Below are 72089 nucleotides of genomic sequence, written 5' to 3'. Positions count from 1 at the left end.
TAAAGTACTTTCGTCTAAACAATTTAATCCTTAAGGTATCTGGTTTGAGATATAACTAGAGAATGTTAGCTGTAAAATTCCTAGTTGATTTTAAAGAATGGCATGGTATTTGTAGTATGTGAGATTCGGGGTTTTATGTGTCTGAGTGTAAGTCTTCCTTTATTAATTCTGTCCACTTGCTTTTCAAGGATTCTTTTCACCCTAAAGACTAAAGAAATATTCTTTCTTTTCTGGATGAATCAGTTTCTTCCTTTCTCTTTGACTTTTCTGAATCCTGTGAGAACTTACTGAGTTTGTCTTCCAATTTCCATTCTGGCCGGACCCTTCCTAAGATTCTCAGGAGAGGACCACATTCTCCCCATCAATTCTCAGCACATTTTGGTGAGGAAGAAAGTCTCGCTCCCCTTTGCCCTCCAACCTTCGACTGTCCATTTCTCCTTCTGTTTCCTCCTCTCCTCAGAGTGATCATCGTCCTTTCGCTGTATTAATAAGAGGCTCTGCACTGCATAAAAGGGTAGAGTCTTACCCCATTTCCACCATTTATTAGCTCTCAGACCATGGCTTCCTCATAACTTCTTCTGTATAATGTAGTCTACAGGGTTTGGGGAATATGCTGGTAATGGAAATTCACCTGAATGTGCACTTACACCAGCAACCGGGAGGTCCCCAACTCCTACTTCCTGATGTCCCCAACATTCAGTGCAGTGGCAGATCCCTTTGCATCTGTCCCTTTCCTGCTCCTTGGTCTCATGCCCTGTGACCTCACTCCACTGTCTGTGTGCCAGATGAGACTTTTGTGGAAGTGGGTGATACGTTGATTTAATTGTACTCCCTGGCTCTAGGCTATTCCTCCAAAATAAAACAGTCCAGTTGTGTCACTTCCTTTATTCAGTGAATCCCTGTTACTTTCAGGATAAAGCTCTAGCTCTTTCACATTCATTGTTTATTTACTAAAAAGCACATTCTTTATTTACTAGAGCACCAATCATAGTATTGGAGTAAAGTGGTGAGTGAAGATGGTATGTTTAGTCCTGGCAGAGGTGACCGTCACCCAAGACCTTTCTGTTCTGATCCCTTTGGACTTCTTCAGCATCGCTTCTATCTACTCCTTGCCCAGAATCCCTCACCAGTTACCCCAGTGAACTGTCTGCTCCTCAGACACACAGGATTCAATTAGTCTCCCTCTCTACCTCCAACTTACCACGTTCACTCTGCTTGGAATGCTGCTTGGTCTGTTTTTGTTTGCTGGAGTTCTGTTCCTTTTCAGGGCCCCAGTTAATCTTCTACATGTTACAGGAAATTCTTCACATACCCCTCAACCTAAGTAAGTCACTGTACCTCATTTCCCATAGGAAGTTTCTTCTACTTGTAATCGGAGCTCATGTGTCCTGCTTAAAATCCCTGACCTGTGAGGGAATTCCCTGGTGGTCCAGTGGTTAGGACTGCACACGTTCACTGCCCAGGGCGCGGGTTCAATCCCTGCTCGGGGAACTAAGATCCCGCAGTCCACATGGCACGGCAAAAAAAAAAAAAAAAAACCCTGACCTGTGAGAAGCTCTGAAGGTCTCGTGAGCTGATACTTGTTTTCAGTCTCATTCCTCTGCCCCCCTCTGACTTGACTTTAGCCTTTCTCAGAACGCCCAGTGCTATCTCTGGCCTCCATGGCACAAGAAGCACAAGAGGGGCGCTTACCCCTCACCACCACTTTCTCAAGGTTCTGTGAAGCCTACTTCACTTTCCTGATTACGCTTGCTGCCTCTGAGTGACTGCATTCCCCTGTGTTGCATCTGTTCTTATCACACTGTGTTGTAACTCTCGTTTAAAAACTGCTTTTATTAAATGTTGAATAGTAAAAAATGTTTATGGTGTGGTGAATGACTGAACACCCATATTTAAGAAGTAGGGCATTAAGCATTGTTAAAAAACCCCATGTGGGCTGTGAATCATCCCGATCCAACTCCCTTTTCTGCCCTTCAGGGGTAACTGTTATTCTGAATTTTATGTTTTTCTTTCCCTTGCTTTTCTTTACAGTTTTAATCATATGTGTTTATTGTCATTTTAAAATTTGATATAAATAAAATCAAACTGTTTGGAATCTTCTGCAACTTCATTACTTGTCTCTCAACGTATATTCATGAGATTCATTCACATTGTGAATTTATCCTACTGTATAGCCATCCACTGTATAAATATATAGATTTTTTCTTTCATATTACAGTCATTATTCCTGTGAACATCCTTGAATTTGTCTCTTGGTATCATGCACAAGAATTTCTCTAGGTATATAACTGGAAATGGAATTGTTGGGTCATAGGGTATGTGCATCTTTAATCTCACTAGACATTGCCCAGTTGTTCTAGTGTTTATACCCAGTAATAAATCCTGTTACTTCATATCCTCACCAAATACTTGGTACTGTCAGACTTCAATTTTTACCCATTTGGTGGGCGTGAATTGCTATGTTATTCTGAATTTAAATGTGCGTATCTTGGTTTTAAATGAGGTTGAGCTCCCCTTTCATGCTTTCTCTTCTCTGAAGTACCATTTTTCTACTGAGTTTTATATTTCCAGTTTTTCGTTCCCTTTAATGCTTTGTAAGCATTCCTTAAATATTGTGGCTTGTCAGTCATATGTGCTGTACATGCTTTCTCTCATTTTTTGTCTTGACTTCTAACCTTTAGATAGTAGAAATTCTCAATTTTAATGCCATCAAATTTAACACTGTTTTCCTTTACTAATTTATGTATGTCTTGTTTAAGAAATCTCTTTTGTCCTAAGAGTAAAGATATTCTCCCATAATGTTTTCTATAAATGGTTTTGTTTTGCCTTTTGTGTTTAAGCTTTTAATTCACTTGAGGTTGATTTTTACCATGGTGTATGGCAAGGGTCCGATTTTACTTTTTCCATTCGGCTAACTAACATCCCAGCATCATTTATGGAAAAGGCCATTGCAAAGTTTTAGGCAAACTGCACAGCCTAAGGGAATAAACCCTGTAAGACTGCCTGCTCTCACTTCAGACACCAGCTGCAAGTTTGAAGGCCCCAGGGCCACCCTCACTTCAGACCAGCTGGCTATAAATTTAGAAATTCTCACAACCACCCTCAGGTTCAACAGTTTATTAGAAAGACCCACAGAACTCACTGAAAGCTATTATATTCATGGTCACATTTATTACAGGGAAAGGATACATTAAAATTAGCCAAGGGATCACTATATTGTACACCTGTAGCATATAATATTGTACATCAACTATACTTCGATGAAAAAAACTTGCAGTCTTACTGGACAGATAGAACAATAACAGCAACAAAATTAGCCAAGGGAAAAGATGCGTAGGATAGAATCTGGGAGGGTTCCAGACTTGAAGTTTACCTTCCCAATATTGATATGTGACAACATGCAGGGAAGCTCACCTGAGCTCAGTGTCTAGAGTTTTTATTGAGGCTTCACTGCATAGGCAAGATTGAATCATTTTCACGTGGTTAAATGCAGTCTCCAGCATCTCCCTTCCCTACTTGCCTGGAAGTCAAGCTGATATCACATAACCCAAAGCCCTGAGGTTCTGATTACATGGTTGGTCTTTCTGGCATGGCCAGCCCCTACCCTGCATCGTTTCGTTAGCATAAACTAACATATGTGGTCTTGGGGGCCCACCATAAATAATAAAGACACTCCTGTCACTTGGGCAATTCCAAGTGTTTAGAGGTTGTCCTATTAGCTAGACAAAGGCAAGAATCTCTCTTTGGAGGCCAAATTTCTTACTCCACAATCATCCTTTCCTCTCTGTACTTCAGTGGCAATTCTGTCATAAATTAAGTTCATCTATCTATCTATCTATCTATCTCAATATATGCTCTTTGGTCTATTCTGTCCTTTCTAATCCACTGGTCTGTTTGTTTTTCCCCGCTGGCCTATTTGTCTATCCTTCCACCAAAACCACATTGTCTTAATTAAGACAGCTTGGTAATAATATTTGATATTTGGTAAGTCATGTTCCTCTACCATCATAGTCTTATCCTCGAAGAGTGACTTAGCTGTTTCTGGCCTTTGGATTCTCCATATAAATTTTAGAATTGGCTGGTCAGGTTATGTAGAAACCCAGTTGGGCTATCAATTCGTACAGCATTGAATCTTTGATCGTTTTGTGGAATGTTGACATTTTTACAGTATTGAGTTTTCCTCTCACTCTGTGGTATAACTCTGCTGATTTCAGTCTTGTATAATGGTTTCCAATAAAGTTTTTTAACTGGAGTCTTACATGTCTTTTGTTAATTTTATTCCTAGGTATTTTAATATTTTGTGGTTTTTGTAAATGGTATTAATTTTTAGACTAATTTTCTCATTGTTTCTTGTATACACACATGAAATTGATTTTTAGATAATGATTTTATATCCATCCAACTTGCTGAACTCTCATTTATTGTAATATCTTGTAGGTTCTTTTGGATTTGGGGTCATCTAACTTAGATAATCATATCATTGATGAATAAGGACACTTTTTGTGTGTAAATAATTGTGTTATCTGTAAATATTGATGTTTTCCTTTTTTCAGTCTTTATTTGGTGCTAATTCTTGTCTTATCACACTGGCTCCATCTCCCAGAACAGTATTGACTGGTGAGAATGTGGGCACCTTTTTTTAGTCCCAGTTTTAGAGAGGATTCCTTTGATGTTTCACTTCTATTTATGATGCTTTCTCTTGGATTTTTGGTTTTTTTCAAGATGTCCTTTATCAGGTTAGAGACATTACTTTTTATTCCTAATTTGCTCTGAATTTTTAATCACGAATGAATATTGAATTCTTTGAAACACCTTTCTACATCTCTTGAGGTGATCTTATGGATTTTCTCTTTTAATTTGCTAATGTGCTTAGTGACTTTAATTGATTTCTAAAATCATTTATACCTTGTTATACCAGGAGAAACCTAACTTGGCCATGATGTATTACGATTCTTTTTCATATTGCTGAATTCAGTTTGCTAATAATTTATTTAGAATTTTTACATCTGGGCTTCCCTGGTGGCGCAGTGGTTGAGAGTCTGCCTGCCGATGCAGGGGACACGGGTTCGTGCCCCGGTCCGGGAAGATCCCACATGTTGCGCAGCAGCTAGGCCCATGAGCCATGGCCGCTGAGCCTACGCATCCGGAGCCTGTGCTCCGCAACTGGAGAGGCCACAACAGTGAGAGGCCCGCGTACCACAAAAAGAAAAAAAGAAAAAAGAATTTTTACATCTGCAACATGTATAAGCTTGGCCTATAATTTCCATTTTTCATAAAATCTTTATGCAAGTTATGTTGTCAAGGTTACTCTAGTCCAGTAGTCAGCAAACTGTGGCCCTGGCCTGTAAAAGCCAAGAATGTTTTCTACATTTTTAAATGGTTAGAAAAAAAATTAAAAGAAGAATAATATTTTATGACATATGAAAATGGTATAATTTAGATTTCAGTGTCCATAAATAAGGCTTTATTGGAACATAGCCACACTCATTCATTCATGTAATGTCTACGGCTACTTCCATGCCCCTGTGAGAGTAGAGTAGTTGCAAGAGACAGTAATGACCCACAGACTTTAAAATATTTACTTGGGCTTCCCTGGTGGCGTACTGGTTAAGAATCTGCCTGCCAATGCAGCCGACATGGATTTGAGCCCTGGTCCGGGAAGATCCCACATGCTGCGGAGCAACTAAGCCTGTGCACCACAACTACTGAGCCTGTGCTCTAGAGCCCACGAGCCACAACTACTGAAGCCCTCGTACCTAGAGCCCGTGCTCTGCAACAAGAGAAGCCACGCAATGAGACGCCTGTGCGCAGCAACAAAGACCCAATGCAGCAAAAATAAATAAATAAGTAAAATTTTAAGCATAAAATATTTACTTTCTGTCCCTTTATAGAAAAAGTTTGCTGACTTCTGGTCTAGCCTCATAAAGTATGTCATAGTGTTCCCTTCTCTCCTTTTTTTTTTTCCCCCTTGGTAGGATGGGGGGAGGCTTTGAGTGCAGTGTTAATCAAAATCTTCACTTCATGGCACATTGTTATTGGTCTGGGCAAGGTTGTTCTCTTGTTCTGATTATTTATTTACTTCTCTTCCATTCCATTCCAATCCTATTAAGGTGCATCTTTTTATTAGTATGTATTCATGAAAAATGTTTGTGTCTTGTCTTAAAGTCCAGTGTGGTCAGTTTTTCTGAATCTTCCAGATATGATTGAGGTGATTATTATTTGAGTTGGGTACATTTTTCTGTATGTGGCCAGTAAATCAAGCTCACTAGTTTTATTATTTAAACGTTCTCTATTTTTACTGACTTTTTATCTGTGTTATCTATCAGTTATTTTGAGAGGTATGTTAAATCTCCCATAATGATGAGGGTTTATCTGTCATAATTTTGTTCCTTTTTGTTTTGTGTGTATGTGTGTGTACTATATATATTTATTATTTGTTAGGTGTGTACATGTTATCTATTAGCCTTTTACTTACAGTCTTTCTGGATGTTTATGTTTTGGATGTGTCTCTTATAAACAGCATATAACTGGGCTTTGGTTTTTGACCAACTGTATCTTTTAATGAAAGCATTTAGTCTATACAGTGGTTGTAATTACTGACATAATTGAAAGTATCTTTGTTGACTTAGTTTGTGCTTTTTATTCTACCTTTTCTGTATTTTATTATCTCATTCCCTTTTCCCTTCTGTGAGTTCGAAAGTTATAAACTATGTTTGTTTATTTATTGGTTACCTTAGACATCTTAACATACTTTCTTACCAGTGTCTGAAAGTAAAGAACATCTTTATGCTCTTGCTGAATAGTATAAGGAACTAGATATTCCAGCTATCAAGCAGCTTATATTGTAGTCAGGTATTTTTCTTTCATTGTTTTTTTTTAGTCCATAAAACATTTTTATTATTTTATATATTGAATGTTAGCTTAGTTTATCCACATTTTTGCCATTTTAAAGAACGGCACCATTCACCATTCTTACATCTCAAACCCTCTATCTGGGAACACTTTCCTTTAGTTGGAAGTACATACATTAATGAATTTCTGTTCTTTTGGCTTTTTGAAAATGTTTTTATTTGTCCTCCCTTGTGAGAGAGAATTTTTATTCTGTCATCTCTGATTTACATTGTTGCTGTTGAATAGACATCTGTCAGTCAGACTGTTATTCTTTTGTAGACAATCTGTCTTTAATATCAAATTACTTTTAACATAGTCTCTGTTTTTAATGCTCTGCAGTTTTGATATAATTGCCCTGGATTTCTTTTTATTTATTGTTTGAGACTCATTTGGCTTCTGAATAATGCTTTCTTTTGCCAGTTATGAAAATTTCTTAGCCATTATGTCTTCAATTATTACCTTTTTCAGTCCTTTCTCCTTTTTTCTTCTAGAGCTCTAGTTAGGTATCTGTTAAACCTTCTTACTTTATCTTCTTAACCTCTTATACTTTACCACATTGTCTTTGATAGCATTCTGTGTAATTTCTTTTTAAATATTTCAGTCCAGTAATTTTTCTCTTCAGAGATATTTATTCCAGCCATTGTATGATTTAATTTTAGGTATTGTGGTTTTTATTCTAGAAGTTTTAAATTATTTTCTTTTAAATCTGCCTGTTATTTTCGTGGAGTTTTGTTTCTTAATACCTTACCCTCTTTTTAAAAAACATATACCTGCGTTATCTGCATAATATGTAAATTTTTGCAGGTGTGATCTTTTCCCTCCAACATTTTATTATGGAAATTTTCAAATATAATGAAAGTTGAAACAGTTCATTTTCCTGACTATTGGATCATGGAATTATGCCTCTTTGCATGTTTCATTTTTATTTAATTTTTTTATTTAGGTGAAATTCACATAACATACAATTAATCATTTTAAAGTGTACAGTTCAGTGGCATTAGTTCATTCACAATGTTGTGTTGTTTTATTATTTTTGACTCTTTGGTCATTTTCCTTGGAATTCTACCCATGGATTCTTGAGGTCTGGATGAAGGTTGTTCCTCTAGGACACATCTGGGCTTGCTTCCTCCAGGAGCACTGCCAAACCAGAACCACGTTAAAGTAGATTCATAGATGGTAGGTTTTTTAGATTCACTTTAGTAATAGGAATGTGAGCTGAGACCTGTGTGAGGGCTAATTTGTGGTTACAGTTCCTCAGGGGAGAATATTTTCCTTCCACCAGCAGCCAGAGTTCAAGTCAGGCAATTTTCCTTGTAGCCCCTGAGAATGGGAGTGCTGCTTCTACTTTTCCCTTACTCTGAGGGCCTGGTCCTAGAGGTCCGAGGTCTTTGCAGTGCAGAACCAATTGGACTCCCATCTGGCCAGCTGTAGGCTTGATCTCCTCTCTCCCTGCCCTTTAAGGTCATGAATATAAAAGCTTATGGTCATCTGGGCCCAGCAGAGGTTCTTTGGTAAAATAAGCGTCAGTGGCTCAGCACACTCCTCTTCGTTCCCATTTTGACTTAGTTTTAGCCTCTCGAGATTATTTTCCGTCTTTGCCAGTTCATCATTACATTCCGTTAAAATCTTTTTAATACTCAGTACATTGTTTTTCAGCTGGTGATTTGGTCGTGGTAACCAGTACCCCACAGAGCTTGATGTCTGGTGATTGTCTCTATTTTTCTGTTTTTCTCCCTGATTCTGAGCTTTTTAAGGACAAATGCTGGGTCAGACTCATCATGTTCCCAGTGCCCACACAGAGCCAGAGTCATGGGGGATTTTGGTTGAAATTTTTGGATAAAGGAATTTTGTTTGCAGAACTGCTTCTTTCCTCCCTTTCCCTTCTACCTTTAATTTTCCCTCATAGAGTGCTGTGCTCAGCAGTGACAAACAGAGCAGACCAAGCATTTTCTGCTTCCCTAAGTGCAGAGTCCAGCTCAGGGTTCTTGCAAAGGATCAGGAAATCCCTGGCTGCATCTGCAAGAATCAGAAGTGGAAGGCATTCAGATATAGAGGGAGAAATCTAGATTTAAAGCCCAGCAATGCCATTGCTTACTGCAGATTTGAGTAAATGACTTCACTTCTCTAACCTAAAGTTTCCTTTGTGTTAAGATTCATAGGCCTCTCCTGAGGATTAATACATACAAGGCACCAGGAACTTAAAGTGCTTAATGCGCAATAATTGTGCTTGAGATGCAGTGAACACTGCCTATCAGCAGGAAGGCTGAGGGTGGGGTGAGAAGGAATAATGTCAGGCAGGAAAGCCATGGGTGATCTTGGTTGGGAACCAGAATGTACTGGCCACGAGGATTCTGAGAATTACGGTTTCATGTACTGGCTCAGTACTGGTGATTCTGGATAGGGTCTTTGTGGAAAGAGGTTCCAGTTTGGGCTCTAAGGGCCCTAGTTCTGGGTTATGGGAACAAAGCCAAGGAGGTACCTGAGTCTTAGGCCTGGAGGGGGCTGGAGACCTCTGTCGCAGAAACCGTCCAGGGCTGGGCCTGCCTAAATATCCTGTGCTCCTGGGCCTGAGGGTGCCGTCATGTCGTTGAGATGCCTCCATGGCTGCGGATCTCAGTGTCTTTCAGGTAGAACAAGGGTCTACCCAGGGCAGGTTAGAGCAGGCCCTTCTGGGCTCAGATGAGCTCCTGACAGTGGGAAAGGTATTTCTTCTGAATACATTATGGACAGTTGGATTCCCTGGGATTCAGGGAAAGCAAAGGTTTGTTATTCTCCTTCAAATCAAGAAAGAGAAAGAGACTCTGTGCGTGTGTGTGTACGCACGCGGTTGCCAAAAGCAGGAAGATAGGAACAGAAGAGGAGAGAGGAAAATTCATTTTCAGTCCATTGGGAATTCTGAGGTCAGTCTGGTGACTCAGGGCTGCTCTTGCTTCTTCTTCCTTTGCCTTTTTAAGCTTGCTTTTCTCTTAGATGAGCCCAGGATATAAATGATCTGGTTTTGCAACCCTAAAAGCCATTGTTTATATGAATTGATGTTTCTTCTCTCCTTCATTGAAAGCATTTTTTATTCTTGAAGATTTGAACAGTGGATTTCTTTTTCCTGAAACTGCCTGCCTCCCTGAGCCTTTCCAAGGGACTTGTTCCCCACTTCTTCCTATTCCAATGAGTGATGCTACCAAAGGCTGCTGTCCCATAATTGTCTCTGTTCTCCAACAAATGTTTAGCTATTTATTCAGAAAACCCCTTAGCATTCCATAAGTGCTTATCCTTCCACCAGGAGTACTGATGGAATGGGAAAATCAACCCTTGCTGAAAATTTTATACCTCCCTTGTTCGAGCTGTGCTTTGATGAAGTGGAGGTGAGTCATTAAGTGAGATTCCATGTTGCAAACTTGGGTTTTCCAGATAAACAAGAAGGTAATTGACACTGATTTGTTGCATTCTCAGTATTTACCCATATCTTTAGCTTTGAGATTTTTTTTTGACTGGGAATATGGTAGATTCAGTATATGAAGTTATGTGATATTCCAAGGAGTCTGTGGGTCCATTTTGAACTTGTGTGGTGTATACTCATCTTGGGTCACATCAGTGTGAGTCTGGATCTTACTCCATCAGTCCTAGTAGTTCTGGAACAAGGAGAGTATAGTTAGGGACAACTTATTGTAACAGGAACAATTTAACCAGATGCATAAATTATTGAGAAGTAACGACTTTTGTAACAGCAAGAGAACTTGTCTAAGCTAGTGCTGCAAAATAAGAACATTGAATACATAAGATGGGGCATCATACAGCCAATGAAATTGATGTCTATTTATAGCGACATGGAAAACAGCTAGGATTGAATATGAACCTGAGTTTTTAAGAAATTAAATCACATAAGTTATATCCAAATCCTATGTTCAGAGAGAGAGATTTTTAAAGATATCTTTGAATTCTTCAGACTTTTTTTTTTTTTTTTTTTTTTTTTTTTTTTGCTGTTCCGCACGGCTTGTGGGATCTTAGTTCCCCTATTAGAGATTGAACCCAGGCCCTTGGCAGTGAGAACGCTGAGTCCTAACCATTGGACCGCCAGGGAATTCCTGAATTCTTCAGACTTCTAAACAAAATTTTAAAATGAGAGAATGGAAGGAGATGGTCACAGTGTTATGTGCTGAACATAACATGTGCTATGTACATGTATGTACAGCTTCATTTAATTGGAAGACACCAATTATCTGGACTTTATCCACCCAGGCCTGGGAATAAACAATGGAAGAGGATAATGCCAAGAGGTTATATCTGTAGTAGCAAGCATGTTTAAGAATGATTTGTACAACACAAGGAATGTAACCAATATTTTATAATAACTATAAATGGAATATAACTTAAAAATTGTGAGTCACTGTTATATACGTGAAACATATAATTTGTACATCAACTGTACCTCAATTAAAAAAAAAAAAGAATGATGTGCACACCAAGGACGTGTGCTGTGATCATCCCTGTTTCCACACTGACCTATCCATGTTTTCTTTCTTTTTTTTTCCTAATAGAAGTATAATCAATTTATTGATACAATGTTGTGTTAGTTTCAGGTGTACAGCAAAGTGATTCAGTTATACATATATTTTTTTCAGATTCTTTTCCCTTATAGGTTATTACAAAATATTGAGTGTAGTTCTCTCTTCTATACAGTAGGTACTTATTGATTATCTGTTTTATAAAGCGTAGTGTATATATGTTAATCCCAAACTCCTAATTTATCTCTCCCCCACCCACCTTTCCCCTTTGGTAACCATAAGTTTGTATTCTATGTCTGTGGGTCTATTTCTGTTTTGTATATAAGTTCATTTGTATCTTTTTTTAAATCTATTTATTTATTTTTATAAATTTATTTATTTTATTTTTATTTATTTTTGGCTGTGTTGGGTCTTTCTTGCTGCGTGCGGACTTTTTCTACTTGTGGCGAGCGGGGGCTACTCTTCGTTGCAGTGTGTGGGCTTCTCATTGTGGTGGCTTCTCTTGCTGCAGAGCACGGGTTCTAGGCGTGCAGGCTTCAGTAGTTGCAGCATGTGGGCTCAGTAGTTGTGGCTCTCAGGCTCTAGAGTGCAGGCTCAGTAGTTGTAACGCACGGGCTTAGTTGCTCCACGGCATGTGGGATCTTCCCAGCCCAGGGTTCGAACCCATGTCCCCTGCATTGGCAGGCAGATTCTTTACCACTGCGCCACCAGGGAAGCCCGTATCTTTTTTTTTTAGATTCCACATATAAGCAATATCATATATTTGTCTTTCTCTGTCTGGCTTACTTCACTTAGTATGATAATCTCTAGGTCCATCCATGTTGCCACAAATGGCATTATTTCATTCCTTTTTTGTGGCTGAGTAATATTCCATTGTATAAATGTGCCACATTGTCTTTATCCATTTATCTGTAGATGGACATTAAGGTTACTTCCATGTCTTGGCTATTGTCAGTAGTGCTGCAGTGAACACTGGGGTGCACGTATCTTTTTGAATTATGGTTGTCTCTGGATATATGCCCAGGAGCGGCTTGCAGGATCATATGGTAGCTCTGTTTTTAGTTTTTTAAGGAACCTCCATGCTGTTTTCCATAGTGGCTGTATCAGTTTACATTCCCACCAACAGTGTAGGAGGGTTCCCTTTTCTCCACACCCTATCCAGCATTTATTCTTTGTAGATGTTTTTTTTTTTTTTTTTTTTTTTTTTTTTTTTTTTGCAGTACGCAGGCCTCTCACTGTTGTGGCCTCTCCCGTTGTGGAACACAGGCTCCGGACGCGCAGGCTCAGCGGCCATGGCTCACGGGCCTAGCCGCTCCGTGGCATGTGGGATCTTCCCGGACCGGGGCACGAACCCCTGTCCCCTGCATCGGCAGGCGGACTCTCAACCACTGCGCTACCAGGGAAGCCCTCTTTATAGACTTTTTGATGATGGCCATTGTGACTGGTGTGAGGTGATACCTCATTGTAGTTTTGATTTGCATTTTTCTAATAATTAGCAATGTTGAGCATCTTTTCATGTACCTTTTGGCCATCTGTATGTCTTCTTTGGAGAAATGTCTATTTAGGTCTTCTGCCTATTTTTTGATTGGGTTGTTTGTTTTTGATATTGAGCTGTTGACTTACTCGTGTTGAAAGGTCCAGCACATCCTGTTTTCCCAACAGTGTTCCCCTATTGAATTGCTTTCTCAAAATTTCTTTTATTTTATTGTAAAGATTTTGCCCGTTAATTTCTGTTTGTTTTTACCTGTGGTTTCAGGACTTGAAGTTCAAAGATGTGGCCATTTACTTCACTCAAAAGGAGTGGGAGTGCTTGCACTCTGCTCAGAAGGATTTGTACCGAGATGTGATGTTGGAGAATTATAATACCCTGATCTCACTGGGTAAGTTTACCTGCCCTCCAAAATTCAGAATTGGCCTTCTGGAATTCTTATGTTTATTGTTATAAATTTCTTGCGAGTGCCTCCCAAGTGCTTGACTGAATTAATGATTCTTGCTTAACAAAGAATGCTTTTTGTGCCTTGTGAAGTTAGAAATTGGCTGCTCCATCAGACTTTATCTTCTTCATCCCTTCCTTTGACCCTTAATTTACTTACTCCTCTTTCCTGATAATCATGGACTGATTTTAATTCTGGGACACCCACAACATAACTTGGTCTTTTTTTTCTTTCTTGAACAGGATTTTCTGATTCTAAGCCAGATGTGATCTCCTTATTGGAGCAGGGGAAGGAACCTTGGATGGTTAACAGCAAGGAGACAAAAGAATGGTGCCCAGGTGAGTAGTGGTTACTCATATGGGGAAGGCCATGGCAGGTGGTCACCCACCTGGCCTGTGAGAAGGCAGGCAGCACTTCTGAGATGTTGGTAGGAAAGCTCCCTGAAAAGCCTGAGATCTGGAGAAGAAAGTAAGGATGTGTCAGCATGAGCCCCCAAATTTTCATTCCACTCACCACTTTCATGCTACCCTTGCTCTTATTCCTTCTGATTTCAGGAAGGAAGTGCCTTCCTCTTTCCCACGAGACAACCATTTTCCCTGCACTTTGGGTCCAGTTTTGTCCTGACTTAAAAATAGCTCTGTTGAGATATAATTGGCATATCATAAAATTCATTCATTTAAAGATACAGTTCAGTGGCTTTTAGTATATTCAGAGTTTTGCAAGCATGACAACAATCTAACTTTAAAACATTTTCCTTTATCCCAAAATGAAACCCCATACCCGTTAGTGGTCACTCCCCACACCCAGCCCTATGCAACGACTAATCTGCCTTCTGTCTATAGAGCTGGCCGTTTTAGACATTTCATATTAATGAAATCGCACAGCACGTAGTCTTTGTGACTGGCTTCTTACAATTAGCAGAATGTTTGTTTTCAAAGTTCATACATGCTGTAGCATATACTACTACTTCATTTCTTTATATTGCCAAATAGTATTCCATGTTGTGACTGTAGCACATTTTGTTTATCCATTCATCAAATGATGGACATTTGGATGGTTTTCCACTTTTAGGCTACTATGAATAATGCTTCACTTTTCCTACTTTGTTGAATGTGTTTATTATGAAAGGGTTTTAGAATACTTTTATTAACTGCTTTTTCTACATATATTGAGATATGTGGTCTGTATCCTTTGTTCTATTAATATGGTATATTGCATTGATACAGTTTTGGGTGTTAAACCAACTTTGCATTGCCCAGGTAAATCACACTTGGTCATGATGTATTACCCTTTCTATTTGTTGGTGGATTTAGTTTGGTTTTAATTGTTGAGGATTTTTGTATCTATATTAAATAAGGGATATTGATCTATAGTTTTCTTGTGATGCCTTTTTCTGGTTTTGATATCAGGGTAGTAGTGGCCTGAGAATTCATTGGAAAGTATTCCCTCCTCTTCTGTTTTTTTGAAGTGTTTGTGAGGGATTTGTATTTGAAGTGTTTGTGAACGATTTGTATTAAGTTTTCTTTAAGTGTTTAGTAGAATTCAGCAGTAAAGCCATCTGGTCCTGGGTTTTTCTTTGTGGGAAGGTTTTTATTTTATTATTATTATTATTTATTTTGGCTGTGTTGGGTCTTCGTTGCTTTGCACAGGCCCCCTCTAGTTGTGGCCAGCGGGGGCCACCTCTCTCTGGGGTGCACTGGCTTCTCCCTGCGGTGGCCTCTCCCGTGGTGGAGCATGGGCTCTAGGCACGCGGGCTGGGAAGATTTTAAAATTACTGTTCAATCTCTTTGTAGGTCTATTCATATGTTCTCTTTCCTCTTGAGTTAGTTTTGGTAGTTGTCTTTCTAGGAATTTGTCCATTTCATCTAAGTGATCTAATTTGTTGCATATAGTTGTTCATAGTATTCCCTAGAAATCCTTTTAATTTCTGTAATGTTGGTAGTCATATCCCCACTTTCATTCCTGGTATTATTATGAATCTTCTTTTTTCCTTGGTCATTCTAGCTAAAGTTTGTCAGTTTGTTGATCTTTTCAAAGAACCAACTTATAGTTATGTTGATTTTCTCTATTTTTTTTCTCTTTTGTTTATCTTCCCTCTTTATTTCCTTCCTTCTGGTATCTTTGGGTTTAGTTTGCTCTTCTTTTTCTAGTTCCTTAGGTGTATAAGTTAGATTATGGATTTGAGATCTTTCGTGGTTTTAATATAGGCAATTTTAGCTGTACATTTCCCTTTAAGACCTGTTTTAACCATATCCCATGAGTTTTGGTATGTTGAGTTTTCATTTCATTCAAACTGAAAAGTATTTTCTAATTTCTCTTGTAATTTCTTCTTTGATTCATTGGTTTTTTAAGAGTGTGTTGTTTTCTGTTTCCTTGTTGATCTGGCAGGTCAAACTATCTGTTATTGAAAGTAGAGCATTAAAGTCTTCAATTTGTTGAATTGCCACTTTTTCCCTTTAATTCTGTAGGTTTTTGCTTCCATGTATTTTCGGGCTCTATTATTAGGTGCATATATACTTACAACTGTTACATAATTTCCTGATGCATTGACCTCCTTATCATTATATAGTAATTATAAAATTATAAAATTGTCATTATAAAATTGTCAATTATAAAATTTCCTTTGTCCCTAGTTATAATTTTTGTCTTAAAGTCTGTTTTGTCTGATAATAGTAGTTATTGAAGCTCACTTTTGTAATTGAAGTATAGTTGATTTACAGTGTTGTGTTAATTTCTACTGTACAGCAAAGTGATTCAGTTCTACATATATATACATATTCTTTTTCATATTCTTTCCATTATGGTTTATCACAGTATATTGAATATAGTTCCCTGTGCTGTACAATAGGACCTTGTTGTTTATCCACTCTCTGTATAATAAGTTTGCATCTGCTAATCCCAAACTCCCAATCCATCCGTCCCCACACCCACCCCCTTTGGCAGCCACAAGTCTGTTCTCTATGTCTGTGAGTCTGTTTCATATATAAGTTCATTTGTGTCATATTTTAGATTCCACATATAAGTGATACATATGATATATGTCTTTCTCTTTCTGACATACTTCATTTAGTATGATAATGTTTAGGCCCATCCATGTTGCTGCAACATGGATGGACATTATTTCATTCTTTTTTTATGGCTGAGTAGTAGTCCATTGTATATGTACCACATCTTCTTTACCCATTCCTCTGTCAATGGACATTTAGGTTGCTTCCATGTCTTGGCTATTGTAAATAGTGCTGCAGTGAACATTGGGGTGCATGTATCTTTTCAAAGTATTGTTTTCTCCAGATATATGCCCAGGAGATGATGGCCTTTTTGATGATGGCCTTTCTGACCAGGATGAGGTGGTACCTCACTGTAGTTTTGATTTGCATTTCTCTAATAATTAACAATGTTGAACATCTTTTCATATATTTGTTGGCCATCTGTATGTCTGTTTAGGTCTTCTGCCTATTTTTTGATTGGGCTGTTATTGAGTAGGATTACATAGATTTTTATTGTTGTGTAAAACTATCAATATTCTAGGACACTGGTTTTTGGCACATGAACAGATTTGCTCTAATGGCACAGGCTTGCTTCTGCGTTAACTGCCATATGCATCGGAAGTGATGTAGGGAGAGCATTTTGAAGCTGGGAAGGAATCAGAGGCAGGAAGACACCTCTATCACCTGTTAAATAATTAGAAGCATGGAGTGATAACTGAATCTCAAGTCACTCTCCTAATCTCATTATCTTTAGCTTATTTCCATCTGAATACACGTAATCTACTGATTAGTTTATTTAACATTAATTGAACTGTATGCTGGGGTTGGTTATATCACAGAGCATACAATAAGTATTATGTTAGTTCTAGGCCACTTAGGGAGAAATTATACCAGTAGATAAACTGATGAACAAATATGTAATTCCAGAACTGAGAAAAAGATCGAGGGCAAAGAACAGGATACATGACAGAAAATTAAGATATTTAGAATGAGAGAAACTGGCCATGGAGAGATCCTGGAACACAAAACATTCATGGAAGATGAAACATTTCCTGAAAGGGTCTAAGATGAGAAAGTAATTGGCATGATATGGGAGTCAAATGGATGCCAGCATAGTGAGCTCATGGTGAGTCAAGGTGAGAGCACCTCAAAATGAAGGTGAATAGGGAAGCAGGGGCCAGATACTATAGAGTTTTGCAGGTCTGGTAGGGAATTTTGTATTTTTTTTGAAGTGCAGTGGGAAAGACACTGTATTTAAACAGTGAGTGCCACACTTTGAGTTGCCTCAATCAGGGAGGGAGATTAAAAATATATATATGAATGGCCATTCATTCACCAAACAGTCATTGAGTATTTACTCTGTATAGGTACAGTGAAGGGTGAGCAGACAATACAGAAATAAACAAGTTAAAATATAATCTGTTGAGTTTAGAGGTGAAATATACTAATGTCTGCAAGATGGATTGATGGATGGAGGGGTAGATAGATGTGTGAAAACGCAAGTAGAGCCAAATGTTTATTGTAGAATCTAGCTAGTGGGAATATGGGGGTTCCCTGTCTGATTCTTTTCATTTTTCTTTATGTTTGAAAGTTTTCATAATAATGTTGGAGAAATGGATTAAATGACATGTGTACTGCAGAAAAGTGCAGTAAGTAGAGTGATGAGGGTCCTGTTTTGTAAAGCGTGGTCTCTTGGGGAATCCCCAGGTGGCCCAGTGGTTAGGACTCGGTGCTTTCATTGCCAGGGTCCGGATTCAATCCCTGGTTGGGGAATTGAGATGCCATGGGGCATGGCCAAAAAAAAAAAAATAGTGGTCTCTTAAGTCGGTGTTTGCATAGAGGTCAGAATGAAGTAATTGAATGAGCCATATTGATACCTTAGGGAAGATATTTGCAGGCAGAGATTCTGAAGGAGAGGTGGGCTTGGCAAGTTTGAACATCCAGTTGGTCAGGGAGCTGGAACAGAGTCAGCTAAGCGGAGGAGACAGCCAGTGAGGTTAGAGTGAGGTAGTGAAGGACAAGTTCAGGGAAGGCCCTGTAGATCACAGGAGGATTTTGACTTTTACTCTGCATGAGAGGGAAATACAGTGGAGAATTTTGAGCAGAAGAGTGGCATGATCTAGCTTATTTTAACAAGAACAGTACAGCCACTGTGTTCGGTGTGGAATATAAGGAGGACATAGGGAGATACTCCAAGATTCTGTTAATCTTGGTGAGGGATGGCTTCAGACAAGGTGATCGCCACTAGAGATAATAGTAGAAGTAGTCAAAACCTGGATATATTTGAGGCTAGAGATGAGAGGACTTGCTGTTAGATAATGTCCTACTCCTTTAGATTCTCATTTAGTTGGTTGGGTCCTGGACATTATGTTTTTAACAGGTTCCCCAGCTGATTCTGATTCTTACCAGAGGTGAAGAATCACCTCCTTCACAAGCTTCCCTCATTTTCTCTGTTCTTATTCCCCCCAACCCTTTTTTTCAAGTTGTAATGCAGTGTTAAGAGTTTACATTATTCACTATTTTTAGTTTGTCATTTCTACCTTAGAACTTTCCTTTCTCCTACAATGTGAAAATACCCACTATTTTCTTTGTTATCTTACAGACTGGGAGTCTAGAAGAGAAACCAAGATGCTAAAGAAGGACAGTTATGAAGTTCAATCACTGCAACCAGAGATAACAAAAAGACTTACAGGCTCTACCCTTGAGTACCCTAGGGTCAGAAGTAACAGAGAAATCAGATGCCACTTGGAGAGGCTACAGGAAGGACGTTTCAGACAAGCCACAATAACCTCTGAAGAAAGATCCACTTCCATTCAACGCACAGATCATAGAACACCTCGGACAACTCATACTGGAGCAAAATCCTGTGAATCCAAGGAATGTAAGACTTTCAGGTACCAATCACACCATAGTCAACATGAAAGAAGTCATAATAAGGAAAAAGACTCTAAATGTGGAGAATGTAGGAAAGCCGTTAATAGTAGGTCAGACTTGATTAAGCATCAGAGAATTCATGAAAGCAAAAAAAGTGATGAAAATAAGAAATGTGCCTTTATTCGTGATGCTCAGGTTACTAAATCTCAGAGCATTAATACTGCCGAGAAACCTCATAAATGTAAGGAATGTGGGAAAGCCTTTCATTCTAACTCGCAACTTAGTAAGCATCAAAGGATTCATATAGATGAGAAACCCTATAAGTGTACAGAGTGTGGAAAGCCATTTCCATCTACCTCACAACTTAATTTACATCAGAGAATTCATACTGATGAGAAATACTATGAATGTAAGGAGTGTGGGAAAGCCTTTACCCGTCCCTCACACCTTCTTCGACATCAGAGAATCCATACTGGTGAGAAACCCTATAAGTGTAAGGAATGTGGGGAAGCTTTTCGTTATGACACACAACTTAGTCTTCATCAGATAATTCATACTGGTGAAAGACGCTATGAATGTAAGGAATGTGGGAAGGTCTATAGTTGTGCCTCACAACTGAATCTACATCAAAGAATTCATACTGGTGAGAAACCTCATAAATGTAAGGAATGTGGGAAAGCTTTTATCTCTGATTCACATCTTGTCCGACATCAGAGTGTTCATACTGGTGAGAAACCATATACATGTAAGCAGTGTGGGAAGTCTTTTCGTCGTGGCTCAGAACTTACCAGACATCAGAGAGCTCACACAGGTGAGAAACCTTATAAATGTCGGGAATGTGAAATGGCCTTTACTTGTAGCACAGAACTTATCCGACATCAAAAAGTTCACACTGGTGAGAGACCCCATAAATGTAAGGAATGTGGGAAGGCTTTTATTCGAAGGTCAGAACTTACTCATCACAAGAGGAGTCATAGTGGTGAAAAACCCTATGAGTGTAAGGAATGTGGGAAGGCCTTTGGTCGTGGCTCAGAACTTAGTCGACACCAGAAGATTCATACTGGTGAGAAACCCTATGAATGTAAGGAATGTGGGAAAGCCTTTATTCGTGGCTCACACCTTAGTCAACATCAAAGAATTCATACAGGACAGAGGAGTGAATGAAGACATGTGGGAAGCTCGGAATTTAATTGACACCTGGAAATTCATACTAGTAAAACACAAACAAAAACCCCTGTAATTGTAAGGAATATGGGAAAGCATTTAAGGATAACAACTTAATATCAGAGTTCATACTGTGGATGTGAAGCAGTCCAGAATTTGATATTTGTTACTGATTAAAAACCTTATAAATGTTATGAATTGGGAGGGGTGTATTTGTGTTTCAGAATTTATTAGACATCAGAGTTCAATCAATTGGTGAAAAAGTGAAAAACTCCATGAATATAAAGAAAGTGGGAAGGCTTATTAGGAAAGCAGTGTTAGAGACATTAATCATTCTAACTTTTCTCAACATCAAGGGTCATTAGCCCTTATGGGAAATCAGGAGTCATAATATAAATATTTATAAGGAGCACGAATTTGCTTTAGCTAACTAATTATTCAACTGATAATTCATACTAGAGGAAGGCTACATTGTTAAAAAATTCTTCCATTCCATTCAACTCTTGTTAAATGTTTGCAAGCTCATTCTCTAAAATTAATCTGAACTGAATCAGAGTGGGAAAGGATTTAACCAATATTTAGTGTTTACTTGGCTTCACCATTATTACTTATTTCTTATAGGGCTAATGACTTAACCAAATTCTCTCATTTATCAATTAGTAATATTAGCACCATATTTCTTAGTAGCATTGTGTACATTGTATCCCTTAGAATAGTGTCTGGCTCATATTGAAAGTGTGTTAAATAAGAGGGGCTTTATTCTTAATTTTGTTTTCCTAATTGTGTATTAGAGATCATATGAGAGGAAGGCCTTATGTGTGCAGTGACTATCTGAACATCTTACATCATCTTTCTTCATGGAATGTTAGATAATTCCTTCTGGAGAAAAATTTTAAAACAGAAGCTTTTCATAGGTTGCCCTTTTCCCCATTAGGGGATTCATAATGTAAAGAACCCCAGTAGAATACAAGTGGGGTGCTGTGAGGTCAGAGGGAAGACTTAGATAATTTTTTTTTAAGACCTTCCAAAAAAACAAGAGACATATGCCATGATCTCTGGCCTCTCTTTTAGTGAATTAGAAAATAAAGCCTCAAGGCTTCCCTGGTGGCGCAGTGGTTGAGAGTCTGCCTGCTGATGCAGGGGACACGGGTTCGTGCCCTGCTCCGGGAAGATCCCACATACCGCCGAGCAGCTAAGCCCGTGCGCCACAACTACTGAGCCTGTACTCTAGAGCCCGTGAGCCACAACTACTGAGCCCGAGTGCGCCTAGAGCCCGTGCTCTGCAACAAGAGAAGCCACCTAATGAGAAGCCCGGGCACCGCAACGAAGAGTAGCCCCCACTCGCCACTTAGCCCACGCGCAGCAACAAAGACCCATCGCAGCCAAAAATTAAAAAATAAATGAATTAATTTTTTTTAGAAAAAGAAATCAAGGCAAATTATCATTAGGCAGATTGTCATTCAAATGAATGACAAAGAGACAACTTCATGTTAAAATTTGTAGGATGCAACCAAAGCTTTACTCTGAGGGAATTTAACTTCTTTCAATATATGTAGAAAACAGGGAAAATTCAAAGCGAGGATTCATTCTCACTTCCTTATACTTAGTGTGCTGCCTATTCCTGGTAGGTTCCCAGTAAACATCTGTTGATCAGAGGAACGAGAGAGTGAATGAATAAGCATCCAACTCTAGTATGTTGAGGTGCTCTAACAAAATAAGTGCAGAGCCCAAAAACACCTTAAACTTTTTGAAATGAAAAAGATTGCACCCTAGAAAGAAAGAGCTCAAGCATCATAAGTGAGAAAGGATATGTAACTACAGAAATGAAGGAGATGAAGAAATAAGCCAATATTGTTTGGCTGACACTGTTGGTTTCCTGTCCATTGGTATTAACCATTCTCCCTTTGCCAGGATTGCCTGCTGCCCACCTAAGTCTAAATGCCAGATGCCCTCCTAATTGCTTTGCAGCTGGGCATGTGTGTAACAGTCCCGGCCATAGAAGATCTAAGCAAAAAGTCTGCAGGTGAGCTTCAGTTAAATATTGTTTACTAACAAAATAGGAGGAAATGGTCTTCCTATATACAGGATGCATGTCTCTGTGTGATACCTGGAATTATGGCCATTTTGCAACCAGGGGAGGTGAGAAACTGAGATTGGCACAGGAATAACTTGTGTCTTTGACATTATTGAGATGATGAAACAATTCAGAACTACCCTGTGCCCGGACGGGTGTGAACTAAGAAATTCCGTGCCTATCTGTTATAAGTTTATATTCAACTTTATATATCCGAATCCTGGAAAAAAATATTTTCCTATACATACACGTTTATTCCACTTCAGTAAGATGAGAAAATGTTTATATTCAGCTTTTTATAGTGTATGTGAAATTATAGAAAAAGCATTATTTTCTTAAACGTATATGTGTGTGTGTATATATACAACTTTGATTTGTTAAGATGTAGGAAATGTCTGTTTGCATTCAGCGTCTCACAGTATATGTTTATATGCAATTTTTTTAGTATGTCTGAAATCCAGGAAAAGTAGTAGTTTCCTGAATATAGTAAGAACCAAGAAAAAACTAATTAAAGAGCTACACCATATAATTCCTCTAGTACTAGAGTAGATAAAATCTAAGTCTTTAAGATATAAAGAGTATCAGCTATGAGGCTAACACAATCCCTATACCAAACTTGGAAAAGGACAGCATCCAGCTCAAATCAGCTATAAAAATAATCCATTGTACTCAGTGGTATATGAGTATTCCAATTAAAATAGCAAGTCAAATCTAGCAGCCTATTAAAAGAAAACAGAGGGGTTGTTTTGTCTAGAATGAAATGGTTCATGACCTGATCTGTCAGATTGTAAAAAATGTGATGTATAAATGTAGTGTTTGCACGTTGAAAACTAGACACTAAAACAACTTATCCCCTGAAAGTAGTAAACTATTAACAGCATATGCATATTCAACTGCTGCGAGGTCACTGCATTGTCCTCTTAATCACACCTCATGGGGTGTAGTCAGTCACAGCATTTGGAATAATCACCATCCAGTATATTCCACCTTTGCCCCACACTTTAGAAAAATATTACATACTAAGTTTAATGTAAACATGTATTATGTGACAGATTAAATCGGTCATAGCTAAATATCAATCAACCCATTGGAGGACAATTTATAACAAAAATTTGAGCATTTTTTTTTTAAAGAGGGAAATGATTACTAAATTTTATCTATATTTTCTCTACAATTTCTAACATTTTTTGAGTTAAAATAAATGTTATAGTTATAATGAATGTCAAGAAATGATTCTCTGTAGACTGGGGGTTGCCAAGGGGGAGGGGGATGGGAGAGGGTTGGATTGGGAGTTTGGGATTAGCAGATGCAAACTGGTATATATAGAATGGATAACAACAAGGTCCTACTGTATAGCACAGGGAACTATATTCAATATCCTGCGATAAACCATAATGGAAAAGAATATGAAAAAATATATGTATAACTGAGTCACTTTACAGCATTAATTAACACAACATTGTAATTGAACTATACTTCAATAAAAAATTTTAAAAAGAAATGATTCTGATTTTTTGCCCGTGTATACATACTTCTATTTTCAAGATTTGAGAGTTCTATTCCAAATTTATGTTACATGTTTTGCCAAAAATGAGATATACTGCAAAGGTTTAAACAAAACAAAAAAAAAGAGCTATCTGTACCTATTTTCTGAAGTGCCAACATCAAAAGCCTTTCATCCTTTTCTCCATACTCTCTCATACCCACATTGGAGCTTTATTTTCATGATGGGGGTTATGGCTGGGAGTGGTGTAGTTTGAATGGGATTGTGCTGACACATTGAAGTATAGCCTCCTTTTGTCACTTGATAACATACCAGGGGACTTCCTTCCAATCAAAACCTACAGATGTAACTAGTTAGCTTTAAATGCTTACAAAGAAAAAGCACATGAAAAGATGCCCAACATCGCTAATTATTAGAGAAATGCAAATCAAAACCACAAGTACCATCTCACACCATTCAGAATGGCCATCATCAGAAAGTCTACAAACAGTGCTGGAGAGGGTGTGGAGCAAAGGGAACCCTCCTACGCTGTTGGTGGGAATGTAGATTGGTACAACCATGATGGAGAACAGTATGGAGGTTCCTTAAAAAACTAAAAATAGAACTACCATATGATCCATCAAGCCCACTCCTGGGCATGTATCTGGAGAAAACCATAATTTGGAAAATTACATGCACCCCAGTGTTCATTGCAGCACTACTTACAATAGCCAGGACATGGAAACAACCTAAATGTCCATCAACAGAGGAATGGAGGAAAAGGATGTGGTATATTTATACAATGGGATAATACTCAGCCATAAAAAAGAATGAAATTATGCCATTTGCAACAACATGGATGAGATCATACTAAGTGAAGTCAGAGAAAGACAAATATATGATATCACATATGTGGAATCTAAAAAAAAGATACAAATAAACTTATTTACAAAACAAACAGACTCAGACTTCAAAAACAAACATAGTTACCAAAGGGGAAATGCGGGGGGAGGGGGGAATAAATCAGGAGTTTGGGATTAACATATACACATTATATAAAATAAACGAGGACCTACTGTATAGCACAAAGAACTATACTCAATATTCTGTAATAACTTGTATGGGAAAATGAAAAAGAATGGATATGGATATGTATAACTGAAACACTTTGCTGTACACCTGAAACTGACACATTGTTAATCAACTGTACTCCAATATAAAATAAAAAATTTTTAAATGATTACATAATAAAGACAACCCCTATTCTACCAATGAAAGTCCAGGTTTGTTATTTTTACAAATGATTGTACAATTTTACTGCCCATGTATTGTTTGATGTTGCTTTTTTAATTTCTGGAAGTGGGTAGATTCCTATCAGTTGGATTCCTTGCCTGCCTGACAACATAGATATTTAAAATGTAGTTAATGCCTTATTTTTTTTTTAATTTTTTTAATTTTTGGTGAAACTTACCATTAAACTCTACAGGAATTTATATCTATTTCCAACCTAATTTCAACCAGGACTGAACCTTTTCTGTTAAATTGGATGAAGAAAAAATGTGCCTTCAATTTGCATTTTCTTAACTGCCAATGAGGTTGAGCATCTACCATGCCTGAGTCATTTGAATTTTATTTCTGTGAATTGCTTTTTTTAATCTATTCCTTTTAATTACACTAGCTTTTAAAGCAATTTGTAGAAATTTTGTTAAGGAGATTGTTTTGTCATATATTTTCTTAGTCTAGCATGTAACTTCCTTTTTGTGACAAAAAGTCAAACTTTTGTGAAGGGCCAGCCAGTAAATATTTTAGGCTTTGTGGTCGTACAGTCTCTACTGCCTTTGTAATATGAAAACACATAATAAACCAGTGGTTCTCAATCAGAGGTAGTTTTGCCTTCCCTACCCCCAACCCCCAGAGACATTTGGCAATTAAAGAGACATTTTTTGGTTATTGCTATGAAGGGGAGTGCTGCTGGCATCTCGGATGCACTAAACATTCTACCCACCCTCTCTGCCCCCCACCCCAACAGAATTATCTGGTCCAGAAAGTCAGTGGTGCTGAAGTTGAGAAATCCTGACCTGTAAGCAAGTGGGCATGGCTGTGTTCCAATAAAACTGTATTCAGAAAAACAACAGGCCACATTTGGCCTACAGGTTGTCGTTTGTTGATGCCTGTTTTAAATTATCTTTTTGCTATATGAGACCTCGTTTTCTGGTTTTGTTCCTGAATTGTCCTTCATCTCATTTTTTCCAAATTTTCTTCCATTTTATTTTATGCTCTTAAATCTTCTTGACTAAATAAAATACAAAACAATAGCAACTACTGCCTAATAATTAGGCCTCTTATTGTTTTGTTTTTAAAATATTTTTATTTATTTTTGGCTGTATTGGGTCTTCATTGCCGTGCACAGGCTTTCTCTAGTTGAGGCAAGTGGGGGCTACTCTGTTGCGGTGCACGGGCTTCTCGTTGCAGTGGCTTCTCTTGTTGCGGAGCACAGGCTCTAGGCGCACAGGCTTCGGTAGTTGCGGCACGTGGGCTCAGTTGTTGTGGCTCGCAGGCTCTAGAGTGCAGGCTCAGTAGTTGTGGCACATGGGCTTAGTTGCTCTGCAGCATGTGGGATCCTCCCAGACCAGGGCTCGAACCCCTGTCCCCTGCATTGGCAGGCAGATTCTTAACCACTGTGCCACTAGGGAAGTCCCCCTCATTGTTTTTGATTAAAATTTTATAAATCATCTCAGAAATAGGTCAAGTATTTTCCCTTCAGTCCTGCTTTTCTCCCTGGGTCTGTAGAAGCAATAGAAAACCAACACTTGGTGTACACATAGAAACGCATGGTATGAGGTACCACCTAAGTAACAAGCAGTGATACATCTGTAATTTTCTTTAGTGACAGTATTTTAGTAGGATCTAAAACTATTGAAAAATACTGATCTAATTCTTTTACTTGCTGTTGTATTTTTATGCATTTATCGGTCTCTTTACCGATAAAATATAGAAAAACAATTGCAGATAAAAATCCATTCTATTCTAAGCAGCAATGGATTTAATAAGAGGTGTTTTGTAATTTGAAGAATTTTCAGGAAGCCAAGGAATCAGGCCTTTGGAGTGCACCATCCAGGAAAAAGTAAGAATGAGGCCCAAATATAGCACAGATGCGCTGATAAAGGCTCAGATACACTGTTCCTTGAACAGTACTTGGATGGTACTGTGTTTAAGGAAAACTGCTGCTGCTACTTACTGCATATCACCTATTGTTCTAGGGAATGGATGCTAGAAACTTCCATAGCTGCCTCAGGAGAACCAGTCACTCCTGCCACTGTGGGTCCTACCCCTGGATATGCTGCCACCACCTCATTATACTCATGTCTTCCACCTCCAGTGTTCAGGTAGTGCCTGATAGAAGCTGGGGAGTTGCATGCCAGCTCCCAGCTACAGTGGGGTCCAGGTGAAGCATGTAAATTGTAATGAGTAATCACAACTTGGGGGATGACAAGGCAGATTCATTCTTATTTAACACTGTCCCTTTAAATTTGGTAGAACAAGTACTTACTCTGACCCCAGATGAAATCATAGGCAGACCATGTATAGAAAGCAAAACCTTTGTTTTTAATTTATTATTATTATTATTATTATTATTATTAACAGTAGGTCCTTGTTGGTTATCTATTTTAAACATAGCAGTGTGTACATGGTTAATCCCAAACTCCCAATCTATCCGTCCTCCCCACCCTTTCTCTGTCTGACTTACTTAAGCATCGTTTACAGGTGGGCTTCTCCCTTCCCTTACCTCAGGCATGTTGGAGGGTGGGTAAGATGGCAGCTGAGAAAGAGACTGGAAAGGCAGAAGCCATCCATGTCGTTTTTTTGCTCATCTCCCAGCTGTCCTAGTTTCTGATTGTTTCCTTTATGGAGCTTAAGTATTGGAGAGAGAGTCAAGTTCCTATTTGCATGATAATGGTGATCCTGCCACACTGCTCCCTGCACTTGCTGGTTTTCTGCTGGGGTGATTTAAGTTCTTTGCAGGCCCTCAGCATATAAAACTGATGACCTATTCAATACTCTTTTTGCATTCCTTTTTTTAAAAAAATACACCTTTATTTTATTTCTTGGCCGTGTCGTGTGGCATGCGGGATCTTAGTTCCCCTACCAGGGATCGAACCAGTGCCCCCTGCATGGAGTCTTAACCACTGGACAGCCAGGGAAGTCCTGCATTCCTTTTCTGATTTGTGTCTACTTTAGTATTCTCAAGTTTATCTTTTTCTAAATATTTTTTCTTAGCTGTTAATGTGAAGGATTACTCAATTTGAGTCTGTTAAGGGTTCCCTCATGATTAAGTTCAGAATATGCATCTTTGCTTTTATGAATTTTTGACAAACACTAATCTCTCTTCAAACATTATGTGAAGGAATACATGATGCGACTATCTTATTATTGGTGATAGTAACTTAATCACCTGATTAAGGTGATGTTTTCCAGGTTTCTCCACTGGAAAGAATATCTTTCTCTTTGTAGTTAATATGTAATATGTGGGGAGATACTTTTAGATTATTAAAATAATTGTTCTCCATTAAAGGTTTAATATCCATTGATGAGTCTTCATTGAATCATTACTATGATGGTCATATCCTATGATTCTAATCCTTTTGAGATTTGTTGAAATTTGTTTTATGGCTCAGAATATTCTCAATTTGTATAAAAGTTCTGTGCTTGCTTGAAAAAAATGCCCATCCATCGAATCACTATTCATGAGCTTCTCAAGCTGCTTCAAAAAGATTGTATCAAGAATCATCAGTTCAACAAATTAATGTGCAAGGTGTTTAGAACAGATCCTAACTGACCTGTTAACTGTTGATGAAGATAATACACATACTGTTATATAAATATTAGCTGCAATTTATTACTAACTTCAACAGTTGTAAATTTTCTATTATTTTATAGTAAATTCATATAATTTCAGCAGTGTTTTATTGTGGAATTGAGTCTTGGTTTCAGACCTACTCTCCTAGGAGAGAAACCCGAAGTGGAAATGTGTTCTGTTGGTTAACATTTGAAAGGGAAGCTCCTTTGAGTATGGGTAGAAACCAACAATAACAGTTATCCATAGCCTTAATTGCTTTTAAAGATAACTTAGCACATTGCAGAGAACATTGTGACAATTACAGTGAAAGTGTGGCATAAAACTAGGAGGGTCCACATAGGATAACTAAACAAGGAACAGAATGACCAGAGAAGAGACAGACTTGTGATTACATACAGTGCTTATTTCTGCTTTCTCCCTTAAAATGACAGTCAAGTGTAAAATCAAAAGAACAGGGAATTCCCTGGCAGTCCAGTGGTTAGGACTCAGCGCTTTCACTGCGGTAGCCTGGGTTCAATCCTTGGTCAGGGAACTAAGATCCCACAAGCCAGGCGGCATAGCCAAAAAAAAAAGAGGATGGATGAAAGGGGAATTAACAGAAAAAATGACAGATTTTTAGAAGATGGAAAGCATATGAGGAATTCCCTGGTGGCACAGTGGTTAAGAATCCGCCTGCCAATGCAGGGGACACAGGTTCGAGCCCTGGTCTGGGAAGATCCCACATGCCATGGAGCAACTAAGCCCGTGTGCCACAACTACTGAGCCTGTGCTCTAGAGCCTGCGAGTCACAACTACTGAGCCTGCGTGCTACAACTACTGAAGCCCGCGTGCCACAACTACTGAAGCCCGCGTGCCTAGAGCCTTTGCTCCGCAGCAAGAGAAGCCACCACAGTGAGAAGACTGCGCACCGCAACGAAGAGTACTTCAACTTGCTGAAACTAGAGAAAGCCCGCGCACAGCAACGAAGACCCAATGCAGCCAAAAATAAATAAATAAATTTATTTTTTAAAAAAAGAAAGAAAGCATATGGGAGAATATCAACTGATACCACAAGCTTGGGAGCTTAATGAAGAAGTCTTGAAGAGAAATTCGAAGTGAGATTTTGTACCACAAAATACCAGAAAGTTCTCCAGCAGTCCCATGGCAGCAATAGTGGTGACAGCAGAGGCAGTTGGGACAATGCCAAAAATTTGAAGGGAGGAAAACCTTTCTCTCTGACCAGAGGAACTGTGTTTCCAAAAACATGTGGGGAATCCTGTTGCTTTCTTTATATCTGTTTACTGCGTGGCCCTAGAGGTTCACAAGAAATGCATGGTAGGGCCTCCCTGGTGGCGCAGTGGTTGAGAGTCCGCCTGCCGATGCAGGGGATACGGGTTAGTGCCCCGGTCTGGGAGGATCCCATATGCCGCGGAGCGGCTGGGCCCGTGAGCCATGGCCGCTGAGCCTGCGCGTCCGGAGCCTGTGCTCCGCGGCGGGAGAGGCCACAACAGTGAGAGGCCCGCATACCGCAAAAAAAAAAAAAAAAAAAAAAAGAAATGCATGGTAGAACAGAAAAGCAAGTTGTCTCACCTGCCAGAGGACAGGGAGGAGGGAGGGGGTCTCTGGGTAAAAAATATCCAAATGAAAATTTTAGAACTGAAAAATATAACTCATAGTTCACCATATGGGCTCAATATCAGAATGAAGATGATAGAGGAAAGATTAAGGGAAGTTGATTAACAAAACTAATCTGTTTAACAGAAAAAAAGATCAGGAACTTCTGGTTTTGGTGCTGAGATTTAAAGTGCTTGGAAGTCATCACTCCCATCTCAAAACAAGAAAAAGCTGGACAAATTGAAAAACAAAACTTCTCTTGGGCACATCAGAAAACAGGTTGCAGGGCAATCCACTATTCTGAAATCTAGAGAGATGGGCAAACTCAGACACGGTCAAGATCTGTTTATACCTGCATCAGAGCAGACTTCAGAACAAACATTATCTGGATTAAAGAGGGGCACAACATAATGATAAAGAGGCAATTTCCAAGAAGATAATCCTAAATGTATGTACTTGACAACAGAACATCAAAGTACATGAGGCAAAAACTGATAGAACTGAAAGGAGAAATAGACAAATCCACTAGTTACAGTTGTAGACTTCACTCTCCTGTCAGTAATTGATAGATCAAACAGGTAGAAAATCAGTAACGATATGGTTGACCTTAACAGCATTACTGTCAATTCAGCATGATTGAATTCATTTTTTTAGTTTTGAGTTTTTTTGTTTTATTGAGCTGACATACAGCACAAGTTTAAGGTGTACAACGTAGTGACTTGACATACTATGCTGTGCAATGATTACCCCAGTAAGGTCAGTTAAATCCATCACCTCGTATAGGTATCAAAAAAAAATTTTCCTTGTGAACACTTTTAAGATTTACTCTTAGCAATTTCCAAATGTACAAGACAGCAATGTTAACTATAATCATGTCGTACATTACATGCCCAATGTATTTATCTTATAATTGGAAGTTTGTACCTTTATAGTATACTCCATCCAACAATAGAATATACATTCCTGTGCTCCCATGGAACATTCACAAAATTAGAATACATTACTGGACATAAGACACACCTTAACAAATTTAAAGTAGAAATCATACAAATATATTCTCAGACCTCAGTGGAATTAAACTAGGAATTGGAAAGATAGCTGGAAAAATCTCCAAATACATGGAAATTTAACACAGTTCTTTATAACAGATGGATGAAAGAAGTCTCGAGACATTTTAAATATTTTAAACTAAAAAAAAAAACACAACTGTAATAGGCTGAGAAATGTACTCCCCTCAATAATATCCACATCCTAGTCCCTAAACCTGTGATTGTTACATTATTTGGGAAAAGTGTCTTTGTAGATATAATTAAGTTACAGATCTTGAAATGGAGAGATTATCCTGGTTTACCTAAAACCAGGATAATTTTGGGCCCTAAAAAGGAGGAAGAGGGAGATTTGACACACACAGAAGAAAAGGTAATGTGAAGACACAGCCAAGGTATATTTGAAGATGTCAGTTCCGAGGGCTAAAGTGAAGTCACCCAAAAGAATTACAGCAATTACCAGAAGCTGGAAAAGGCAAGGAATGGATTTTCTCCTAGAACCCCGGGAGGAAGCATGACACATGAATCCTTGATTTCAGCCCAGTTATTCTGATTTCAGACTTCTAGCCTCCAGAACTGAGAGAGAATAAGTTACTGTTGTTTTAAGCCATTGAGTGCATGGTAATAAGTGAAAACGGTGCTTAGAGGGAAATTTATAACATCACATGCATATGTTAGAGAAGAAGAAAGATATAAACTCAAGAACCTAAGCTTCCACCATAGGAAAGTAGAGAAGAGTAACTTCAGCCTAAAGCAAGTAAGAGAAAAAAAAAATTTAGAGCATAAATCATTGAAATTGAAAACAGAATAGGGGAAATCAATGAAAGCAAAGTTTTAGAGAAGACTAATAAAATTGATAAATCTCTAGCCAAGGTAAAAGAAAAAGAAGGGCTTCCCTGGTGGTGCAGTGGTCGAGAGTCCACCTGCCGATGCAGGGGACATGGGTTCGTGCCCAGGTCCAGGAAGATCCCACATGCCACAGAGCGGCTGGGCCCGTGAGCCATGGCTGCTGAGCCTGCGCATCCAGAGCCTGTGCTCCACAACAGGAGAGTCCACAACAATGAGAGGCCCGCGTACCGCAAAAAAAAAAAAAAAAAAAAGCAAAAAGAAAATGCCAATCACCAATATCAGAAATGAAAGAGGGGTCATCAGTACCGTTCCCATATACATTAAAAGAATACTATGGGAATATTATAAACAATTCTACATCTACAACTTTGATAATTTAGATGAAATGGACCAATTCCTTGAAGACACAAACTACCAAAACTCACACAAGGTGAAATAGATAACCAAGTAGCCCATTATATTGAAGAAATTGAATCAATAATTAATAACCCCCCAAGAAGAAAGACCAGGCACAGATGGTTTCAACAGTGAGTGCTACTAAACATTTAAGGAAGAAATGAAACCAATTTCCACAATCTCTTCCAGATAATGGAAGCAAGAGAGAACAATAATTCTTTTTTTATGGCTAAGCAGTAATCTATCGTGTATATACACCACATCTTTATATCCATTCATCTGTTGAATGGATATAAAGGTTGCTTCCATGTCTTGGCTATTGTAAATAGTGCTGCTATGAATTTGGGGTGCATGTAAATTTTCGAGTTAGTTTTCATCTTTTTCAGATATATGCCCAGGAGTGGGATGGCTGGAGCCACTGTTGGGCTGCAAGCCTTGTAGTGGCCCAGCCTAGAGACCAAAGAAAGCCTGGAGACAGCAAGAGACGTCAATAGTTTTTTGGACAGGGGATCTTACAGACAGTGGGCAGGACATTGCAGCAGTCTTCACTACTCAGGGGAGAAGGAGGCTACCATTTATAGGGGGATTGATGTCAGCTTGGCTCATCAGTTACCAGGGAAACCAGCAGCTGGGGCACATCCCTCACAGTCCCTCAGATTAACCAGCATCACTAGGGCAGATGTTTCCCTTTAGTAAATTAGGAGGTGGAGCCATTCCAGCCTGAGGATTAGAACCATTCATAGCTAGGGCAAGGGGCAAAGACGTTCACGTGACTAGGGTGCAGGTAAAGAAAGGACTGATCGAGGGCTTCCCTGGTGGCGCAGTGGTTGAGAATCTGCGTGCCAATGTAGGGGACACAGGTTTGAGCCCTGGTCCGGGCAGATCCCACATGCCACAGAGCAACTAAGCCCGTGCACCACAACTACTGAGCCTGTGTGCCTAGAGCCCATGCACCGCAATGAGAGAATCCACCGCAATGAGAAGCCTGCGCACTACAACAAAGAGTAGGCCCTGCTCACCACAACTAGAGAAAGCCTGCATGTAGCAACGAAGACCCAATGCAGCCAAAAATAAATAAATTTATTAAAAAAAAAAAAAAGAAAGAAAGGACTGATCGAGCAGGAGATGCACAGAGCAAGAGAACAGCCACCTTGGGTGACCTGACCAAACACTCCACCCCTACATACCCTGCACGACCCTAACAATTTTGGTCCACCCCTCTTCCAAGATATCCCTGGGGTCAGGTATGTAGAGGTGCACTGCAATCAAATACCACAAATGCAATACAGACAACAGCATCTAAAGGATATCAAGAGTCCAAGAGGTGGGAAAACTTTGTAGCCAGATGCTTATCAGGTCAAGTTTTCATGGAAATCCAGAGGAGGACACCAGCAGCCTCTCACTGTAGACCCAGCAATCAGACTCATTTCACAGTGAGGCCTCCATTGTGGCCCAGTCCACGAATAAATTCCCTCCCCTCAGACTAGGGACAAAATGTAAGATGTTTAACAGGCACAACACAGGGAAGGTCGTGACCATTAAGCAAAATACAAGCAGTAATCACATTCTGAGATAATACCGCCTCTGCCTGTGGTCCTGGCCTGCAGTACCATTCCGCCAGTCCACCCTTAGCCTCACAGCTTGTGCCGAATACTGGAGAGGTGGTGTAACAACCCACCACAGGGTTAATATGATGGCGCCTTTCTCTAGTAAGGGGCCCGGAGTAATTACCTTAGTAGTCTCAGGTGGGCCGAGTAGGAGACAGGTGAAGTCTGTCAGTCTCTTTCTAATCCTGTCCCCCAGGGGGCGGCAAACTCCAAACACCCAGAACTTACCTGCCAGTCCCAGGGCCATGTTATAACGTGTTCCCCTGGAGGTAGACCCTGTGGCAAGGGCCAGAGTGAGTTACTGTCCTGACCAATAGTTGGCAACAGTCCTTCGGTGGGCAACGGTTGAACTCAGATTGCATTGACTAGTTATCTCTGGGTTAATATGGCTTGGTCATTGGGAAAATTGCTCCTGAGATTTTCAGTTATAGTCCTTAGGGCTTGAGTTAGCCTCTGGTCTGCATATTGAGAGCATGTGTTTCCAACATCAGTTGTTAAGGAGTCCACTTATTATTTCCATTAGCCCGGGAGCAGCGAGGTCGGAGGGCAGGTGGAAATGACAGCGTATGTCATTTTTAATCAGCCCATTCCTGAACATCATGGCTGGTAAAGTAGATTCCTTGTTCACTGTTGATGTCCATGGGGGTCCTATATGTTGCACACAGGTGTTCCAGACCCCACATAGTAGGGTTTTCTTGCCTTGTTAGATGACTTGGGTAGGTCTTTGGTAATGTCTTCCACCTTTGCAATGCACTGTAGATGCATATAGCTGTTGTTCCATCACACTAGATCGTTGCTCTGCCCTCTTCCATAGCTGGGACGAAAAGTCCAAGGTTACTATTATTTTGCCATTGCCACAGGCCCCAACCAAACCCTTCCGGGTAATTGGCCACGTCCAATTCACAAGCCTATCCCTGAGGTAATATCCCTAAAGCTTGTGTCTGTAATTGTTTAGGGGTGAGGGGTTGGGGGGTGATGCTTGTCTTTTGTAGATAATCCAGGTCCTTGTGTGTTTTATTTGTCAGCCATCCATGTGCAGTCAGATAAGCCATAAGCATTGGGCTGCTACTTTTAAACTGGAAAGAGACTCTGAGGTTAACAGGATATCATTGATATAATGGAAGAGAAAGACATGCCTCATGGTAGTCAGCTGCCACAGGGCCCCACATGCTAGTGGACAGCCACCTCGGGATCACCCCCATAACTTTCTGTTCCCCATCTTTATATCCTGTCCTCATGGCACTTGTGGGAGCTTCCTCGCCCTCCTGGCTGGCCAATTATTGCGCTGTACCCCACAGAACTGCAAGCCTTGTAGTTGCCCAGCCTCAAGACCGAAGAAAGGGCACAGAGATATCAATGGCTTATTGGATGAGAGGATCTTACATACCTGAAGCAAGGTCCTGGAGTGACACCCCCACAGTGTGCATCAGACAACGAGTAGAACATGGCAGCAGTCCTTACTACTCAAGGGAGAAGGAGGCTACAATTTATAGGGGGAAATGACGTCAGCTTGGCTCATCAGTTACTAGGGAAACCAGCAGCTGGGGCACGTCCGTCACAGCCCCTCAGATTAACATGCCTAATGAGAGTAGATGTTTCCCTTTAATAAAGTAGCAGGTGGAGCCATTCTGGCCTGAGGATTAGAACCATCACTAGCTGGGGCAGGAGGCAAAGACGTTCACGTGAGTAGGTTACAGGTGAAGGAGGAACTGGTCGAGTAGGGGATTCACAAAGAGCAAGAGAACAGCCATCTTGAATGACCTGATCATTCTGACACCTGTCGGAATGGCTGTTATCAAAAAGCCGACAAATAATAAGTGTTGGCAAGAATGTCGAGAAAAGGGAACCCTGTGGGTGGGAATGTAAATTGGTGCAACCATTCTGGAAAACCATATGGAGATTCCTGAAAAAGTTAAAAATAGAACTACCATATGATCCATCAATTCCACTCCTTGTTATGTATCTGAAGAAAATGAAAACACTAATTTGAAAAGATACATGCACCCCAATGTTCATTGCAGCATTATTTACAATAGCTAAGACATAGAAGCAACCTAAATACCCATCAACAGATGAATGGATAAAGAAGATGTGGTATTTATTATAATGGAATATTACTCAGCCATTAAAAAAATGAAATAATGCCATTTGTGGCAACATGGATGGACCTAGATGGTATTATGTTACATGAAATAAGTATGACAGAGAAAGACAAATACTCTATGATTTCACTTATATGTGGAGCTTAAAAAACAAAAGAGATGAACAAGCATAACAAAACAGAAACAGATTTATAGATACAGAGATGAAACAAGCCAGAGGGGAGGGGTTGGGGGAAGTAGAGAAATAGGTGAGGGAGATTAAGAGGCACAAACTTCCAGTTGCACAGTAAATGAGTCATGGATATGAAATGTACCTTGTGGGAAATATAGTCAATAACTATGTAATATCTTTGTATGGTTACATATCATAACTAGACTTATTGTGGTAATAATTTTGAAATATACAGAAATATCAAATCATTATGTTGTGTAACAGGAACTAACATAGTCTTGTAGGCCAATTATACTTCAAAAACAAAGGAACAAACATATTCATGGAAAAAGAGACCTGATTTGTGCTTATCAGAGGTGGGGTGGTGGTTGGGAGAGGGGCAATTGGATGAAGGTAGTAAAAAGGTAGAAACTTCCAGTCATGAGATAAATAACTAGTAGGGATATAATGTACAACATGATAAATATCCTTAACAATGCTGTATGTTATATATGAAACCTGTTAAAGGAGTAACAGTAAAATTGTAAGAGTTCTTTCTCATCACAAGGAAAAAATTTTTTTGTTTCTTTTATTTTGTATCTATATGAGATGATGGATGTCCACTAAACTTACCATGGTAATCATTTCATTACAGATGTAAGTCAGATCATTATGCTGTACACCTTAAATTTATCCAGCGTTGGGGCTTCCCTGGTGGCACAGTGGTTAAGAATCCGCCTGCCAATGCAGGGGACACAGGTTTGAGCCCTGATCTAGGAAGATCCCACATGCCCTAGAGCAACTAAGCCCATGTTCCACAACTACCGAGCCTGCGCTCTAGAGCCCACAAGCCATAACTACTGAGCCCGCACACCTAGAGCCCGTGCTTGGCAACAAGAGAATCCGCCACAATGAGAAGCCTGTGCACTGCAATGAAGAGTAGCCCCCGCTCACCGCAACTAGAGAAAGCCCGCATGCAGCAACGAAGACCCAACGAAGCCAAAAATGAATAAATAGATAAATAAATTTATTAAAAAAATTTAAAAGTTGATAGGGAACTCATTTAGCTGGGGCGCATTCCTTGTAAGTAGGCTAAAGCTCAGTTATGCTCAGAAAGGGGAGCGGGTAGGGCTGCAGGCCTAAGATGGAGCTGACAAAATGGAGTTAGTGTGGTTCAGCCACACAATTTACTTTTCTGTTACATACAGGCTATCATTTAAACAACAGGACTAGTTAACAGTAGCAATTATTAGGACTAATTAAAATAAATGTATAAGAAAATATTTTTATAAACTTTCTGTTCTCTGATTTGGCAATTTAACTCTAGTTAATACTTAAATTATGTAGGCCATATTGTTGTGTAGTCTTTTTTTTAAAAAAGATTTTTTTCATGTGGACCATTTTTAAAGTCTTTATTGAATTTGTTACAATATTGATTCTGTTTTATGTTTTGGTTTTTTGGTCACGAGTCATGTAGGATCTTAGCTCCCCGACCAGAGATCGAACCTGCACTTCCTGCATTGGAAGGTGAAGTCCTAACCACTGGACCGCCAGGGAAGTCCCTGTTGTGTATTCTTAAGATACATACAGGTAAGACTTTTTAAAAAAGAGAATGGAAATATAATAGGACCAATTAAACAGATGTTACCTATATAAAATAAACAATAACATGTTTCTCTCCATCCCTTGGTATAGTAGGGTATTTTTACTCTTCTTTCCTTTTCCAATAATACTTCTTCTGAACTACCTGCACCCTTTAAGACATCGTGTTATTCTTGTATATTGGTAAAATAGAATATAGGTAAACATGAAATTCACTTTGACATGCAGCTCTGCTCTTATTAAGCCCACATTACAAAGATTCTCGTCGTCAGCCTAACGTGATGACATCAAGTTAAATACAAAGCATTTGAGCATTTGTGGGATATACGTATAGAATTTTACTTACAGGCAGCATGTCCTTAGACTTGTAAGTAATCTCTAGGCCCATAGAATGCCCTGCCTGATAGGGGTGTCTTTGTTTTCTTGGGAGCTCTGGCCACCAGTCTAACAATGTGATTTATGATAGAGGTTTTGGGACACACCATATCAGTTCTGACCACTGGAAGATCTGGAGACTTGAAACTTCGACGCTCATACTTGAAAGGCGTGAGCTTGAACCTTCTGAAGGAGTTGAAGGTTAAAGATCAGCCTAACCTCATGGACAGAATGTGAGCACCAACAAACAATCTGGAGACCACAGGCTTGGGCAAGCTTTCTTGTGCATATTGTCACAACTCATGACCAAGAGGAGGTAATATCATCCTTGTGTTCAAGGAGAAGATGACCAGAAGCTCCACATTTGGATCCCTCCCACACTTTGTCCTATGCATCCATCTCTCCCTTTAGCTGATTCTAATTTGTATCTTTTCATTGTAATAAAACTAATCATAACTGCACTACATTCCTGAGTTCGGTCAGTTGTTGTAGTGAACTACTCAACCAAAGAATGGTTGTAGGAACCCCTGAATTTGTCAAGAAATCTGTATAATTCATCACATCAGAAAATTAAAGGAGAAAAAACAGGTTCACACCAACAGATGATAAAATAGCTCCCAACAAAATCTAACAGGCATTAAGCAGAACACGGACTGAATGAAACTACTTACATATAACAGACTATTTACTCTAAGTCAATAAGCATTACACTAAATGTTTAAATAGATACGTGATTTCCATTAAATTGGAAAAATGAGGGCAGTTATTCCCACTAGTATTCAACTTTATTCTGAAAACTCCGGCTACTGTAATAAGAAATAGAAATAAAATAAATAATAAAAAATATTGAGGGAACTTATTTCTATTTGCAGATGCATGGCAGAAAACATAAAATATAAAAAAGAAAAAAGAATACAATTATTTGGTATGGCTTAAAATGAAAACTGTATCTAAACGTAATGTTAGCAAAACAATAAACACCATAACACAGTTAAAACACAAGCCACCTTGAGAGAAAATAAGTCCAACATTTATAAATGTGTAATACCTGGAATTATCAATACCTGGATTATTTTAAGAATCCTAAAAAAATCAGTGAGATAACCCAAAAAGAAAGAGAGAAAATGCATGAAAAAAAAAAGCACTAAGGGGGCTTCCCTGGTGGCGCAGTGGTTGAGAGTCCACCTGCCGATGCAGGGGATGCAGGTTCGTGCCCCAGTCCGGGAAGATCCCACATGCCGCAGAGCGGCTGGGCCCGTGAGCCATGGCCGCTGAGCCTGCGCGTCCAGAGCCTGTGCTCCGCAACGGGGGAGGCCACAACAGTGAGAGGCCCGCGTACCGCAAAAAAAAAAAAAAGCACTAAGGGAAACATCATTGGCCAATAAACACATATGAAAAAATGTGCTCAATTCACTTGCAGTCAGGGAAGTACAGACACTCATATTCAATAACTGAAGGGATTCAATATTGGTGCAATGATGGAGCAACAATCTAGCAATATGTGAAACATGGTATACACAGCACTTCTAGATAAGCACCTTTGAGTCTCAACTCTTTAAAGAAATAAGAAAACGGCTTTCAGCGACTGTGAAGCTGGGGAGGTCCAGGCTGGGAGAAGGACGTCGGATCTCATTGTCCTCCCAGGCTTTCGACCCTCCACCAAAGCCCCTCAATAAAATGGCTTGATTCCAAAAAGAAAAAAAACCCCGCACAAAATGGTATTCAATATAGCATTTTTATTACAATGAAAAATCATTTTGTCCTAATCACTGTTTAATAGAATATTTAAGCATATTTAATACATACATTATCAAGCACCAGGCTGGAATCTTTTCCATTCTATAGAAAATCACTAGCCTTCCGTTCAAGCAGGAAGCTGCTTTCAGAGTATAATGTGAGCTGCAAAAGAAAAGTGCCCTTCCTCACCCCTTCCCAACACAATCACTCACCATGTCTGAAATGACATCCTTGAAGACATTCATTGTGGTTATGGTACCATCTACCAAAGTGGTTCACATTCTAAAGGTGTTAAAAGGTATTTGGAGTGAGAAGTGCGCAATGAAGTAAATTTGAGATACACTATGTTGAATGAAAATTTCTTTAATACATGTTTCGACAAGCTGTGTACTTGGATTTCCCCCAGAAGTAGATACTTTATCCTTTGTTTCATTTACATTTTTCCCCAAGATATCTTTTTTCAAATATTATCAAGGACTAGTATTCCCTGAAGCAAACTTGTGGAGAATGTTGGTTAAACACTGGTCTTCTGGAGCTACTTTGTACTTGGGAAAGGCAAAACACTGGCCTACTAGTGAAGACTGATTTTGTAAGAAATTCTAAATATAACTATTTAGAATTATGAAGAATAGAATTTTCATAAGTGAAGCTGGTCTAGATTTTGCTCTTTATCATCATCTAGTTTTGTATCAGATTATTTCACCTGTGTAAAATTAATTGGTAAGCCCCGGTCTGGGAGGATCCCATATGCCGCGGAGCGGCTGGGCCCGTGAGCCATGGCCGCTGGGCCTGCGCGTCCGGAGCCTGTGCTCTGCAACGGGAGAGGCCACAACAGTGAGAGGCCCGCATACCGCAAAAAGAAAAAAAAAAATAAAAAATAAAAAATTAATTGGTAAAATTTTGTTAAGGATTATCTATTCTTAAGGTTTTTACCTACACAACTATCAGATTTTTTCCTTAAACAGGAACTTCGTACACACAATTTATTTGTTGGTCTGTGGGTTCTAGAGCACAGTCAATTGTGATAACATACTTATAGAGAAGAAAATGTAATCCCTCTATATTTTTACATATATTGCAATACATATAGTACATACAGTGTTACCTTATAATAAAAGGAAAATGTATTGATAATCTGTAATCACTTTTATCATCACTAATGCTGAATGTTTATATTTCATTTTCTTTTCCTTGATTAGACCTGCCAAGATACAGTCATTAACATTGGAAGTCTACTAGTGTCTAATCTCTTAATTTCTACTTTCAATTGTACTTTGCTTCTCTCGTGTTGGTTTTTTGTTCTGTTTCTTGTTTCTTGACACAAATGCTTATTCATTCCTTTAATACATTTATCTACGTGACAGGCCCAGCACTGATTGCTGCAGGTAAGTGAAGAAGATGAAGACTGGGCCCACAAACGAAGTTTCCTTAATGCATTCAGGGGCACACATTTCTCACTGAATAGAACTTTGGTTACATCTGACAAATTTAGATATGCAGGCATCTCATTAACAATCATTTCTTAAGTAGTGTATAATTTTAGCTTTGATTTTAAATATTTTATTATTTCAAATACATAAAAAAGTAAAAATGTTAGAACAATGAACCCTCCATCAACAGCCACTCTACTTTAGTAATTATCAACATTTTGCTAATCTACTTTCTAGCTCTTTGCCAATTTGCTACTTTCTTTTTCTTTTGTTGGAGTTATTTTAATGCAAATCTGGGTATCTTATTCCACACATATGTATCTCTAACACATAGGATGTTCTATCTTTTAATAACCACATTATCATCCCTAACAAAACTAATATTTCTAAAAATCATTTAATACTCAGTGCATGTCCACATCTCCCCCAGTCTCCAAAATGTTGTTTTACATTTTGTTCAATCTGGGTCCAAATAATACCCACATATTGAATTTAGTTGATATGCCTCGTCTTTTTTAATCTGTTAACAGTGCCCTTCTTTTCTTTTCCATGCCACTCATTAGTTGAAGAAATCAGGTCATTTGTTTTGTAGAATTTTACACATTCTGGATCTGCTTGGCTGCTTCCTTGTGGTGCCACTTACTTTTACACCTATTCCCCAAATTCTTGGCTTTAAATTTTTTTTTGATTTAAAGGTTTGATTCCTTCAGTTCGTTATTTTGGCAATAAGACTTCATAGGTAGTAGTAGGTACTTCCTAACTGCATTGTATCAGGAGGTGCCTATTGTCTGATCGTCCCACCTTTATAGAGGTTAAAATTGAATAAAGGGCTCAGAGGTGGTCAGCTTGATAAATCCAATATAACGTTCTCACTATAAACTTTTTCCCAAATAGTTTTAATATCCACTGAAGATCATTTTCTGGACCCATTATTCCATTAGGAACTAGAAAATTTTTCTAATCCTATCAATTTTTCTGTATTTACTGGTGAGATTTCTTAAATTAAAAAAATTACTTTGATGAGCTTTGGGTGACTCTGAAACTTGATTCACATGGGAAAAGCAAAATAAATACTTATTTTCCCTTTATTTATTGGTTTTCAGAATGATGAATTGGTACCGAAGCATTTCCCATACCAGCCATAACTGAGTAAATTATCAAACTGCTACTGGGGTCATGTGAAAAGACCCAACTCCCACTGGCTGAAGATGGGGCAATTTGAGCATCAAAAAGTATATTGACTATAATGGAATGTTTTCTTTCTTTTATACAAGAGTATCATACGCACACACACACACAATTAAATTTCCAAGTGGTTAGTTCCTTTATGCCACCTTTTTGATAATTTCTAATTAATTGAATGGTGGTCAGAGATGAGGGATTATAAAACGTTTACTCTTTGAAATTTATTATGGGAAAATAATTTCATATTTCTCTTTGATTCTTCCAATAGTTGTACTCTTAACAACCTCATATTCATGAAATTCATAAGGTTTCTTTTCACCATGAAATTTCGGATGCAGCTCAAGTGATGAAGAACTTCTCAGATTCAATATAACCTCCTAGGTTTTATCCAGAATAAATTATCTTAAGTTTAGTAAGTGCTGAGCAGTGACAGGAGGCATTTCTACATTTATTACTTCTATAGGATATTCCTTTCATATGAATTCACTAATACTAATGATGTTAATAACAACTATAGGTAATATTTACAGAAAACATGCTATGTGGCTGCTATTTTTCCAAGTATTAACTACTCACTCCTCACAACAATTCTATTACATGATGTAGCAGGCTGACTCTGAATTGGCCCCAGTGGTCCCTTCCTCCTGGTATTCATGCTCTTGTGTAAGCCTGTTCCCTTGAGTGTAGGGTGGCCTAGTTCCTTGCTTCTAACCAAAAGAAGATAGCAAAGGTGATGAAATAATGTCATTTCAATGATTAGATTACACAAGATGATAGCTTCTTTGATGCTAGCAGCCTCTTGCTTCCTTGGCTTGCACACTCTGATGAAGTAAGCAGCCACCTTGAAGAGGCCCATGTAGCAAGGAACTGAAGTCAGCCTTTAGCCAACAGCCAGCTAGAAACTCAGGACCTCAGCGCAACAGCCCTCAGTGAATTAATTTGGTCAACAACCACATGAGGTTGGAAGTGCATCCCTTCCCCAGTTGAGCCTTCCGATGAGACTCAGCCACGGTTGAAATCTTGATTTTAGCCTTGTGAGGGGCCCTGAAGCAGAGAACCCAACTAAGTTATGCCTAGATTCCTGACCCACAGAAACTGAGATAATGTGTATTATTTTAAGCTACTAAGTTTGTGGTAATTTATTACACAGCAATAAATAATATATATAGGTACTACTATCACCATTTTACAAGTGAGCGAAATGAGGCACAGAAATTTAAGTACCTTATCTAATAACACACTGCTAATAAAGGGGTGAAATGGCAATAATGATAAATAAGGCTAAAGATTTTCCTGCATTCATTATATTATTCCTTATATAAATTTGCTGAAGATAAACAATGTCTGAATGGTGGTGGAAGGTTTTAAAGCAATAATTTTTTCTGAAATATAAACTTTTTAATGCTTAGTTATGAGCATGAAACAAATTTTCTCAAAAATGAATTTTCTGATGTTCTGTAACATGTACATTTGAAAGCCTTCTTGTATTAAATTCCATTATGAATTTTCTGATGCTGAGTAAGGTGTGAGTGTTGTCTAAAGGCCTTCTTACATTCCTTACATTTGTAGGGTTTCTCACCAGTATGAATTCTCTGGTGTTGAGTAAGAAAAGAATAAAGTCTAAAAGCTTTACCACATTCCTTACATTCATAAGGTTTCTCTCCAGTATGAATACTCTGATGTTGAGTAAGTTGTGAGAGCAATCTAAAAGGCTTTCTACATTCCTTACATTCATAAGGTTTCTCACCAGTATGAATACTCTGATGTTGAGTAAGTTGTGAGAGTAGTCTAAAGGCCTTCCCACATTCTTCACATTCATAAGGTCTCTCACCAATATGAATGCTCTGATGGGAAATAAGTTGTGAGTAACTACTAAAGGTCTTCCAACATTCCATACATTCATAGGGTTTCTCACGAGTATGAATTCTCTGATGGCGAACAAGCTGTTGCCTTAATCTAAAAGTCTTCCCACACTCTTTACATTCATAGGGTTTCTCACCAGTATGAATACTCTGATGGACAGTAAGCTGTTGGCATATTCTAAAAGCCTTTCCACATTCCTTACATTCATAGGGTTTCTCCCCAAAATGAATTTTCTGATGTATTCTAAGGTCTGGACCACATACGAAGGCCTTCCCACATTCCTTACATTCATAGAGCTTCTCAGAAGTATGAAGTCTCTGATGTCGAGTAAGGTGTGTACACTGCCTAAAAGTCTTCCCACATGCCTTACATTCATAGGGCTTCTCACCAGTGTGAATCCTCTGATGTCGAGCAAGCTGCTGATGTACTCTAAAGGCCTTTCCACATTCCTTACATTCATAGGGCTTTTCACCAGTATGAAGTCTCTGATGTTGAGTAAGTTCCTGGAGGACTGTAAAGGCCTTCCCACATTCCTTACATTCATAGGGTTTCTCACCAGTATGAAGTTTGTGATGTCTAATAAGGTGTGCACGCTGTCTAAAGGCCTGCCCACATTCTTTACATTTGTAAGGTTTTTCACCAGTATGAATTCTCAGGTGTTGACTAAGTGTTGAGCGACGAATAAAGGTCTTCCTACATTCCTTACATTCATATAACTTTTCACCATTATGAATTCTCTGATACTCAGCAAGAAGATTATGCCTTTTGTAAGTGGTCATTTTTTCAGGAGCAATTTTCACTTGCCCAAAATATCCCTCTTGTGGTTCCTTTTGCCCCTCAATCTTGCTTTTGCATTCCCAATCATTTCTAAAAATGGAGTCCTGAAGGCCATAGCTTTTAATTCTTTCCATTATCTCCCACTGGAATGAATATATTTCATAAATGTCCTTTTCTGGAGATAAAGTATTGGTCCTGTATCTGGACTCCAAATCTGAAAGAAAACAAGAAAGCAAACACAAGCTGTTTTCCAGTTCCAGAAGAAAGAAAACTATACACAGAAATAAAAAGCACCTAAAATAATGCCTATTACTGAAACTGAACAGGACCCTGTGGGCCTCCTGGGCACGGAAGCCTTTCTGTGTCCCCCATTTCTTTGTTTGCACGGAACAGACTCCAGCCTCCATGACCTTCCCTGAGTTCCAAAGGGCATATTCGAACAGTTGCTAATCAGGGAAGGGAGGGGATGCAGAAACAAGGAAGGAGCAGTCAAGAAACAACAGTACAGCCTTGGGGTATCCTGGTTCCACCTCAAGGGATACACATTACAGTATCTTTGAGGTCTTCTGCAGAACTAAAACCCCCACCAAACGGAAGATGTTCCAGAGAGAAAGTCACAGTTTGATAACCTTGAGAAGCTCATCAGGAGACCACCTGAGGCCAGATTAAAGGAATACAGGCCCTGCACACACCCTGATCCTTATCAGCAATCCCACCCTTGAACCACTGCTATAAAACTCACCAAATGCTCCTGGGTTGGGACACACAGTTTTTGAGGCACTAGCCTGCTGTGTCCCCCTTCGCCTGGCAAAGCCATAAAGCTATTCTTTCCTACTTCACCCAAACCTCTGTCTCCGAGATTCGATTTGGCACTGGTGCACAAAGGCTGAATTTTCAGCATCATTACCAGTGAATGGATTAGACATCTCTAGAAGATAGGCATTCCTGCTACAATAACACATATGTGTACCTAAAAAAACTTATCTTCTGTAAAATTACACACCAAAAATTAGAGTTTATGGGGAAAACAGGGCTGGAGAAGAACAGTCAAATCTATGCAACGTTATTGGCAGAGCAGTAACAAATATAATAATTGGTATCTCAAGAGATAACCTGAAAGGCAGCCCAACACAGCTGAAGGCTGCATCATGGATACTAAAAAGCACACAAAAAATTGAAAACACTGGATTTCAGGTGTTGAGACATTGTACATGAAAATAAAGCCCTGAGCCAGTGAGGCTACCATTAAGATGGAAATAGGATGAAGTGAAACCTGTCATCAGCTAGGAGACATGCAAGGTTGATGGTATCCATGTCTGGGGAGGGAGCCCTGAATGTAGGCATTTATTATTAATTTTCTTAATATAGAGGTGTAAGGGCTCTTAACAATAAAGTATCAAATTAAAGGCTTTTGCCTTTCCAGCTGAATGTTAGAAATCTATTTCTACCATTCTGGCACTATTCAACTAGGAAAATTACCTGTGAAACAACTAAGTTCCACATTATACTGATATCATTCCCTACTTCATATCATTACTAAGCTAATTTGTATTATGGATTATTAACTGTATTATGGAACAGACTATATTCTCATACATTTCAAAATAAGGCAAAGGAAACAGAAAATAAAGAAAGTTCAGGAATGGAGGTGAGGTTGGTGATTAGGGAAACAAGGTAAATCAGTGGAGGCCTGATTTAAGCGTGTGTAAGAATCACCTAAAGGTCTGTTAAAACTATACAGAGATATGTTTGACTGAAACAAGATCTATAGAACTAGTTCCTGCACGTTTTTGTTTTGTTCTTTTTTATATCTGACAATAACCCTGTTGCTGATCAATGTTTGAGTCTCTCTACTTAAACGTTTTCAATGATTTCTCTTTACAATTAGAATAAAATAGAAATACCTGAGCATGAATAATAAGGCTGCTGCTTATCAACTCCTCTCCCATTTACTCTCTCTGTTCATGCCATAAAGGCCTCTTTTCAGCTCACAAAATGCACTGTTTAATGTTTAATGCAACTGTTGCCATTAAATAGGGCTCTTGATAGGTTGCTCCTTCTTTGGGAAATCCTCTGATTTTGCGTGGTTGACTTCTCTTCATCCTCAGATCTCAAATCAAAAATCACTTCTTCAGGGCCTCCCTGGTGGCGCAGTGGTTGAGAGTCCGCCTGCCGATGCAGGGGATACGGGTTCGTGCCCCGGTCTGGGAGGATCCCATATACCGTGGAGCGGCTGGGCCCGTGAGCCATGGCCGCTGGGCCTGCGCGTCCGGAGCCTGTGCTCCGCAACGGGAGAGGCCACAACAGTGAGAGGCCCGCATACCGCAAAAAAAAAAAAAAAAAAAAAAAAAAAAAATCACTTCTTCAGAAAAGATATTCCTGCTGATCCTATTTAAGTCTAGGCACTTTATGCTCTATCCCAGCAACATGGTGCTTGTCTCTATAACATTTTTCTCAATTTTGCAATAACATACTTATTAATTTTCTCACTTGTTATTCGGTTAGTCTCTTACCCCTGTTTTCCCAGTGGCAGAAACGATTCTAAGTTCACTTACTATTGAATAAGCAACCCCAAATTCGCAATAGATGTTACTCATTTAATTCCCACAATTATGTAATCACTAATAAATATATACATCCATCTCTAATCTTTTTTTTAATTTATTTTATTTCTGGCTGTGTTGGGTCTTCGTTGCTGTGCACAGGCTTTCTCTAGTTGCAGTGAGCAGGGGCTGCTCTTTGTTGCAGTGCACGGGCTTCTCACTGAGGTGGCTTCTCTTGTTGCGGAGCACGGGTTCTAGGTGCGCGGGCTTCAGTAGTTGTGTCACGCGGGCTTCAGGAGTTGTGTCACGCGGGCTTCAGGAGTTGTGTCACGCGGGCTTCAGGAGTTGTGGCACACAGGCATCAGCAGTTGTGGCACGTGGGCTCAGTAGTTGTGGCTCGTGGGCTCTAGAGTGCAGGCTCAGTAGTTGTGGCACACGGGTCTAGCTGCTCTGCAGCATGTGGGATCTTCCCAGACCAGGGCTCAAACCGGTGTCCCCTGCACTGGCAGGTGGATTCTTGACCACTGCACCACCAGGGAGGCCCTGCCTCTAATCTTTTATACTGTACTACAATGACTTGCTTATCTCCACCAGAGTTCATACGATTACTACATCAGTGCTACATTTACTCAAACACTTGCTCCTCCATATCTTCCCTAGGTGCTCCTCTCCAATCCTACATAGCCGCAGCAACTTTCGTACTTCCCAGAGAATGATCTCAAATATTTTTCAATCATGCTAATATTGACAGGCTTATGAAATTCTGAGCAAAAAGGCATGTGTAGATATTGAGTACAGCAGAATGGCTGTCAACTATGGAATGGGATTTGGTATCACCTGAGTACAAGAGAGTACAAATAAAGGCTATGTTAGATGTGGGCTTGAAGACAGTGACCCAGATGGGGGACTTGAGTGAAGAATATCTAAATGCGAATGAAGTAAGAAAAGAGATGGGAGAAGATGGGATAGGAGAGATAGGAAAGTATTTTTCTGCGACTACCGTATAAATGTATAAAACTGTTGAAATGACTCAAATCATAGCCTGATCACTGTGAAACAAAATGAGAAATAAAATCATAAAACCAAGAGACATCTTCACTTCAAAATTTTAAAACTATTTACTAAATTTAAAATTTTTAAGAATTTCTAGAATATTGAAAACACCACATTATCAAGAATCTATGAAATACAGCTACAGATCTTAGAAGAAAATTCATCAATACATTTAAATACTTAGAGCAATAGAAATGAAAGAAAAAAACATATGAGTATCCCACTCAAATTAAGAAAAGAACAACAAAATATACTGAGGAACCCAGGAGAAAATAAATTAAATGCAGAATTTCATTAATTAGATAACAGAAAAATAATGAAATTAATATGCAAGTGAAAAACCCAGGTTGTTTGAAAAAAATTAAATGAAATATATTAACCATCTGCTAAGATAATAAGAAAAAACAGGAGGGACTTCCCTGGTGGCACAGCGGTTAAGAATCTGCCTGCCAATGCAGGGGACACAGGTTCAATCCCTGGTCCGGGAAGATCCCACATGCCATGGAGCGACTAAGCCCGTGCACCGCAACTGCTGAGCCTGCGCTCCGGAGCCCGTGAGCCACAACTACTGAGCCTGCACGCCTAGAGCCTGTGCTCTGCAACAAGAGAAGCCATTGCAATGAGAAGCCCATGCACTGCAACGAAGAGCAGCCCTCGTTCGCCACAACTAGAGAAAGCCCGCGCACAGCTACAAAGACTCAACACAGCCAAAAATAATAAATTAAAAAAAATTTTTTTAAGAAAAAAAAGGGAAAGCATTTAAACAAAATAAAAAATAGCAACTAGGTATCAGAGCACATCTTGCAAGCAGAAACACTGACTACCTTTGTTCTGGACTATCGTTTTGAGACTGTGTAACAAATACCCTTGGAAGGTAGAGATACTCTCTCTCTCTAAATAAACATACAGGTTTGCTTACTGTTCAATATAGTAAAGGTAGTATCTCCCTCGTAGCAAAGGTCATGCATGTGTATGGCCCATTATGAAAGATTTGGGTTCTCTAAACTCTGGGTCCTCTCCCATAAGGCAGCTCACTGAATGTTCAGGTATCTACCTGGACCATCCATATCACCCCCATGGAACTTGTGGGCAAAGAGGAACAAGGCAAATATGTTGATGTTCATGCTGCTTGTTGTGCTTTGAGCAATAAAATCCTTTGCCTTTGGCTTAGGAGTCTTGTGTCTTCTGCCAGCATCCATCCTACACTGCTGCAGGCTACCTGTTAGCTTGCAAGTAGGGTAAAATTTCAGACCCTTTACACTTCTTGACACTAACAAATTATTAATAAAATGGAATATTTTGAAAATCGTAAGGAACTACTATAGCAATAAAGGGTAATTTTCTAAGAAAATATAGAGAAAGTAGTCAGACCTTCTCAAAAAACTATCTTGAAGATTATCAAAACTTTAGAAAGCATGTAGCCCAATATTTAAAGTAGCCCAGCACGTTAAAAATAAGAAAATAATTCCAAGTTATTTTTAAAGTTTATTTATTTTATTTTTGGCTGCGTTGGGTCTTCGTTGTTGCACGTGGGCTTTCTCTAGTTGCAGCGAGCAGGGGCTACTCTTGGTTGCAGTGTGCAGGCTTCTCATTGCTCTTGTTGTGGAGCATGGGCTCTAGGCGCTCAGGCTTCAGTAGTTGTGGCACGCAGGCTTAGTAGTTGTGGCGCGCAGGCTTAGTAGTTGTGGCGCATGGGCTTAGTTGCTCCGTGGCACGTGGGATCTTCCTGGACCAGGGATCGAACCCATGTCCCCTGCACTGGCAGGTGGATTCTTAACCACTGCGCCACCAGGGAAGCCCCCCAAATTATCTTTAAGTGAGTTTTAAAATGAAATCTAAACCTAGTAAAGGAAAGCTATATGCCAATATCACTTATAAAAATTCATGCCAAAACTGATAGCACACTAAAAGAAAATATATCATAACTAACCGTGGCTTACCCTGAGAATGGAAGGACAGTTCAACATTAGTAAATCTACTAAAAGATTTATAATATTAATTATTCTTTTTAAAATTTATTTTTATTTTATTTTATTTTTTTGGCCACACGGCATGTGGAATCTTAAGTTACCTGACCAGGGATTGAACCCATGCCCCCTGCATTGGAAGCACGGAGTCTTAACCACTGGACTGCCAAAGAAATCCCTATAATATTAATTATTCTAAGGATTAAAATTATACACTTATTTCTAAAGACACTGGAAAGCCATCTGACATTAACTCAGCACTCATTATTTATAAAAAAGCACTGAAAATAATACAAATATACAGTTACTTCCTTAACATGATAAAAAATGTATTTCTTAGCCCAAAAGCTAGATTTAACTTAGTGAAGAAATACTGGGAGCATGAGGAGACTTAGGAACTGTTCTAAAAATTGATTGTGGTGGTAGTTATATAACTATATACATTTATTAAGATGCCTAAAACTGGATACTAAAAAGTGAATTTTAATGTATGTCAATTATATATTCATCAATAAACTGAACTTTTTAAAGTATAAAAACGTAAACACAAAAAAGATGTAGATTCCCACTAACTTATAAAAATAATGCAATCCTCAGGGGGTATGTGAAAAATTTCTGTACCTTCCATTCAATTTTTCTGTGAATGGAGACTGTCTATGAATGAAGTCTATTTAAAAAAAAAATGGATGTAAAGTGTCTTGTCCCTCTAACTCACCTATATTCTATTTCTTTTTTCTTGTTCTGAAATATTTAATTATGAACTCTAAAAGTCATTTTTCTTCTTGCCCAAACTGCTCCAAAAATTAATTTGTAATGGCTTTCTTTAGTCACCAGATTATCACCTAGAATGGAAAAAGCCTGTAGGTCAGAGATATAAGTGGCCTAATGCAATGCAATAATGCTACACTGATTTGAATTAAGGATCAACACTACACTTTAAATCCATTTGTGTAAATGGTTTTTAAGTATATATTTTATTTTTTTAAATTTTTAATTAATTTATTTATTTTTGCCTGAGTTGGGTCCTCATTGCCGTGAGTGGGCTTTCTCTAGTTGCGGCAAGTGGGGGGTACTCTTTGTTGTGTTGCACAGGCTCCTCATTGTGGTGGCTTCTCTTGTTGCGGACCACGGGCTCTAGGTATGTTGGCTTCAGCAGTTGTGGCATGTGGACTCAGTAGTTGTGGCACACGATCTTAGTTGCTCCGCGGCATGTGGGATCTTCCCAGACCAGGGCTCGAACCCATGTCCCCTGCATTGGCAGACGAATTCTAAACCACTGAGCCATCAGGGAAGCCCTTAAGTATATGCTTTTAAAGGATTAGTGAAATATTTTTGTTTGGGGTTTTCTACACAAATATATAGCTACCACTGATAAACTGGGGTAGCTGACGCCCTAAATCCAGGTCAACCTCCACGAGATTAGACTACGCAGTCCCTATTTATTAGGGTAACACAAGCAGACCCCAAAACATGGAAAGTCTGGAGGATGTCTCAGCAGGGCAACCAAAGAGATCAGGATATGACTCCACCTGAGCTGCAAAATTCTGAGACCTCCTGGACGAACTGCTGCTCCTGCTTTGGACAAAGCAGCTTTCAGAGAAATCAGCACCATGTGGTTCCTTCCTGAGGGATCCCAAAAGCATAAGAGGGGTGGCCATAAGGTGGCTTGCAGTTTTAACTGATACTCTGTGATTCTGAATCCCAGTGGAAAATTCTACTCAACAAGCGGAAGAAGAAAATAATTTATTTTCTTCTAGAGCTAGAAAGTTAGTCTTTTAACAGAATAATATGACAGTCAAATGATTGATTTCTTTCTTATAATGCTCCTTAGAAAAGCAATCTTGCTGTAAGATCCAACAGATGCATTTTATGCAAACAGAGGTAGAATAAACTTAACACAATCCAAATTAAAAATACCAATGAATTGATTTTTTCATAGAATTAGACATGTTAATTCAAAAATCCATATGAAGAAATAACCAATAATTTTTTAAAAACTGGAAAAGAAGACTAATAAGAAGGGAATACTCCAAAGGTTAGTAGAGGCACACTAAAAAGCTCCAGTAATCATAGAGGGACTTCCCTGGTGGTCCAGTGGTAAACAATCCACCTTCCAATGCAGGGGATGCAGGTTTGATCCCTGGTAAGGGAACTAAGATCCCACATGCTACGGGGCAACTAAGCCTGTGCACGACAACTACTGAGCTCGCGCGCCTCAACTACAGAGCCCGTGTGTCACTAACTACAGAGCCCACATGCGCTGGAGCCTGCGCACCACAACTAAAGCAAAGCCCAAATGCTGCAACAAAGAGCCTGCGTGCCGCAACAAAAAGATCCTGAATGCCTTAACGAAGATCCTGTGTGCCTGCAACTAACACTCGAAGCAACCAAATTAAATAAAATACAATACATATTTAAAAAAAATAAAATAATATTGATATTGATGACAAAACACTGCATTAAAATATTAACAAATTTTCAGGTTAAACATATTGTTGAGAAGCAAGAAGAACTACAATCCTGCAGCCTGGGGAACAAAAACCACATTCACAGAAAGACAGACAAAATGAAAAGGCAGAGGGCTATGTACCAGATGAAGGAACAAGATAAAACCCCAGAAAAACAACTAAATGAAGTGGAGATAGGCAACCTTCCAGAAAAAGAATTCAGAATAATGATAGTGAAGATGATGCAGGACCTTGGAAAAAGAATGGAGGAAAAGATCGAGAAGATATAAGAAATGTTTAACAAAGATTTAGAAGAATTAAAGAACAAACAGAGACGAACAATACAATAACTGAAATGAAAAATACACTAGAAGGAATCAATAGCAGAATAACTGAAGCAGAAGAACGGATAAGTGACCTGGAAGACAGAATGGTGGAATTCACTGCTGCGGAACAGAATAAAGAAAAAAGAATGAAAAGAAATGAAGACAGCCTAAGAGATCTCTGGGACAACATTAAATGCAACAACATTCGCATTATAGGGGTCCCAGAAGGAGAAGAGAGAAAGAAAGGACCCAAGAAAATATTTGAAGAGATTATAGTCAAAAACTTCCCTAACATGGGAAAGGAAATAGCCACCCAAGTCCAGGAAGCGCAGAGTCCCATACAGGATAAACCCAAGGAGAAACATGCCAAGACACATAGTAATCAAATTGGCAAAAATTAAAGACAAAGAAAACTTATTGAAAGCAGCAAGGGAAAAACGACAAATAACATACAAGGCAACTCCCATAAGGTTAACAGCTGATTTCTCAGCAGAGACTCTACAAGCCAGAAGGGAGCGGCATGATATACTTAAAGTGATGAAAGGGAAGAACATACAACCAAGATTACTCTACCCAGCCAGGATCTCATTCAGATTCGATGGAGAAATCAAAAGTTTTACAGACAAGCAAAAGCTAAGAGAATTCATAACCACCAAACCAGCTCTACAACAAATGCTAAAGGAACTTCTGTAAGTGGGAAACACAAGAGAAGAAAAGGACCTACAAAAACAAACCCAAAACAATTAAGAAAATGGTCATAGGAACATACATATTGATAATTATCTTAAACGTGAATGGATTAAATGCTCCAACCAAAAGACACAGGCTCGCTGAATGGATACAAAAACAAGACTCATATATATGCTGTGTACAAGAGACCCACTTCAGACCTAGGAACACATACAGACTGAAAGTGAGGGGATGGAAAAAGATATTCCATGCAAATGGAAATCAAAAGAAAGCTAGGGTAGCAATACTCATAACAGATAAAATAGACTTTAAAATAAAGAATGTTACAAGAGACAAGGAAGGACACTACATAATGATCAAGGGATCAATCCAAGAAGATATAACAATTATTAATATATATGTATCCAACATAGAAGCACATCAATACATAAGGCAACTGCTAACAGCTATAGAAGAGGAAATCGACAGTAACATAATAATAGTTGGGAACTTTAACACCTCACTTACACCAATGGACAGATCATCCAAAATGAAAATAAATAAGGAAACAGAAGCTTTAAATGACACAATAGACCAGATAGATTTACTTGATATTTATAAGACATTCCATCCAAAAACAGCAGATTACACTTTCTTCTAAAGTGTGCACAGAACACTCTCCAGGATAGATCACGTCATGGGTCACAAATCAAGCCTCAGTAAATTTAAGAAAATTGAAATCATATCAAGCATCTTTTCTAACCACAACGCTATGCGATTAGAAATCAATTACAGGGAAAAAAATGTAAAACACACAAACACATGGAGGCTAAACAATACGTTACTAAATAACCAGGAGATCACTGAAAAAATCAAAGAGGAAATAAAAAAATACCTACAGACAAATGACAATGAAAACACAATGATCCAAAACCTATGGGATGCGGCAAAAGCAGTTCTAAGAGGGAAGTTTATAGCTATACAAGCCTACCTCAAGAAACAAGAAAAATCTCAAATAAACAATCTAAACTTATACCTAAAGGAACTAGACAAAGAAGAACAAAACAACCCAAAGTTAGCAGAAGGAAAGAAATCATAAAGATCAGAGCAGAAATAAATGAAATAGAAGCAAAGAAAACAGTAGCAAGGATCAATAAAACCAAAAGCCGGTTCTTTGAGAAGATAAACAAAATTGACAAACCATTAGCCAGACTCATCAAGAAAAAGAGGGAGAGGACTCAAATCAGTAAAATTAGAATTGAAAAAGGAGAAGTTACAACAGACACCACCGAAATACAAAGCATCCTGAGAGACTACCACAAGCAACTCTATGCTAATAAAATGGACAACCTGGAAGAAATGGACAAATTCTTAGAAAGGTATAACCTCCCAAGACTGAACCAGGAAGAAATAGAAAAAATATGAACAGACCAATCACAAATAATGAAATTGAAACTGTGATTAAAAATCTTCTAACAAACAAAAGTCCAGGACCAGATGGTTTCACAGGTGAATTCTAGCAAACATTTAGAGAAGAGCTAACACCCATCCTTCTCAAACTCTTCCAAAAACTTCCAGAGGAAGGAACACTCCCAAACTCATTCTATGAGGCCACCATCACCCTGATACCAAAACCAGACAAAGACACTACAAAAAAAGAAAGTTACAGACCAATATCACAGATGGATATAGATGTAAAAATCCTCAACAAAATACTAGCAAACAGAATCCAAAAACACGTTAAAAGGATAATACACCATGATCAAGTGGGATTTATCCAGGGATGCAGGAATTCTTCAATATATGCAAATCAATCAATGTGATACACCATATTAACAAATTGAAGAATGAAAACCGTATGATCATCTCAACAGATGCAGAAAATGCTTTTGACAAAATTCAACACCCATTTATGATAAAAGCTCTCCAGAAAGTGGGTATAGAGGGAACCTACCTCGACATAATAAAGGCCATATATGACGAGCCCACAGCAAACATCATTTTCCATGGGGAAAAACTGGAAGCATTTCCTCTAAGATCAGGAACAAGACAAAGATTCCACTCTCACCACTATTATTCAACATAGTTTTGGAAGTCCTAGCCACGGCAATCAGAGAAGAAAAAGAAATAAAAGGAATACAAATTGGAAATGAAGAAGTAAAACTGTCACTGTTTGCAGATGACATGGTACTATACATAGAGAATCCTAAAGATGCTAACAGAAAACTACTAGAGCTAATCAATGAATCTGGTACAGTTGCAGGATACAAAATTAATGCACAGAAATCTCTTGCATTCCTATACACTAATGATGAAAAATATGAAAGAGAAATTAAGGAAACAGTCCCATTTACCACTGCAACAAAAAGAATAAAATACCTCGGAATAAACCTACCGAGGGAGACAAAAGACCTGCATGCAGAAAACTATAAGACACTGATGAAAGAAATTAAAGATGATACCAACAGATGATACCAACAGCCCACATGCAACAACAAAGACCCAACGCAGCATAAATATAAATAAATAAATAAATAAATTAAAAACCACTACCATATTCCACTGGGGCAAATGAAATAGCCTCCTAATTGGTCTTCCTACTATCCATCTTGCCCCCATTCAATCTATTCTCCATAGAGTGATAATTATAAATCAGCTCATGTCATTCCCCTGCTCAGAAATCTCCAATGCCTTTCTATCACACTTAAAAGTCACATGCCAGGAGTTCCCTGGTGGCCTAGGGGTTAGGATTTCAGGCTTTCACTGCTGTGGCCCAGGTTCAATCCCTGGTTGGGGAACTGAGATCCGGCAAGTGGTGCAGCAGGGCAAAAAATAAAAATTAAGTCACATGCCTTCCCCTATGACATACAAACTTTTACACGATTAGCCCTTGCCTAACTTTCTGACTTCATCTTGTTACTCTACTTTTCACTTACCTTTTGAATAATCATCCTGGTCTTCTTGTTGTTCCTCAAACGTCAAGGCCTTTGTTCCTCCGACCCAAGACCTCTGCATTTACTGTTCCATTAGGACTGCTCTTGCTTCTTGCTTTAGATATTCATATGGTTTGAGCTCTTTTGTCATGTTTCCACTCGAATATCACCTCCTCAAAAAGCCCCAACCACCCTAAAACAAACCTGTTTACACCTGCCAATTTCTATCCCTCGTTCTTCTCACTTTTCTTAATAACACTTGTCACTATATAATATTGTTTATTCATTTACTTGTTTACTTAATGTCCTTTATCCTATTAAAATGTAAACAGCAAGACTGCTGGGAACTACCACTCTTGCTCACAATTGTCCTACTGGTGTCTAGGACGGTGCTTGGTTCAGACTGGGCACACAAGTATTTGCCAAATAAATAAACGAACATATTTTTAGGCAAGCAAATATATATATATTAGTTAGACTGGAAAGAAACTGGATCCCATATAGATATTGCTATGGACCAAACTGTGTCCCTCCAAAATTATACATTTAAGCCCTGACACCCAATGTGACTATATTTGGAGAAAGTGCTTTTAGGAGGCAATTAAGGTTAAATGAAGTAATAAGGATGGAGTCCTAATTCACAGGACTGGTGGGTAGAATAGGATAGGATAGGACTGGTGGTCTTACAGGAGGAAGAAAGAGATTGTGCTCTCTCTCTTCACCATGTGAGGACAGTGTGAGAACAGGGTCATCTGCAAGCCAGGAAGAGAGCCCTCATCAGGCCCCAAGATGCTAATCTCAGACTTCTAGCCACCAGAATTATGAGAAAATACATTTCTGTTGTCTAAGTCACTCAGTCCATGGTATTTTGTTATGGCAGCCTGAGCTGCCTAATACAGATTTAGATATAGATGAATTGTAGTCTTTGATCAAGAAAAAAGAGTAGCTCCTCTCTTTGTCAAATCTTTTACCTATCACCCCCAACAGGACATTTTTACTTACTTTTTATTTTGAAATAACGTAGATTCACAGGAGTTTGCAAAGAAATGTACAGGAAAGTCTCATGCAGGCTTCACCCAGCCCCTTTCAATGTTAACATCTTACAAACTATAGTACAATATTCAAACCAAGAAATTACCCTTGGTATAATCCATAGGGCTTACTTAGATTTCACCAGTTATACATGCCATCACGTATGTGTATGTATATAGTTCTATGCAATTTTATCACATGTAGAGCCTTGCATAACCACTACCACAATGAACATACTCAACTATATCATAACCACAAGACTCCCCTGTGTTATTCCTTTATAGCCCAACCATCTCCTCCCCTCCCCTCCCTCCCTAACCCCTGGCAACCACTAATCCATTTCCCATCTCTATAATTTTATTATTTCATAAATATTAGGCAATTAGAGTCATACAGTATATAACCTTTTGTGATTGGTTTTTCTCACTCAGCATAATTTCCTTGAGGTTCATCCAAGTCGTTGTGTGTATTAATAATGTATTCCTTTTTGTTGGTGAGTATTATTCCATGGTATGGATGTACCTTTTACCCATTTTTTAAATTGGGTTGTTCATCATTATAGTGTTGAGTTGTAATGTAGAGGCTGGATACTGGTCCTTTGTTTTACTACTATTTTCTCTCAGTCTGTGACTCACCTATTCATTTTTTAATTAGCATATTTTGATGAGGCAAAGTTTTTAATTTGGATAAATTGTGACTTATCAATTTTTAATTTTTATGGTTATTGCTTTCTCCTAAGAAACCTTTGCCTACTACCAAGTCATTCCCCTACATTTTCCTCTAAAAGCTTTATATTTCTTATATATAAAATGTATACTTAGTTCTTAAATTTTCATTTTATTTTTTATACTTAGCTTTTATATTTGGCTTTTAAGATTTTTTAATGTTTAGTTTTTATATTTATGTTTAAAATACATCTCAAATTAATTTTGGAATGAGACAGAGTTCAAGATTTTTTTCCAGCTATTCCAGCATCAGTTGTTGAAAAGACTTTCCTTTCTCCACTAGAATGCTTTGATGCCTTTGTCAATAAATAAATGACCCTTTAAGTGCATGTGAGGTCTACATCTAGGGTCTCTGTTCTGTTTGTTGATCCTTAGCCAATACCATAATGTCTTGATTATTAGAGTTTTATAATATATCTTGAAGTATCTTGAAGTCATGTAGTCTAAGTTCTATAATATGCTCTTCCTTTTTCAAGACTGTTTTAGACATGCTAAGTCCACTGCTTTTCCATATACATTTTAGAATCAGCTTGTTAATGTCTACAAAAAAAAAAAACAAGGTTCCTAGGATTATGACTGGAATTGTGTTGAATCTATACAATTGACATTTTTATAATACCGAGTCCCCATCCCCAAAATGGTATCTTTCTATTCATTAGGTCTTTTATTTCTCTTAGCAATGTTCCATCATTTTTATTATAGAGGTTTTACACATTTTGGCAAATTTATTCCTTAGTATTTTGTTTTTTTGACACTACTGTAAATTGACTTAATTGACTTTAATTTTTCTTAATTGACTTTAATTTTCTAATTTTTTTCACTCTTAGTTTATAATAACACAATTGATTTTTGTAGCTCAACCTTGTATCCTGTGATCTTACTGTGATCTTCACTTATTGCTTTGAGTAGCTGTTATTTTGATTCCTTACAATTTTCTAAGTATATAATTATGCCATCTCCAAATAGTTTTACTTCTTCCTTTCTGATCTTTACAATATCTCTTATCTCTTTTTCTTGCCTTATTGCAATGCTAGAACTTTCAATACAATGTTAAGCAGAATTGGGGAGACTGGGCATCCTTGCCTTGTTCACAATCTTGGGGGAAACTCTTCAATCAAGTATGATGAAGTTTATGATGTAGTATTTTTTCAGCAGATGTCCCTTATCAGATTGAGGAAGCTCCCCTCAGTTTCTAGTTTCCTGAGAATTTTTATTATGAATGGATGTTGAATTTTGTCATATGCTATTTTTACATCTATGGAGATGATCACATGGTTTCTCACATTTCTGTTAATATGTTAAATTACACTGATCAATTTTTTAATGTTAAACCAAGCTAGGGTTTTCCTGGGATAAACCCTACTTGGTCATCATTTTTATATATTGCTGGATTTAATTTCCTGATATTTTTAAAGCATTTTACATCTACATTCACAAAGGATAGAAATTACCAAAGGGAAAAAAATTATAGACTTATATCCTTCATGAACTTAGTAAAAGAGTTATAGTAGTCTCATAAAATGAGTTGGAAGGGGTTCTTTCTTTTTCTGAAGGAATTTGTGTAATACTGTAATATTACTTCCTTAAATATTTAATAGAATTCACCAGTGAAACCATCTGGGTCTAGCATTTTCTTTCTGGAAAGACTTCTGATAATGGATTCAATTATTTTAGCAGATATGAAGTTATTCATATTTTCTTTTTTCTCTTGTGTCAAGTCTGGTAAGCTATATTTTTCAAGGAATTTTTCCATTTCATTTAAGTTGTCAAATTTATTGACATAAAGTTATTCATGGTATTCTCTTATTTTTTTAATGGCTGTAAAAATGTGAAGAGAAAACCTCTCTTTCATTCCTGGTATTAGTAATTTATGTTGTCTCTCTTTCTTTCTTGATTAGTCAAGCTGGTGTTTATCAATTTTGTTGATCTTTTCAAGAAATCAACTCTAAGCTTTATTAATTTTCACTTTTTTTCTTTTTCTATTTTGTTGATTTTAACTCATATTTATTATCATTTTTTTCCTTCTACTGAGAACAGCTTCTCTCTTTGAAGTGGGAGAGAAACATGAGACAAGAAACAGAGAGTTGTAATCAAGGCCAGTAGGAAGTTCCTTTGCTAGCCCAGGCTTAAAAGATTTTAATTTGCTTCCTAGGTCTCAGGCCTTTTCTCCACAGGCTATGGGCTTTTGAAGAGAGATGTGTAACATCTTGAGGGTATGTCTCTACCCTAACATACTTGGCTATTATCTACAGTAATGACTTCCCCATGCCTGCTAAGCCCTCACTCACCAGAGTGATGTCTTCTTGTCCCTTCCCTTACAACCATCCAGGGCTCCTTCCCTTCATCCAATAAGGTAATCACATCTGGTTTAGAAATGGAAGGTCCTGCTTAAAAGATAATGTGACATGAAATTATAAGCCCCAAAGTCCTTAGGTTCAGATTTGGTTAAATTTATAATAAACGATAGACCAAAATGGTACTTTATAAAGCCTAAGAGCAAAGAAATGCTAGGGAGTTGAAGAACACTCATACTAGGGTAACCTCAGGACCACGAGGAATAGACACCAGACGGGTAAGAACAGGCTTTAAAACAATTTAAACTCATACCTCATACAAGCTCTGTTGAGAGGCAGTCTTTTGTAATAGTTGAGAACACAGAATATGGATCCAGACTGCATGGGTTCATATCCTGCCTTTGTTGCTATGTTACCTCTGCAAATTATTAACATTTTGTGCCTAAATTTTCTCATCTGAAATAAGGATAATAATAGCGTATTTCTCATAGAGTTGTTGTGAGGATTAATTAATAATGTACAATGCTCAGAATAGTACCTAAGTATACGCAGTTATATGTATATATACACATAATATGTGTGTATACTAGCTATTAATTTTTATTGTTACAATTTGCTGAGAGGAGAATAAAAAGCTTCCTCAGACATCCTCAGATCCTTACTAAGATATTCATTTAATGTTGAATGCAAAGTTCTTAGACTTTAACTTTCTACCACAAAGCAAGTAGAACTGAATATGTCTGTTATAGGAAACAGAATGCACTTACTTGAGTTTTAGATGAACTTTGTGGATCCACCTCATACTATGTAAGTTCTACAGGCTCCTCTGATTTTTAAAGAGACTCAGAATCCCTGAGTCTAGGTATTCTCTTTGCAGGTGGATTATAAAGGAGGGTTAAGCATCTACATCAATTCCGAGCTCAAATACAAAGTGAAGTCTGGTTTCTTGGAGAATGCTTCTGTCGTAAAAAAACCAGAATTCAAACCCAGCCCCTTGGATACTAAGGAAACATGGAAACAACAAAGCCTGAAGAAAGTCTGAAGGACCTAGCCTGCTGAACCTGAGAGTGATGAAGTGTTAAAAGGAGGGGCCTACTTCCAACCTAACAAAGCTTGAATCATTCCTTTGGAACAGAGAGAAAAATTTTATCTAGTTTCTCAAAACATAGTCCTGATATTGACAGAAGAGAAAGCCAGTATATTTGGGGATAAATAGCCTTACCTAGTGAGATGAAGTTGCTATAATTCTCCCACATGACATCCCTATATAAGTCCCTCTGAGCTGAGTCCAGGAATTCCCATTCTTCCTGTGAGAAGTCTATGGCCACATCTCTGAATGTCACTGAACCCTGAAAAAATAAAACTCATGGATAACTTGTGAAAATAAATGAAATATTTTTTAAATGGATAGAGAGATCAATGATTGCATTGCAGAGAGGGAGGGAGCACACAGCAAGCAAATTTATGACATGTGTAAGGACAGTAAGAAAATTAGTATCACTGAAGCATAGTGTTACATGTCTTGAATAGTCCTGTGAGTGCAGATAAGATTAAATTTTTACCCAAAAATATCTGGAAAGGAATAAAATAACCAAAAGAAGTTCCAATTAAATGAAACAGTGTACACAAACCCTCTGCAAGCTGTATCTCCACCACAAATTCTTAAGAAATATGAGGTCTTCTATCTTCTTTCCCCTTTACTGATCATGAAAAAACATTGATAAAAATGAAATGTACTATGAAATCTCTAAGAAAATAGACTCAAGTTCACCATAAGGTCACATTTTATTATAAGCATCTTCCCTGTTATGACCAATTCTTCAGTAAATTTTTTAAAATTTGCTACATGGCAGTCCACATTTCAAATGTATTAAATCCAATCTTTTTTTCCTCTCTCTTTAGATGTGTGGATTCAATACAGTCTCAAAAATCTTCCTCAACTCTCACATTCTACTTTATCTATTACTTATGCATCTGGATGACCTTCTTACTATTTATCATCCATCATCCCTCACTGAACACCTTTCCTCATTCCTGAGTTAGAAGATACCGAATGGTAAAGGTATCACCCTGGACCAGTGGTTTTCAATGAGGAGTGATTTTACTTCCCAGAAGACATCTGGCCATGTCTGGAGACAATTTTGATAGGCACAACTAGGGAGAAGGGGTGTGAGTGTTAGAAGCGTCTAATTGGTAGAGGCCAGGGATACTGTTAAACATCCTACAACGCAGAGGACAATCCCCCACAATAAAATATTCTCTGGCTCAAAATATTAATACAGTTGAAACTTGAACAACACAGATTTGAACTGCGTGGTACCAGTTATACATATATTTTTTTCAATAGTAAATACTACAGTATTATGCAATTCTCTGTTGGTTGAATCTGTGGATGCAGAACTGCGTATAATGAGGAATTCCAGATATGGAGGAACGGCATATACAGAGGGCCAGATTTTCAACTGCACAAAGGATCAGCGTCCCTAATCCCTGTGTTGTTCAAAGGTCAAGTGTAGTTCCAAGGTTGAGAAACCCTGCTCTAAACCAGCACATCCTGTAAAACTACATGATGGACTCTGCTCCTGGTATCCTTCTCTCAGGGGTTCCTGGAGGTGATTCTTCCTCTGTGTTTGCAGTTCTGTTCCGATCACCTCCTACTCACCCCATTGCTGAAGGAGGGATCCCTCACCCTAAATGGTATGAGATGACTGAATATTCGACACCTGACAGATGAGACTGACAGCAGGTTATTAGTCACATATACTCACAGCCTGGGAGAGGAAGACACCACACGTCATGCAGGGTCACACGGGGGTTGCACTCAGGAATAGGGTGAACAAGCAGGATCTGTGGGAGGCAGGCTTTATAGTAAAAAGAGGATGAGGGGTCCCTGGCCAATGCAGGAGCATGTGATGGGCTTGTTTGAATAATTCTGTGGGCTGGCAAGGAGGTGAAACCTATTAGGTTGAGGACTAAGAGGGGTTTAGCTGGTCTAGCTGATAGGGAAACTAGCCAGGTAAAGAGTCTTTTCCATTGCATGGGGGCCACATCTGGGGAGAGCAGGGGAACCCTTGGTTAGGTCTGATAAGATATCAAGGCAGCATGTGAACTTTTAGGCCTCACAATACAAGGCCGCAATCATATCCCTACCTAATCCACCCAAACCTAAAAGCCTTACATACAATAAGATCTCAACACATATAGGGACTAAGACCAGCCAATACTAAATCTCATCTTATGTACTTAAAAAATTCAGGTCTGTGGAGAAGTTTGGAGTTTTCCTTATAAGCAGTCAAATAAGACCAAAATCTCTCTTTCATCAATCCACAAGATCATCAAGGAGTGTTCAAAACAGGGAACTCCCATTTAATATTAATAATCCATTCCTGAAAATCAAGACATTCTAACACGACATTATTTTCCCACCATTTTGGGTGGGTGCCTATCTTCCCATCATTTTAAAGCAAAGAATTATACTGCATTATGTATCAATTCCAACCCTCCAACTAGCTTCACATTTCCCCCAGGACAGAATGAGAGTACACGTGGGTCAGTGCACACATGATATTTCTGACTTTAGTACTTTCACTGTCTCTTTTACCAAATTTTTTTTTCTCACTTGCTTTGCTTCTTTCTCTACAAGTTTCTTCAATACTTTTCCAACTTCTTAGGAACTCATTTTACAAAATGACAAAAACAGGGGCTACATGTGAAGTGCACTTTGCAAATGCGCTTCCAAGGAGAACATAATGGCAGGCCTGGCTCACACTCTGTATGATGCTCTGAGGCCTCCCTTATCACCAGCAGTACCACTTATACACATCCCCTTTAATGATATCTGCATGCATTTCAAAATGTCTGCAGATGGTTCTGATGATCCAGCAATTGTATTTGGAATATAACAAGACTTCCTACACATTGTTTTTTGTTTAAAAAAAAGTTACATTGAACTATACAATTTCACTTACATAAAGTTCTAAAAATAGGCAACATTATTGTATGGTGTTCAAAGTCAGGATTACATTTGGTTACATTTGGACTGGGTAGGTAGAAAGTGACTGAAAGGGGGGCATGTGAATGCTAGTAATATTCTTTTTCTTGACCTGAGTGCTGATAGCATAGATATACTCAATTTATGAAAATTCATTCAGCTGCACACTTTTGATTTGTGCACTATTCTCTATGTACGTTATACAGCAATACAAAGTTAAAAAAACTTTTAAAAGATGTCGAATTGTGTATTGGGGATGTAAATTTTTCCCATATAAAACTAGACCCCAAATCACTGTAATTCAGAGAAATATGCTTTCTCTGAAGTTTAGGTATTAAAATCAAAATATTAACGGGGGGACATTCTGCAGAGAATACCCACATTCTTCTCAAGGCATTTCACTTTTGCTCCTTGATGGCTCTTGACAGAAGATTCTGTAGATAGGAGATGGTCCACATTAGTGGAAAAAAGGGAAGGGGGCACATAGGGGACACTGGACTATTTGTCCCCAACTCTCACAGGAATGAGAGGAACTAGAGTGGGTTCTTGGATGGAGTTCTGTTAAATAGGAAGTTTCAGGATAAGGAATAATCATTCCTTATCCTGAAACATGGCCTAGAAATTGGCAATATTTCAAAAATGAAGAAGAAACACCAACTTACATGGGCCATTGTTTCCAACTGCAAGAACCGGTCAGTCCTTCTCAAGATTTCTCTGTTGGAGAACTAGAGTCCAGATAAGCCAGATCTGGAAGAAGAAAAAGCAGCCATGAAACCAGATGTGCCTCAGAGCTCCCAAAATGACTTATGTTAGTATGAGCTTTTTTCTCTTCCATTCCTGCTTCCAAACTACTCTTCACCGCTATACCCACATTGCTCTCATACCCAACTGGAGGAGAGTACAGGGAGTCTGAAGAAATCCAAGCCCTGACGAAACTCAGCTAAACAGTGATGATCTTTGTGCAGAGCCCAGATACTTCAGCGGGAGGATTTCTATCCAGTTCCCCATCTGGCAGTGTGGATCTGGTCCTGACACTGGATTCCTCAGACTTGTCCTGAGCAGCATCTCCCCTTTCCAGTACAATTTTTCAGGGCTGAGAAAGGGCCACACCATCCACACAGAGCCTCCTATGAGCCCCAGGATCCTGCCTGAACCTCCTAAACACAAAGACTGAAAACCAAACAGATCGGGCCTGGCAGCTCCTGCCACTGTAAAGCTGCACTGGTCTTTCCCCAGCCCGGACAACTCACTACTCTGTTTCCCAATCAGAACCTCTTCATACCATGACGTCCTTTTCCACCCCCTCTCTTTCAGTAGAGGATTCATGATCGTTGCAGTTAGTCAACAACAAACATTCATTGAGAATTTTCATGTGATGGCTGATTTAGGTACATCACTCAGCATTGTTCTGCAAAGTAGTTCCTCTCTCCTTTCCATAGTTCAGAAAACTGATGCTCAGGGGTCAGATCATTTGCCCAGATTCAGTTATTAAGTGGCAGAGCTTTGTTTTGAGTCCACATTTCTCTAACTAAAAAGCCATCTTTCAACTTTGGTTTTTGCCTCTGAAGGATAGAATTTCTACTTCACTGAGAGAAACCTAAGCAAGGGCAATTCACTAAAAAATAGAAATAACCTTTCAAAAGATACTAGACCTCACTACTAATTAACGAAATGTGTTAAAGCAACCAAAAAATACCTCTTTACAGCGACTAGATTGGGAGATCTAAAAGACTGATGATACGCTGTATTAGCAAGGTCACAGCACACTAGGTTGGTCCAAATTTAGAACTGTGTGAAACGGCATTTAAACCCCGTAACGCTGTAAACCAGAAACTCCACTTCTGGGACTAAAGGAACTATTTGCACATGTACATAGAGATGTTTGCAGAGATATGCGAACAGATTTGGTTTATAATGAATAAAAGCTGAAAATAATTAAACTGCGGAATGATTAAATAAACTGTAGTGCATCTATACCACTGAAAACCATGCAAAGAGTAAAAAGTGATGATGTTGCCCTAACTTTGATGAAATGGGTAAAGTCAGTATGTTAAATACAAAACCCCCCCAGCATGTGTGGCCTTAAACTATTTTGACAGAAAAAAAACCACATGTATGCCTAGAAGAACCAGTTAAAATGTTTACAGTGGTAGCTCACAACACTCAACACCATATTAAACACAGTGTGACCCTAAAGTATGCAAATCCTCCAAAGAAGGGAAAGACTTTCCCAATTCAAGTTTTCTTCCAGTCTTCTGTTGAACTGAAGAAAAAAGTTCAGGATACTCTATAACAGCTGTTGTTTTTCCTGAGTGGCTTTTCTTCTTTGCTTCAGCGGCTAATTCATGATTTAATCATGAACCAACTCTATGATTTAATCTACCCATATGTTAGAGTACTACCTAGAAAAGGATGACAAAGTCTCTGATATCTTTTAGGCACTGATGGCAGTCTCATGGCTGCTTCCTTTCACAGTGTCCTGACAAATGGGTTTCTTTTGCTTCTGAACCAATCCTTTGGGCTAAGATGCCTATGAAACCCTCCAACTGCTATTAGATCTTCTTGTCCTATTTTTCTAATCTTGCATGTAACGTCATTAAAATAAAAATTGTAAGGCATAAATCTTACTGTATGAAATCCTCCTTTTACAGAGACCTCACAGCTATAATCTGGACATAACTTGACCGTGCTTGCTGTTGTCAGCTTAATATCACCCCCCTCATGATGCATTACTGAGTAAGGTGGGAAGGATTTGTTCAAGTAGACGTGATGACGAGATTTGGTATACTGTTGTAATTACTAACATAGGCTTTGCTGTCAAACTTCCAAGATATAAATCTCAGCTCTGACAGTTATTAAGTGTGTTACCTTGGACATGTTACTTAACTTTTCAGCCTTAGATTCCTCCCATATAAAATGGTGATAACTATAGATTCTATCCCAAAGCATTGTTATGAGTATTAAATAAGACACTACATATAATAACACACTAAAGTAGCAAATAAACATTTAATAAACGTCAGCTATATCACTGAAGATGAAGAATACTACATACTTCTTCCCACAGTTATTAAAGAAAATTCTCTCTGAGCTTTCTTTTTTCTTCCACGAAAAATCTGAGCTTCTCAGCCCCGCTCTTCCTTAGAATGCTAATAAATTTCAGAGCTTCAGACTGATAGGCAGTTCCTCTTGATTAACAACAATTTACAAAGGGAGGGTATGTGGATGGATGAAGCACACATGGCAAAATCCTCATAATTTTTGGATCTGGGTGATGAGGAAAAACATGGATCACACTTTTAATAATATCAACTAAATCTACTGAGCACTTATGTATCAAGCATTATTTGAGGACTTTACATATATTAATTCACCTATTCTTAGCAACCCTACACAGTAGGTTCCATTATTATCCTCCTTTTACAGATGAAGGAACTGTGGCACAAAGAGATGAAATAAATTGCCCCAACTTCACCCAGCTCTAAGGGTGAAGGATTAGGATTAGCACCCTGATAATTCAGCTCCATAACCCATATTGCAACTATACTAAACTGCCTGTCATAAGACCACATAAATATGTGGCCTGAAACAAACTCATGCCGTCAAAAACCTCAAACCACTTTTCAAATTTCTACTGATGTTTCCCTTCCCTCCCACTAGTAATCCCTTGTCTTGTTAACACAGAGTTCTCTGTTAAAAATCTATCACCTTACCACTCCTAAAAGCCTCAAAAGCATAAGACCCTGTCACCAATCAAACCATCTCCTATCTTTCCCTGCTTTTGACCTCAGGGCAGTGGAAAAGATCAAAACACCTAGTGTATGATTCCAACTAAGCTGTAATAAATAAATCACAATAAATCACAGCCTAAAACAAAGCTCTACAGTTAGCCTCCCTGCATGAGGTTTACCTGCAGACCATTCAAATTATTAGAAAGCAGCAGCTCACAGGCGGAATTAAATGACTGCCAAATGTTCATCTGAATAGCCACTGGAGAGGAGAGGATACCCTTGGTGGAGGTGGGGGGGACTCTACTCTCATCCTCTCCACCATTCACTGGGAAGGAAGAACAAAGTACCACGCCAATGGATAGGATATTCCGGTGTTAAAGCCTAACCAGTTAAAGACTACCTGTAACAATCCTGTACAGTCCAACAAAATAAGATTTATTGACTCAAGAGAGGGAGGAAATTCCACAGGAATGGCTGGAATGTGATGGAGGAGAGGGATAAGAAAAGCTCTTTTGTAAAGAGCTGAATTCCAGCTGAAGGATTCTGAGGAAATGGGGAACCATACTTCAGTGACTGCTGTTTCTGAAGTGAGAATAGGAGAGGCAGGGATTAATTGGAGATTAAGTGCTAGAAAGTGAAGTGAGGGTAATTTAGCAACTGGGTATCCCCAGTGATAAAATAAAATCAGCAAGGCAGGTCTGGAGCAACACTGGTAAAAAAGCTATAAGCTCTCAAAAAGGGAGTCTTTATGGCATTTTACAACTGCTGCATGACCTGGGCAGAAATAATGTTTTCTATTAACTCTGCAGCTTGCTTTATCTGTCTATCCTCTCCCATCCAGATTAATGGCAGGGCCGCTTTATCTTTTTTCAGTCCGACCTGATTTTTCACTCTTTCACAGGAGAAGCAAACGTCCCCACGTCTAGAAAAAAATAAAAATTACATTTCATGGAACAAAGAGGAAACATAAACATATATATATATATATATATATAATTGTATATGTATATATAATTGTATATATATAATTATTTTCCCCTTTCTGACTCCATTCCTAAAGATCAGCAGGTTGGGGGAAGGAGACGGGAATCTGGACACATTGCGCCTTTTTCGGAGCTCAGCCTGTCCAGATTAAGGACACACCCCCCCTACCACATTTGCTCCCGCCATCCACCACACACATAACCCGATGGAAGTAAGAGGGAGCCTGGGGAGAAGCCGACCCTTCCGGGTGAGAATGGCCAGAGTACAAAGACCAGGGCTGGAATACGTCTCTGAGCTCTCAAAAGCTGCCTTGGGAGGGAGCTCTGGTTAAGCTGTGGTTCTGAGAGCTGTTGTTCTGCGTCTTTTTGTTAGGGGCCTTCACTGTGAGGTTCCTAAATCTAACTCGGAGCCATTCTGGGCCGCTGCATCTGTGCGGCCCTGAAGCAGGAGGACAGAGGACGCACCAGGGCGCCCAGTGTCCAGTCAGCGTCACAAACTACACAGTCACTTCAGCCCAGCGCACACAGAGGCCCGCGCCGCCCCCGCGCCGCCCCCGCGCCGCCCCCGCGCCCATTTCCTCAATGCACGAGACCAACTCACCTCTCCGAGCCTACACCAGCAAGGAAGCCGGAAGGAAACTAGGTGCAGAGGCTTGTGGGAAATGTAGTCCCGGTAGGGAGGGCCTGGCCCTCGCCCCAACGGGCTGAGAGGAATGCGCAAGCGCGGGCGCGAGCGATTGGGGCGGGAGCGGGCGGTGGACCTCCGGACTTGGAGGTGGGCTAGCGGGGGAGGGGTTTTGAAGCTGCCCCGAGCTGAACGAGGCACACGCTGGCAGCTTGGATTTGCTTTGTCCCTGAGGACCCCCTAATAGGGCTTAGAAAGGTCTTGGCACCAGCAGGCGCCTAATACATGTACTAGGCACACGGCAGGTGCTCAGTATATATATATACCCAAGCAGGACGTAGGTATACATCAAGTCTCAATATCCCCCAAACCCTAGCAGAACCTGGACCCACAGAGGTTGCTCGCGCTCTCGCTCCCTCCCTCCCTCCTCTCTTTGGGTTTTTTCCCTCTCTCCCCCCTGCGCTTGTGAACGTATGGTTCTATAAAAGTCTATTAGTTTAAGGTGGTTGATATTGTCACCTAGATGTTTTTTATCCTTACTGATTTTTAAAAATCTAGTTCTAGTAATTACTGAGATAGGTGTGGCTATTTCTATTTTCCTTTTAGTACTACTAAGTTTTGCTTCAAGTATTTTCAAGCTTTGTTAAGTACATACATTTATGATTGTTTTCCGATGAGGAGGATTTAAAAGTAAACATTAGGGAGGGTGTCTTCAGAAGTCTCCCAGATGAATGATAATTGGATTTGTCCTGTCTTTTTTTTTTTTTTACATCTTTATTGGAGTATAATTGCTTTACAGTGGTGTTAGTTTCTGCTTTATAACAAAGTGAATCAGTTATACATATACATATGTTCCCATATCTCCTCCCTCTTGTGTTCCCCTCCCTCCCACCCTCCCTATCCCACCCCTCTAGGTCGTCACAAAGCACCAAGCTGATCTCCCTGTGCTATGCGGCTGCTTCCCACTAGCTAGCTATTTTACGTTTGGTAGTGTATATATGTCCATGCCACTCTCTCCCTTTGTCACAGCTTACCCTTCCCCCTCCCCATATCCTCAAGTCCATTCTCTAGTAGGTCTGTGTCTTTATTCCTGTCTTACCCCTAGGTTCTTCCTGACATTTTTTCCCCTTAAATTCCATATATATGTGTTAGCATACGGTATTTGTCTATCTCTTTCTGACTTACTTCACTATGTATGACAGACTCTAGGATTTGTCCTGTCTTGAGTTCATTCAGGAGAGAAACCGGATAAGCCTGCCAGCGGCCACACTGCAGCATCCTCCCCATCTTAAT

The 72089-nt window shown here is 38.9% G+C and overlaps 2 protein-coding genes across 7 annotated transcripts in view; one reads left to right on the top strand and one right to left on the bottom strand.

Moving 5' to 3' along the window:
* The window catches only part of LOC309795546 (uncharacterized protein), a 26793-nt gene extending 2869 nt beyond the window's left edge, over positions 1–23924 (top strand). For both annotated transcript variants that reach the window (XM_082607969.1, XM_082607968.1), the window contains exons 3-5: positions 13147–13270; positions 13567–13662; positions 18914–23924. In XM_082607969.1, the coding sequence (XP_082464095.1) occupies positions 13147–13270; positions 13567–13662; positions 18914–20349 (1656 nt within the window). In that variant the 3' untranslated portion in view covers positions 20350–23924. The remainder of the gene's footprint in view (positions 1–13146; positions 13271–13566; positions 13663–18913) is intronic.
* Positions 23925–40201: 16277 nt separating this feature from the next.
* Positions 40202–70796, bottom strand: ZFP14 (ZFP14 zinc finger protein). 5 transcript variants are annotated; one of them, XM_082607979.1, is made up of 6 exons: positions 70773–70796; positions 66120–66204; positions 64235–64313; positions 62689–62815; positions 61461–61559; positions 40202–45691 (listed from the first exon to the last, which is right to left on the bottom strand). In XM_082607979.1, the coding sequence occupies exons 3-6, from the start codon at positions 64262–64264 to the stop codon at positions 44325–44327; spliced, it is 1623 nt and encodes a 540-aa protein (XP_082464105.1). In that variant the 5' UTR covers positions 64265–64313; positions 66120–66204; positions 70773–70796; the 3' UTR covers positions 40202–44324. The 5 variants fall into 5 exon arrangements, with proteins under 5 accessions (XP_082464105.1, XP_082464104.1, XP_082464107.1 ...); XM_082607978.1 differs by lacking the exon at positions 70773–70796 and adding an exon at positions 70068–70233; XM_082607981.1 differs by lacking the exon at positions 70773–70796 and adding an exon at positions 70068–70233 and having other exon boundaries at positions 61461–61556.
* Between the last annotated feature and the right edge of the window lie 1293 nt (positions 70797–72089).

The sequence above is a fragment of the Mesoplodon mirus genome, assembly GCF_964341445.2.
Source record: "Mesoplodon mirus genome assembly, chromosome: 19".
Lineage (NCBI taxonomy): Eukaryota > Metazoa > Chordata > Mammalia > Artiodactyla > Ziphiidae > Mesoplodon > Mesoplodon mirus.
This window is presented reverse-complemented; position numbering and strand designations above follow the sequence as displayed.

Bases quoted from the DNA above. Each gene is read 5' to 3' on its own strand.
- ZFP14 (XM_082607979.1), bottom strand. From the start codon at position 64,264: ATGACGTGTGGTGTCTTCCTCTCCCAGGCT. The intron at 62,816-64,234 runs GTGAGTATATGT...TTATTTTTTCAG, and splicing joins GTGTCTTCCTCTCCCAGGCT to GGTTCAGTGACATTCAGAGA. The intron at 45,692-61,460 runs GTGAGTGAGGGC...GTTTTCTTTCAG, and splicing joins GACAAGAAGACATCACTCTG to ATTTGGAGTCCAGATACAGG.